This window comes from Cetorhinus maximus, chromosome 23, assembly GCF_964194155.1.
Source record: "Cetorhinus maximus chromosome 23, sCetMax3.hap1.1, whole genome shotgun sequence".
In the NCBI taxonomy this organism is placed as follows: Eukaryota; Metazoa; Chordata; class Chondrichthyes; order Lamniformes; family Cetorhinidae; genus Cetorhinus; species Cetorhinus maximus.
The window spans coordinates 42,994,286-43,066,374 of record NC_135901.1 but is presented as its reverse complement, the minus strand read 5'-3'; the positions used below and the strand labels follow the sequence as shown (position 1 = coordinate 43,066,374).

The 72,089-nt window shown below is 45.0% G+C and overlaps 4 non-coding genes across 4 annotated transcripts; 1 reads left to right on the top strand and 3 right to left on the bottom strand.

Moving 5' to 3' along the window:
- Window positions 1-44,650: 44,650 nt before the first annotated feature.
- On the bottom strand, window positions 44,651-44,723 carry trnav-gac (transfer RNA valine (anticodon GAC)). The gene has a single exon. It is a non-coding gene; the product is annotated as a tRNA-Val (tRNA).
- A 6,028-nt stretch (window positions 44,724-50,751) lies between these two features.
- On the bottom strand, window positions 50,752-50,833 carry trnal-aag (transfer RNA leucine (anticodon AAG)). Its single transcript has one exon. It is a non-coding gene; the product is annotated as a tRNA-Leu (tRNA).
- Window positions 50,834-56,736: 5,903 nt separating this feature from the next.
- trnae-uuc (transfer RNA glutamic acid (anticodon UUC)) lies at window positions 56,737-56,810 on the bottom strand. The gene has a single exon. It is a non-coding gene; the product is annotated as a tRNA-Glu (tRNA).
- A 2,402-nt stretch (window positions 56,811-59,212) lies between these two features.
- trnat-ugu (transfer RNA threonine (anticodon UGU)) lies at window positions 59,213-59,286 on the top strand. Its single transcript has one exon. It is a non-coding gene; the product is annotated as a tRNA-Thr (tRNA).
- Window positions 59,287-72,089: the final 12,803 nt, after the last annotated feature.

Here is a 72,089-nt window from a genome sequence, read left to right as displayed (position 1 = left end):
TTTTTGTGGGAGCTCACTGGACAACAGAAGACCTGCCACCGTTTTGGGGATGATATCCTGCAGCCCAAGTACCCAATGACAACCCGGGACTGTGTGACAATGATTAATGATGAGGGGGAAGAACAGTAAAAATCTTCACCCCCTGGGTGACCAATTGCGCCACAGACACTTACACAAACCTAACTGACAAGGTTTCCAAACCAGGGTGTCACTGAGTCTAATGTTCAGAATGCCGCTACCCAGATAGCTATCACGCTCTGTCAGTTTTACTCTTCCAAAATAAAGGGTGGGACATTCATTCCAGATACATGGAAACAGTCTGATCCCACCCACTGCAGACACATCCATGTCACCGGGAACCAGCTCTCCTACAACCGGTGCCATCTCCCTTCGAGCCTTTCATTGTCTTGTCTGATACCAAGCATTCTGATTGTCCCGAAGCCGATATTAGTTTTGAATTCCTGATGTGCAGTAACGAGAATCCTTTCAATGTCTCAAATCAGTTAATTTCACTGATAACATTAGAGTCAATGTTCCAGCCTCTTATAGAAGGGAAAGGTGCCTTGACTGTCTCTGGTCAGTGGGGCAGTTCACCCTTCATTCGCATTGGATTCGATTCCTCAAAGGGGATTTTCATTTCCTTCTTGAGTTCCCTTACTACATCTGGCAGCATCTTTGGATTGAGAGGCATGATTAACATTTCAGATGCAGTGCAGTTCTGATGAAAGGTTACAGACCTGAAATGAAAACCATGTCTATCTCTCCACAGTCACTCCCAGATCTGCTGAGAATTCCAGCATTTTCTGTTTTTATTTCAGATAATCAGCATCTGCAGTATTTTGCTTTACTTTACCTGATCAGTGAAACAGAAAAATCCTCAGGGTACTTGACAGGGCGCATTTGGAGAGGATGTTGCCTCTTGTGGAAGAAACTAGAACTCGGAATCGCTGATTAAAAACAAGTGGTCACCCATTTGAAATGGAGATGAGGCGATTTTTTTTCTCTCAGAGGGTCGTGAAACTTTGGAACTCTGTTCCTAAAAAAGCTGTGGAAGCAAAGTCTTTGAATATTTTTAAGGCAGAGGTCGATATATCATTGGGAAGCAAGGGGGTGATAGGTTATCAATGATAGGTGGGATACAGATTTCAGGTGACTATCAGGTTAGCCATGATCTTATTAAATGGCGGAGCAGGCTTGAGGGGCCGAAAGTCCTACTCCTGTTCCTTTTTCTTATGTAGTGTTAAGAATGTGGAACCCATTACCAGTCGATTTCGAAATCCATGTCTGAGCTGAAAATGTGTAGGTAAACTCACACTGTAAACAGATTGTTCACCAGTTAAAATTGGAAAGGGATTCACTGTCATCCCATTTACTGACACAGCAACACAGTCTTGCTGGTGGTAGACCATTCAGATACTTCACTTGTGCAAACAGCTTTATTCAGTTTGCCCACACGTTAACAATCCAACTTTAAAAGATCAAAAGATTTGATGCACAATCAGAGCAGAGATGCTGGCAAGACATGGTTTAAATGTTCCATGTAAGGGGGAAAATGTTACTAGCACGCCCCTTCTGCTGAGACTACACTGAGTTCAGATCGACCTGTCGGGATTTGTTCTGCATCCAGGTGAGAATTGCGGTGGACCCCGGAGCAATTTGGCCGCTGTGTCATTGATTCAACAATTTTATGTCTTGCCCCTATGGCATCCATCGTATTCTGATAACAGGACAGAGGTTTCTGTTCCTCAACGTGATCTTTCAATGGCATAGCGGCCACCCAGCATTCGCTGCGGGGCAGAATGTGCCCTATCTTCACAACAGCAGAGCCATACGCATGCGCAGCGCCGACTGTGTTGGGGCATGCGCATTGCGGTCGGATCCATGAGCATGCGCAGTGCTGGTCTGTGACTGAAGCTGCTCAGAGCGGGTGAGAGAATGTTGTGAATTTCTCTCCTGGCCTGACAGGGATGGATTTTGGAAACTCCTTTTACAGGGGTTTAGAAGGGGAGGATTTACACACAGCAAACTCAAACCCAGAGAAATGTTTGTTCTTTCTGAATTTCAATCCTGGATTGACCGTGATGGATTTTTTGAATTCCATTTACAGGATGTTAGAAGAGGAGGAACTCAAGGGATGCTTGAGGGAGATGAGAAACTGAAACCAAACATCACGTCAAAATCTGAAAGTCTCTTGATTCACCAGGACCTGAATAGCACCAACCTTTGAATGTAAGCATTGATGTCATTTTCAGTTACTGGGTAAAAAATCTCTTCCTCACATTGTGGCTCTTACCTAAAATCTTAAATCTCTGTCCCTTAATCCTTGCATAATCAGCTAATGGGAACAGCTCTTATTTAACTATCTTTCATAATCCTGTACACCTCTATCAAATCTCCCTTCAAGATCCTTTGCTCCTTGGAAAACAATCTCAGTTTCTTGAATTTAATCTTACAATTAAAATCCCTCATCCCTCGACCCATTCTGATAAATCTCCTCTGCCCCCTCTCAAGGACCCTCACATCCTTCATAATGTGTGGTGATCACTGGTTTGCACAGACCTAGATGTTGTGTCTGTGACATCGTCACACATTGACAATTACACTGTGACATCATCACACATTGACAATGACACTGTGACATCATCACACATCGACAATTACACGGTGACATCATCCCGCTCCCCGGGTATTTCCTCAACTGGGAGATTTTTCTCTGATTCCGGTGCTTCTGCTATCTTTCCAGCTGCAAGCTCCAGAAGGAGAGTTTAAATTTGAAAATGGTGATATTGTTTCAGAGGCGAGTATTTTTCACCATCCATCTACAATTTAGAGCTTTTAGTGCTGTGCTCTGTTTTCTGTGAGAGGTTCCAAGTCTCTGGGACTGGTGTGGCTCCTTTACTGAGGATCTGAATCCATGTCCATCCATTGCTTTGTTTCACCTCTGCCCTCCCTGATCACTTCTCTACCATAGTCCACCTTCCTCTGTCTCTAATAATGGATCTATTTGAGTTATGTTTAGTATTTTATTGTTACTTCTGCTGACTGTGTCTCAATGAGGTTTCCACTACTGCCCATCCCCTGACCATGTGCTGCTGGTTCCCAGCTTTATCTTCCCACAGTATCTTTCATAGTCAAGAATTGTTTTTCCTGCACTATAGTCCACTTCTATTCCACTTCTGAGCTTATATTGATCATCAAATTCTGCAGCATTTTTACTCCTTGTAAATCATTCTGCGAACCCTGAAATGTTTACTCTGTTTCCCTCTCCACAGATACCAGCAAATCTTGCCAATCCCCAGTTGCCTGTGGAGAAGATGATGTTTGACCTTCTTGAACCGCTGCAGTCCGTGTGGTGAAGGTGCTCCCATAATGCTGTTAGGTAAGGAGTTACAGGTTATTCACCCAGTGATGATGAAGGAACAATGATATATGTTCCAAAACAACAACAACAATTTGTATTTATAAAGCACTTTTAATGTAAGACAATGTTCCAAGGCATTTCACAGAAATGTTACAAAGCAAGGCTTGACACTGAGCCACATGAGGAGATATTAGTGCAGGTGATCAAGCGTTTGGTCAAAGAAGTGGGTTTTACAGAGTAAATTAAAGGAGGAAAATGAGGTAGAGAATGCGAGAGGTTTAGGGAGTGAATTCCAGAGCTTGGAGCCTTGGAAAGTGACAGAATGGGCACGAATGTGGAACAATAGAAATCAGGAACACTCAGTATGCCAAATTAGAGGAGCAGAGATATCTCCGAGGGTTGTGATACTGGAGGAGATTCCAGCAACAGGGAGCAGCCATGCAGAAATTTGAAAAAAAGGGGTAGAGTCGGGCGATGTTACTGAGGTGGAAATAGTCGGTCTTGGTGATGATGTGGATGTGTGGTTGGAAGCTCATCTTGGGCTGAAATATTTCACCATGGTTGTGAACAGTCTGGTTCAGTCTCAGACAGTTGTCAGGGAGAGGGATGGAGTCGGTGTCTAGGGAGTGGAGTTTGTAGTGGGGACTGAAGACAATGGCTTCAATCTTCCCAATATTTAAATGGAGGAAATTTCTGTTCATCTAGTACTGGATGTCAGACAAGTCAGGATGGTGTGTAACTTGAAGGGGAACTTGGAGGTGATGGTGTTCACATACACCTGCTACCCTGGTCCTTCATAGGGGTAGAGGTTGAAGGTTTGGGAAATTCTGTCAAAGTTCTGGTCTATTTGTAGGTCTATGAAAAGCCCTCTCCTCACCCACTGCCTCTCCCACTCCTCTCTCTGATTTTCGCTCTCTCTCCTTTTCTCCTTCTGTCACGTAGAATTCTCCAGCCCAGCGGGTTGTGGATGCTCCATCATTGAGTATATTTCAGGCTGAGATGGGGAGATTTTTGGTGTCTCAGGGAGTCGAGGGATATGGGGAGTGGGCCGGAAAGTGGAGTTGCAGCCCAAGAGAAGCCACAATCGTATTGAATGACGGAGCAGGCTCGAAGGGCCATGTGGTCTCCTGCTGCCCCGAACACTTATTTTATTTTTGACACCAGAGTCTTGTGTAGGCCCAGACTGGGTGGCAGGTTTCCTTCCCTGAAGGACATTAGTGAACCAGTTGGGTTTTTATGACAATCCAACAGTTTTCATGGTCACTTTTTCCTCGTGCCGGCCCCACAAATTCCCAGATTCGTTCAGCTCAATTTCACAACCTGCCTTTGTGTTTTTGTGGGTTCTCTCTCACTCCCTTTTTCTGTTTTAAATCAATTTCACAGGGTATTAGAAGGGGAGGATTTACAGTCAGGAAACTGAAACCAAACATCACATCAGGATCTAACACAGTCGCCCAATTTATCGTAACCTGAATATCATTGGATTTTGAACATGGAAGGAAAAAGCACCGTTCACAGTGGGGAGAAACCGTACATGTGTTCTGTGTGTGGACGAGGCTTCAGCCGATCATCTGGCCTGTCAAAACATAAATGCAGTGAGAATGGGGAGAAACCACGGAAATGCGGGGACCGTGGGAAGGGATTCAATTACCCGTCTGAACTGGAAACTCATCGGCACAGTCACACCGGTGAGAGACCAGTCACCTGCTCTATGTGTGGGAAAGGATTCCCTTGTTCATCCCATCTGCTGACACACCAGCGAGTTCACACTGGGGAGAGACCATTCGTCTGCTCAGTGTGTGGGAAGGGATTCACTCAGTCAACTAACCTGCAGAAACACCAGCGAATTCACGCTGGGGAGAGACCGTTCAAATGCTCAGACTGCGGGAAGTGCTATAAAAGCTCCGGGGAAATGATGTCCCACCAACGTGTTCACAGTGACGAGAGACCATTCAGGTGCTCTCAATGCGGGACTGGGTTCAGGTGGTCATCTCAACTCACTGTACACCAGCGAGTTCACAGCGGAGAGAGACCGTTCACCTACCCCGCGTGTGGGAAGGGATTCACTCAGTTATCCAACCTGTTGACACACCAGCGAGTTCACACTGGAGAGAGACCGTTCACCTGCTCCGAGTGTGGGAAGGGATTTACTCAGTTATCCCACCTGCTGAGACACCAGCGAATTCACAAGTGACAACAGTGAATGGATTTTGCCGTTAATCACATCCTGGACTGAACCATGTGGATTGGGTTCTGTTTCTACTAATGTTAATAAACTCCAACCCAGTTATAGCTGTTAATGTTCTGAATAAAGTCAAATAAATCAGCTCTGTGTTAAACATACAAATTAGTTCCTTTTGAAGGACTCTGCCTCTCCCCGTCTCCTCCATCCTCATCTCCAACAACAAGTGCGTGGAGCTCATGGAGCTTCTTTGTCACTAAGATTGAGACAATCTGATCAGCTGCCTCTGCTGCTTACCTCCCTTCCACTAACCCACCAGGACAAACTGTCTCTAAAGATCCCCCTTGTCTGAGCCCTGAACCTACATCTTTCTTTACTTTCGCTCCCATCTCCTCTCATGCCACCTTCATGCTCATCTTGTCCATGAGACCCACCTCCTGCTCCATTGACCCTACTCCCACTAAACTGCTGGTCACCCAACTTCCCCATGTTCACTGAGATTGTCAATGGTTCTCTCTCTTCAGTTACTGTCCCTCTCTCCTTCAAATTTGACACCATCAAGCCCTCGTCAATAAACAAACCTTTGGCCTTGTCCTTGCAAACTGCTGTCCCATCTCCAACCTTCCTTTCCTCTCCAAACTCCTCAAACATGTTCACACCTCCCAAATCCGTGCCCATCTTTCCCAGAACTCCCTGTCTGAATCCCTCCAATGAGGTTTCTGCCCTGCCACTGTACTGAAACAGCTCTGATCAAAGCCAATAGTGACATCCTATTTGACTGGGACAAAGGTAAACTATCCCTTCTCGTCCTTCTCGATGTATCTGCAGCCTTTGACAGGGTTGACCACACCATTCTGCTCCAATACCTCTCCACTGTCGTCCAGCTGGGTGGGGCTGCTCACTCCTGGTTGCATTCTTCTCTATCTAACCATCGTCAGTGAATCGCTTGTAATGTCTTCCCTTCCCACTCCCACAGTTACCTCTGGTGTCCCCAAAGGATCTAACCTTGGCCTCCTCTTATTTCTCATCAACATTCTCCCCACAGCGACATCATCTGAAAACACAGTGTCAGTTATCACATGTACACTGACAGTGCCCAGCTCTACCTCACCACCACCTCTCTCCACTTTTGTTAAATTATCAGACTGTTTGTCTGATATTCAATGGTGGATGTGCAGAAATTTCCTCCAATTCAATATCGGGAATACCGAAGCCATTGTTTTCATTCCCTAGATACCAACTCGATTCCTCTCCCTGGCAACTGTCTGAGACTAAACCAGACTTTTTGCACAAGTGATGTCAGGTTTGAACCCGACATATGTTCTGACTCGGGTGTATGTGTCTTGGTGAGTTTCCAGTCAAATTATGATGTGAATCTTCCCCACAGGCAGAAGTGACAAACATTTCTCCTTCCATAATCAAAGGCTGGTCATTTATGAATTCAGTGATTCTATAAGATCTTGTCGAGATTTTTTAGATCCCATCTAAAAATCCTCTCCCTCTAATCCCCTGTAAACACAGTTTACAAAAGTCATCACTGTCAGTACAGGATAGAAATTCAGAACAGACTATTCTAGTTTCAATGGAATATTCTTTCTCCTTTCATTCCCCCAAATCTATAAATCCCTGTCCTCCCCCTCTCTGCTCATTGTTCCAGATTCAGTGTTCGGTCTCCTACTAATTCTTTTCTCCTCTCCAGATTCTCTCTCTTCCTGTCCTTAAAGTGGTGGCTCCGGCTGTGGGTCAATCCCACTCTTTCACTCTAATTCTACCAAATAATTCAACTCAAAACAACAAACCATCTTTAATGACTTGATTCGTCATTTGGATGTTTGGAAAGAATCACCTTTTTTCCCAACTGTGGAGAACAGAAAATCCAGTGATTAATTCAGAGCTTCCTTCTCCCCAGGTCTGTTCCAACAAGCTGTGTCTATCCGAGTTACATTAATACAGACTCACTCACTCATTAAGGGATCAGATCTCACTGAACTATGACTCAAGCTGTGTCTATCCGAGTTACATTAATACAGACTCACTCACTCATTAAGGGATCAGATCTCACTGAACTATGACACAAGCTGTGTCTATCCGAATTACATTAATACAGACTCACTTACTCATTAAGTGATCAGATCTCACTGAACTATGACACAAGCTATGTCTACCTGAGTTACGTTGATACAGACTCACACACTCAGTAAGTGATCAGGTCTCACTGAACTATGACACAACCTGTGTCTATCTGAGTTACGTTGATACAGACTCAATAAGTGATCAGGTCTGACTGAATTACATCAACAACTGCAACAACTTACATTTATATCGATCTTCTAATTGTCCCAAGAAGTTTCACAGGGGCATAAGGACATATTAAGCCAGATGACCAACTGCTTGGTCAAGGAGGTCAGTTATAAGGAGTGTCTGAAAGGGGAAAAGTGAATTAGAAATGTGGAGAGGATTAGGGTGGAAATTCCAGAGCTTAGGGCCCAGGCAGCTGAAGGCCCGGCCACCAATGGCGGAGTGATTAAAATCGGGGATGAAGGGCATCAGGTAATGGTGCTCCATGTATGTGGGCCCCATAGCCAGGCGCAAGGCCCTAATCTGAACTTTGGGTCATAGTTTGACCATCCCGGGTTTCAGAGAAAAACAATTCCCCAAATAAACATCTTGTAGGATTTTTGTTTATTGATACCAGAAAAAGTTTGGACCAGTTGAGTCCTCCTGTGTATTCGATGGGGATTGAACTTAAAATTCTCTGGATTTCAGTGTCAGAACAAGAACATGTTTTAGCAAAGATAAAAAGTATATTAATACTGAAATACTGAACAGAACAAACCTGGGGAAATACACAGCAGGTCAATCACCATTGGAAAGTGATACGTTAGTGGTCACTGTTTCAGGTGGGACTCCTTCAGAATGAACACTTCCCATCACCAGCACCAACCCCCCTCCCCCATCCCCCTCCCTGTGAACTGAACATTCCTTCAGCCACTCATCCACCCATTGCCCATCCACCCAATGGCTCCCAGCCTGGATTGACATTCAGCATGAACCCAGTGAGAGGGTGAGCTGGCCCACGGGATGTCAGAACGGGGGCAGAGTGTTGGGAGATGGGGCAGAGTGTCAGGAGACGGAGGCAGAGTGTCGGGAGATGGAGTCAGAGTGTCGGGAGATGGGGCAGAGTGTCAGGAGATGGGGCAGAGTGTCAAGAGATGGGGGCAGAGTGTTGGGAGACGGAGGCAGAGTGTCGGGAGATGGAGACAGAGTGTCAGGAGATGGGGGCAGAGTGTCAGGAGATGGCGGCAGTGTGTCGGGAGATGGGGGAAGAGTGTCGGGAGATGGAGCAGAGTGTCGGGAGATGGGGGCAGAGTGTCGGGAGATGGGCACAGAGTGTCGGGAGATGGGGGCAGCGTGTCGGGAGATGGGACAGAGTATCGGGAGATGGGAGCAGAGTGTCGGGAGATGGGACATGTATACTGTACATGTTTCTCATCCTCATAATTCACAATACTATTCCTGATGTTCATCAGCTGCCTCGCTTTCTTTCCCATTAATTCCATTTGCTGATCTATCAGTAATGGACTTGCTGTCATCTCGAACAAAACTGTTTTCACCACTAAGGCTCTTCTGGTATTGAATAGTCTTCATGACATCATCACACTGGGACTGGATGACATCATCGCACTGGGACTGGATGACATCATAAATGTCCATTGTTTCTTAATGATCCACATCAATAACTAGAGGAAATATTAATAAACCTGAGCACATTATCTAGGCTGACACTCCAGGGTGACATTGAGGGACTGCTGCACTGTCAGAGACAGCATCCTTCACATGGAACTTGTGGAGGCTCTGGTCACAATCTTCCAATCCTCCTTATATAGTAGTGGTGTCAAAGGACTGACAGATTGTAAATGTTGAACCCCTGCTCAAAAACACAGCAATTCCAGGACACTTCAGCCCAGTTACAGGGATTATGAACAGCAATAGAAACAAACCACAACTGTCAGAATGAACATGGTTCAGTCCTGGATGTGATTAACAGCAGCAATAACAGCAGAATCCAATCCCTGATGTCACTTGTGAACTCGCTGGTGTCTGAGCAGGTGGGATGACTAAGTGAATCCCTTCCTACATTCAGAGAAGGTGAACAGCATCTCTCCAGTGTGAGCTCGCTAGTGCCTCAATAGGTTGGATAAATGAGTGAATCCCTTTCCACACTTGGAGCAGGTGAAAGCTCTCTCTCCAATGTGAATTCGCTGGTGTACACTGAGGTGGAATAAAGGCTGAATCTCTTTATACAGGAAGTGCAGCGGAATGGCCTCTCCTTGTGTGAATTCGCTGGTGTTTCAGCAGGGTGGATGACAGAGTGAATCCCTTCCCACACTCGGAGCAGGTGAATGGTCTCTCCCCAGTGTGAACTCGCTGGTGTCTCAGCAGGTTGGATAACAGAGTGAATTTCTTCCCACACTCAGAGCAGGTGAATGGTCTCTCTCCAGTGTGAATTCGCTGGTGTCTCAGCAGGTTGGATGATTGAGTGAATTTTTTCCCACACTCGGAGCAGGTGAAAGGCCTCTCTCCAGTGTGAACTAGCTGGTGAGTCAGCAGGCTTGATGACCGAGTGAATCCCTTCCCACACTCGGAGCAGGTGAATGGTCTCTCCCCTGTGTGAACTCGCTGGTGTGTCAGCAGGTTGGATATCTGTGTGAATCCCTTCCCACACTCGGAGCAGGTGAACGGCTGCTCCCCAGTGTGACTGTGTCGATGGGTTTCCAGTTTGGATGGACAATTGAATCCTTTCTCACAGTCCTTACATTTCCACGGTTTCTCCATGGTCCAGGTGTCCCTGCGTCTCTCTAACTTTGATGATCAGTTGAAGCCTCGTCCACACAGAGAACACGTGTACAGTTTCTCCCTGCTGTGAATGGTGTGATGTTATTTCAGGCTTTATAACTGGTTAAAGCTCTTTCCACAGTCAGTTCACTGGAACACTCTCACTCGGGTGTGTGTGTGTCTCGGTGCTTTTCCAGTCACACTGATGTTTGAAATCTTTCCCTACAGACAGAACAGACAAACGGTTCTCCGTCCACATTCAAAGATGATAATATTCAGGTCCTGATGAATCGAGTGACTCTGTAAGATCTTGATGTGATGTTTGGTTTGAGTTTCCTGCCTGAAAATACTCCGCTTCTAATTCTCTGTGAAAGGAGTTTACAAAAGCAATCACTGTAAGAACAGGATAGAAATTCAGAACAGACAATTCTAGTTTCTATGGAACATTTTTTCCTCTCTTGTTCTCCCAAAGCTGCAAATCCCCGTCCCACACACTATCCCTCCTCCCTGTGCTGAAATCCAGGCAGAGTTTTGGACAATTATTTCTGTATCTTTTTAACAAATTTCTACAACTGGAGTTGACAATATGTCTGATCATTCACTTCAGTGATTACTCGTGACAAAACATTAATCTGAAACCCCCTGTACGACCATACAGAATAGCAGACGTTAACCTTGTGTCCAAAACTTATTGTGTGGTGATTTAATGAGCGATTATGAAGGTGGTTTCTCCAAACCTCCCAGGGTTTCCTTCCTTCCTTCTCTCCCTCTCTAACTAAGTTAAACCTGGGATCAGTCTCATGGCCCATTCTGGTTCCTGCTTCTCTTCCTGATGACTAATTAACTCCAATTAAACACTGAGAAGACTGAAGACACTGTTTTCAGTCCCTGCTCCAATCTCCATTTCCCAGATACCAACTCCATCCCTTTCCCTGGGAACAGTCTGAGATTAAACCAGTCTGTTCACAACCTCGGTATTACATTTGATCTCGAAATGAGCTGCTGACCTCATGTCTGTGCCATCACTAAGATCACCTGTTTCCACCTCCGTAATATCACCCGACCTCACCCCTGTCTCAGGAGTGTCTCATCTGCTGCTGAAACCCTCATCACTGCCATGTTTACCTCCAGACTCGACCATTCCAACACACTCCTGGCTGGTCTCCCACATTCTACCCTCCATAAACTTGAAGACATCCATATTTTTGCTGTCTGTGTCTTCACTCACAGCTAGGCCCGTTCCCTAATCTTCCTTGGCTCCCGTTCAAGGAGCAACTCGATTTTTAAATTCTCATCGTTGTTTTCAAATCCCCCAATGGCCTCCTCTCTTCTCTGTGTGGCTCCTGCAAACCCACAACCCTCTATGATATCTGCACTGCTCTAATTCTAGCATTCCCTGTTTTAATTGCTCCACCATTAGTGTCCGTGCCTTCAGTTCCCTCGACCCCAAGCTCTGAGATTCTCTCCCTCTGTCTACCACACTTTCCCCCTTTAAGACAATTGAGTATTAATAAAAAAAGACATTCTGTCAAAACATTTTATCTTGTACTCATCAGGATAGAGGGAAGAATACCAAATCTCAAAAATTATCAGTCAGGCTTGTAATGTGGCTCACTTACACTTGCTAGAAGCTACGTATGTTCATCCACAGGGACCTGTCCTCTGCAGGCAGAAGGAACAAGTCCAGGCATGGGGTCTTTTGTGGAATTAAACAAAAGCAGAGGGGATGACAGCTCCTGGCTGTATTGTCCATGGCAACAACCAATCAGAGCCGACGGGCCAACCAATCAGCACCCTTTTCTCGTGCAGTATAAATTGTGGTTCCCTTTGAAATTTGGGATTCTTGCGTTTGTCCTGGTGAGTGCAACAGGAAAAGCTTTGACAGCTTGTCTCTGTTTTCGTTAATAATCAAATTCTGTACAAACAAGCGACTATTTAAGTATTTTGGTCACCTCCTTCTGTGTCTGAATGTTATACTTTATTTTATGATTTCCTGTGAAGCTCACTGGGATGATTTATGATGTTAATAGAAGATAGTGATCGCACATGCGCTGATGTTCCTTGCCCCATGTAAAGATGGTGACCGCACATGCGCTCTGCTGCTCCTTGCCCCCTATAAAGTGACCGCACATGCGCTCTGCTGCTCCTTGCCCCCTATAAAAATGGTGACCGCTCATGCGCTCTGCTGCTCCTTGCCCCATATAAAGATGGTGACCGCACATACGCTCTGCTGCTCCTTGCCCCCTATAAAGTGACCGCACATGCGCTCTGCTGCTCCTTGCCCCCTATAAAGATGGTGACGGCTCATGCGCTCTGCTGCATCTTGCCCCCTATAAAAAAAGTGACCGCACATGCGCTCTGCTGCTCCTTGCCCCTAGAAAGATGGTGACCGCACATGCGCTCTGCTGCTTCTTGTCCCCTATGAAGATGGTGACCGCACATGCGCTCTGATGCTCCTTGCCCCCTATAAAGATGGTGACCGCACATGCGCTCTGCTGCTCCTTGCCCCCGAATAAAGTTGGCGGCCGTTAACTCGGGCGTACTTCCGGATACAAAACAGAATTACCTGGAAAAACTCAGCAGGTCTGGCAGCATCAGCGGAGAAGAAATCAGTTAACGTTTCGAGCCTTCATGGCCCTTCGGCAGAAATGTTCTGCCGAAGGGCCATGAAGGCTCGAAACGTTAACTGATTTCTTCTCCGCCGATGCTGCTAGACCCGCTGAGTTTTTCCAGGTAATTCTGTTTTTGTTTTGGATTTCCAGTATCCACAGTAGCTTTTAGCTTTTTGTACTTCCGGAGAAATGGCCTAATCTGTGGTTTGAAGGATGATTCAATATTGAGGGTTTATGACAGAGACCGTGAATTCATAAAGCCTCCCAACTCACCCGCCAGCCCTATCTATGCTCACGGGTCTTTTTTCCAGCTCTCAGTCCGCACTCGGTCCTTGTAAATCCCGCATTTTAAATCCGCTCGCTCCAGCTCTCTTCACGCCTGATTTCACGCGCTACACATGCTCCAGCTCACAATGATTGACGGCAGCTCCGGACCAATAGGGACAGGGGGCGGGCCTGGAGGACCAGCGGGACCGGCTGTTCCTCCGACCAATCGGAGTGAATGAGGGGCGTGGCCGGGTTTGAATTGGAGCATGCGCAGCGCGTGTGGGGATCGGGATCAAGGCGGTCAGGTTGAAAGTCCAGCGGCTGAGAAAGGGCCGAGTGCAGGAGAGGAATGGAGCCGGAGGGTGGACTGGGAGGATTCACAAACACCCGGTGTAGGACACCAAACCCGGATTACAAACTCCCGGAGCCCAGTTTAAACCGAGTGTTTGGAAACTCCTTTTATAGAGGGTTAGAAGGGGAGGATTTACACACAGCAAACTCCAACCCAGAGAAATGTTTGTCTCTTAATTTCTATCCTGGACTGACAGGGATGAATTTTTTATAATCTCCTTTGTACAGGGTTTTCAATGGGACGGATTTGGAGACGGGGAAATTCAAACCAAACTTCACATCAAAATCTAACAGAGTCATTCGATTCCTCAGGACCTGAATATCATCGGACTTTGATTGTGGAAGGAAAAAAGTTTGTCTGTTCTGTTTGTGGGAAAAGCACCAACATTTTCAAAATCCTGGTTAGACTGCACCTGAACCACTGTAATAAAAATAAAAAATGCTGGAAGTACTCAGCAGGCCTGGCAGCATCTGTGGAGAGAAACAGAGTTAATATTTCGAGTCAACATGACCTTTCATCAGGACAGGAATACTGTGTTCAGTTCTGGGCATCACACTTTAGGAAGGATAGACTATATTGGCCTTAGAGGGAGAGCAGTGCAGATGTACCTGAATAACAACTGGACTCCAAGGGTTAAATTATGAGGAGTGGTCAAACAAACGCATCAGTGTAATTACAGCACAGAAAGAGGCCATTCAGCCCATTGAATCCATGCCAGCTTTCAGTAGAGCAGTCCAGTCTGTCTCATTGCCCCGCTGTGTCTTCAACCCCCTGCATATTTATTTCTCTTAAACGCTGGTCCAATTCAATTTTAAAGCATTGATCATGTCTGCTTCCAGCCTGCTCGTAGGCAGTGAGCTGCTCGTAGGCAGTGAGTTCTGGATCAGGTTCCAGCATCTTTTCAGGTAGAATGTTCCAGATCCTGACAACTCTTTGTTGGTGCAGAGACTGCTGAACTCGATGTTGAGTGTGGAAGGTTGTAAAGTGCCGAATTGAAAGATGAGCTGTTCCTCGAGCCCCCATTGAGCTTCATTGAAACAGTGCAGGAGGCCGAGGACAGAGAGGTCAGAGTGGGAGTGGGGCAGAGAATTAAAATGACAAGTGACCGGAAGCTCAGATTCAAGCTGACAGACTGAATGGAGGTAGTTCCACAAAGTGATCACCCAATCTGTGTTTGGTCTTCCCAATGTAGAGCAGATCACATCGTGAGCAGTGAATACAGTAACTAAACTGCAAGAAGTACAAATAAATCACTGTTTGGTTTCATCTTGCACAACCTTGAGAACAGCCCGAAGAGAGATACTTTACTTGAAGAATAAAGGTTAAAATATAATTACATTGTCTATCTCAGGGTGTAATCCAAGAACAACACCTTGTATTTACAGGAAGGGTTGTGGGGCTGGAGGAGGTTACAGAGATACTGAAGATCCGGTTGACATTGTCTATCTCACCAGTGTCAAATTTATTTTCCATGGTGGCTCTGATCCAATATCCTGACACTGGGCAAGGGCCACATTCAGCAGAATTCATAAAAATGGAACTAGATACAAATAAACTATATCAGTATTTACCGACACCTCGGTTTTATTTATTGTTCCTGCTGCTCCCGGTACCCGGCATCTCTTCACTTGAACCATCACATCAACACTCGGGGCAAATGACTGGGCTGAGGCCTGTCTCAGATAAAAACACGAGGACCACTTGTCACCACAGAATCTGTCGCAGAAAAACGGAGTGAACACTCAGAACCCAGAGGTTTGTCTAGGAAGTCTTTATTAAAGTCGTGATATCACGGAGAGCCGAGTCACATACAATGGAGTGAACCAGTCTCTGCCTAACACCTCTTTACACACATAGATATAGCAAAAGGTTCGTGACAGAAACTTGGGCAATTACAATAGTTTCAAATGGTTTCAAAAGATAGCGATCAGTGTTAATGGCTTAACGATTAGACAGGACAATGTCAATGGTTTAGCAAATAGACAGGACAATGTCAATGGTTTAGCAAATAGACAGGACAATGTCAATGGTTTAGCAAATAGACAGTGATAATTGGTTACATATCCTGGGCAATGCACACACACAATAGTTTTTTTCTCTTAGATTTTGCCACCGCATCTGACATCCAGAGCCCCTTAGTCTGGGAAGGTAGCACTGGCCCTTTGATTTGCTAATTTATGTGCTGGCTGCGTGACTGTTTGGGGACAGTCTACAGTAAATTACATTATACATGTATTTTAAGTTTATTTCTCTCACAAATATAGGTGTATTTTATTTCATTCACAATTGTACGTGTATTTTATTTCATTCACAATTATACGTGTATTTTATTTCATTCACAATTATACGTGTATTTTATTTCATTCACAATTGTACGTGTATTTTATTTCATTCACAATTATAAGTGTATTTTATTTCATTCCCAATTACACACGTATTTTATTCCTCCACAGTCCCTCCTTGTTAATCTTTTCTTTTAGATTAACACCAGTGAGGAATAATATCTTCATCATCATACGAGGGTTCATAACCATGAGGAAAAGGCCGGTCCCTGGCGGGGTAAACTTTCTCTCCCCACCAGTGGGCTTCGCTGGGGCCAGTGTGCATCATTTGGGGAATGATTGGGGCACCCCCTAATCCAGTGGAGACACTATTGATAATCTGGGAGCAGCAAATCCATAAAGTAACACACGCACAGCACCCTATTATACATGCTACGACTATCCCAATTAAAAAGTATAGCAACCAACTTCCCCATCCGGAAAACCAACCTAGTATTGTAGACCACTGAGAATCATTTTTATAAAAATCGCTCCAACTTTCCCCAGCCTTCTTTATTTCTTGTACCTTGTCCATGACATGCTTTCCCAAGTCAGTGATATTTTCAGAGACATCGGGGACATAAGTGCAGCACTCTGAGCCTATCATAGCACAAGTGCCACCTTTTTCAGCTAGAAGGAAGTCAAGGGCCATCCTGTTTTGTAATACGGTTAGGCGTAATGCTATCATTTCAGTGGTGCTGGCTGAGATCTGCTTCTGTGTTTTAATCAGAGCATCAGCCGTTGAATTAGCGACTTTTTCAAGCGCAGCTGCCAGGTTGATAATTTCACGTGAATTACGAGCTGATCCATAAGGGGGCAAAGCAATCATCCAGAATCGTTCAGATTCCGAGATGCCACGGCGATGTAGGCGCCGATGTGGGTGCATATCTGATTTACCTATATGGCGAAGATAGGGATTTAAGTATGCTAGGTAGCAACAGCCACTCCAGGTGGGAGTGGTTTTGTTCTTTTCCGAATTTCCTACAGACATGTTAGAGGAAAAGGACAGCTGAGGCATCCCAGGCAACCAGGGGTAAGCTTTATCTCCACAAACCCAATATGTACCATTAAGAGGGTCTGGTGGATGTTCAGCACCGGCGGACTTTCGGACAGATAGGCCAAAGATGTATGATACTGTAGTATGACAGGAGCTTCGTCCCAGATCATAAGTGCTGAGTGTAAGGTTGGAACACCAGCAGGTGGCGTTTACCAGCTCAAGTGGGGATCTAATTCTAATCCCATGTTCTGTATAGTTCCACCCATTGGCAGGTGGAGAGCGACGGAACTAACCCCTAAACATATTGTGCTGCGGTGTTACAATATCAAAAGTTCGAACGTCAGCATACTCAGTGTCATTTAGAGGAACAGCACACCAATTACCCATCTCTCTCCCATGTTGGGGAGTCTGGGCACATATCCAACAGGCACCCTGACCTACCTCTCTAGCATAGGTGCGGCATAGAGACAAAAAGGTGTTTGGGTGAGTGTCCCTTGGGCATACTCTGCAGAATATAACAAAGCACAACATCCTATACATAATGCAAGTTAAATCACTTAGTAACAGTTGCTATACTGTCAGGGGACAATGTTTTTTACGGCGGGTGACATGGATCCAGTCTTCCTTCCCTTCAACCTTCAAAGCTGTCCGAGCTGTTGGCAACACGAGGTAGGGTCCTTTCCACCTAGGAGAAAGAGACTCTTTATTTAGATTTTTTACATACACTTGATCACCTGGCTGGAAGTCGTGTATAGGAGTATCTTCTGCGGTCACCTGACCCTTTCAAGCAATTCAGCTGCAGTTTTGCATAGTGCTTAGGCGTAAGCCAAAGTCTGTTCATCATTCCAAACTAAGGCTAATTTTTCGGCACATACAGGGGGCTGGGCTCCAGTAGTCATAGGACGTCCCTTAAGAGCTTCATGGGGCGTTATTCCAGTGGCTCTATTTTTTCTATTTCACATAGCATAAAGCACTACTGGGAGTGCTTCTGGCCACGGGAGTTTATTATCCTGACAAACTTTAGACAGGGCGTTTTTTAATTCCCCAGTTACCCTTTCTACCATCCCTGAGGACTGTGGCTGGTAGGGAATATGCAATCTCCACTGAAATCCCATAACCTGCACGAAGTCTTTTAGTATCTTTCCGGTAAAGTGAGTCCCTCGGTCACTATTTATTCCCATAGGTATTCCGTATCTAGGTATTATTTCTTTCCACAATTTTTTCACTACCGTTTGAGCATCATCTTTTCGTGTGGGGTAAGCTTCTACCCATCGGGTGAACATGTCTACTATCACTAACATATACTTATATCCCAAGGCCGGGGGCATATGTACAAAATCAATCTGTAAATTTTCGAAGGGTATCTTGGGCATCGGGAGGCGATCATACTTGGCTGCTGGCCCTTTGTTATTCTGCTGGCAAATTGAACAAGAGCGAGTGATTTTTTGTATGGTTGGGGTTATGCCTGGCGCAAACCATTGTTGTTTAATCGCATGTTGCATCCCTCCTTTGCATGTGCCTGTGCATGTACTAGGCGATACAGGGGCAGAAACAGACTTCGGGGACATACCACCCGTCCATCCGGATGAAACCAAAATCCTTCCGTAGAACTGCATTGTGCCCGTTCCCATGTCCGCTTTCCTGTTGAGTAGAGTTTTGTTGCGCTATCTGTAGTTCAGAAGACTCTAAAACAGGGATGGGAGGGTGGCTGGAGACGCGGAGAGCTTGCAGGAGAGGTACTTGTGCGGCAGCTACTCCTTTTGCTGCCTGGTCAGCGCGGGCATTTCCTTTGGAGACATCATCAGTTAAATTAGTGTGTGCTTCACATTTAATAATTGCCAGGCGCTTGGGCAATTGAATTGCTTCGAGGAGGTATAATACAAGTTGGGAATGCTTGATGGACTTTCCCGCTGATGTAATAAAACCCCGATTTTTCCATATCTGTCCGAAATCATGCACAACACCAAAGGCATAGCGGGAATCGGTGTAAATATTGGCTGCCTGATCACCGGCCAGGATGCAGGCTCGGGTGAGGGCAATAAGTTCCGCTGCCTGCGCTGAAGTGCCAGGGGGCAATGCATAGGCTTCCACAGTGCGGTGCGGGTCCACGATGCCATAACCGGCGAGGAGTAAATAGTCTCTTGGTCGATGAGAAGAGCTGTCAGTGTAAAAGATAACATCCGGATCGAGCAGGGGGTCTATCCGCAGATCCACCCTGGGGGAAGTGGACTGTTCGACCACTGTGAGGCAGTCATGCTCCGCATCAGTTGGGGGCTCCGGCACAAAGGTGGCAGGATTATTGCAGGCGATCGGCGGTAAGTATAATAGGGGTGTGATAGCAAAATTACTTCGTATCCCATACATCGTGAGGCAGTAAGATGTTGTGTAGCGGCGGAGTTTAAAAGTAACATGACAGCATGGGGTACTCGCACCTGACAAGGGTGGTCGAGGACCAACGGTAAAGACTTTTCGAACATGGCAGCGGTGGTTGCGATGTCACGGAGACAAGCAGGCATTGCCAGTACTACAGCAGGGAGAGCCGTAGAGTAGTAAACAACTGACCTCCTTCCTCCTCCATGGTCCTGTATAAGCACTCCCGTGGAGATTCCTTCCTTCTCACAGACGTGCAACTGAAAAGGGCACGCATAGTTAGGTAGCCCCAAAGCCGGGGCTGTTGTTACAGCTGTCTTGAGGGCTCGGAATGCTGACTCCCGTTCTGGAGTCCATTGAACGAGTGCGGGTGCTTCTTTCAGAGTAGCAGCACGGAGGACAGCATCATGCAGGCGATAATCGGGTATCCATTGTCGACAATAGCCAACCGTGCCTAGAAAAGAAAGGACTTCCTTTTTAGTCTTCGGAGGGGGTATTCGTAGGATAGCCTGTACTCGTTCAGGTCCTATTTGCCGAGTTCCAGCCTTCAAGGTGAATCCCAGGTACTGGACTTGTGACTGGCAGAACTGTAGTTTAGACCTCGATACCCTGTGGCCTCTTGTAGCTAAGAATTGGAGCAAAGTCACTGAGTCCTCTACACCGTCCACCAGGGTAGGTGAGGCCACTAAAAGGTCATCTGCATATTGTATCAGGGTAGAGTTTCCATTCAGACAGCATTCTTCCAAATCACATTTCACAGCAGCTGCATACACAGCGGGGCTCTCTGTATACCCTTCGGGAAACCGTGTCCAGGTATATTGTCGTCCTTTATATGTAAAAACAAACAAATACTGGCTATCCAGGGCGGAGAGGGATAGAGAAGAATGCAGAACACAAGTCAACTACAGTGTAGACCGCAGCTTCAGACGGGATAGAGGATAGAATCACATTTACATCGGGCACCACCGGGGCTATGGGAATCACAATGTTATTTACAGCTCGCAAGTCCTGCACAAAACGCCATTCATCTGGCCGTCCAACTTTAGGTATAGGCAGTATTGGTGTGTTACAGGTGCTGACAGTAGGCTTGAGAAGCCCTTGTTGGAGCAGGGAGTCTATGACTGATACGATGCCTGCCTCAGCTTCAGGGGTCAGTCAGTACTGTCGAACGCAGGGCAGCACAACATCCTTTCGTAGTATGACAAGGTGGCCCGGGGCGGTGAGCACTCGGCCTACATGAGTATTGTGCAGGGCCTACAAATCGCTATTGATTATGTCCAAGGCTGGAGGGCCAATGAGGCTGGGCTGCTCAGGGGGCTGCTGCCGCTGAAATTCAGCAAGAGGGTCGATTAACTGACAGGAAATACCAGGGAGGTATATTCTACCCTCAGCAGGTCCAAACCACTCAAAAGATCCAATGCATTCAGAGGTAGAGGCCGACTGTAACCGTTTAATCATGGGATCTATGTGCTTTGCCAGGAAGAGGGGCGATTAGCGAGTGTCAAGTGGGGCTTGAATCAAGGTCCATACGGAACAGGGGCTGCTGCTCTGTGGTTAGGTGCACCGGGACGCCTGTGCCCGCTTCCCCGAAATAAATGTAGCGGTCGGGGCTGACGGAGGTTAACTGTCCTGCAAGAGCATTGGCCTTTTGGTGATACTCAGGGTCATCTGTCATTGTAATCCACACAGTACAGTGTAAGCGAGAGTAATACTGCACCACCTGTAACAGGCTTTTCAGAGTCCGAACAGGAGTTAAAAACGGCAGCTTATCAATTTCCTGCCACAAGCGGCCCATCTTTGCCGCATAAGGGTTACCCTCAAGTTGCCAGCAGTATAAGGTCGGTTCATTAGCTGATGGGTCTGGGGCGAGGGTACTTCCGTATACATACCCTGAGGGGTACAGTAGATAGTGTCTCCTAATTTGCACAGGGTCTGGCGTCCTAGCAGGGGTAAGGGAGTGGTTGCTGATACTATCAATGTCTCCTCTACACGATTGTCTTTTAATGATAAAACAACCCGTTTCGATAGGGTCTATGATAAAGGAACCCCAGACACTCCCACAGTCACTACCCTGTTCTGACTAAGGGGCAATCACAGGGAGGGGGGTACAGAGGACAGGGTAGCGCCAGTGTCCACCAAGGCTCGTAAATGAGTATCTCCTATTCTAAGGGTTACCGTAGGTTGTGCTTCCGAGTCTTGGGAAAGTGATATAACCGCTCCCTGTACCATAACCTCCCCTGGGCCCCGCTAATTTTGTGGAAAAGGGTTATTATAAGTAAAGGAGGGAACCGCGGTTATCGGCTGCCTGTGTGGCAGAGCAGGCTCCTTGGGGGGAGTAGATGGGCAGTCCCTGGCCCAGTGCCCTTCTCGCATTTACGGCAAATGTCTTGGGATTTGTCCTGTCTCAGACCCCTAGCCTGTCCCTTACATCTGCCCTGTTCCTGACGATAGAATTGGGTCTTTTGTTGTTTGGGGCCCTCCCTGGGGCTAGCAAACAGTCCCTCACGGTCCATATTGACCAAGGTAGTGGTAATTTCGGACCAGCGCATAGTTTGCCAATTTAGATTTCGCATCTTAAAGGCCTGGGCTTGTTGGGGCAGCATACAGTTCAGCAGCGTTTGAATAGCCAAGGGCCCGTTGCCCTCCAAGGGAACACCTGCATACTCTTCCCAGGTATTACTGAATCTGGCAATAAAATCAGGGGCGCCCTCATCTTTCTTCTGCAAACACCGAGTTACTTCCCCCAGGTCCCCATGTCTCTGTGCTGCCCCCATAATTGCAATACGTCCCCTCCCTCGTAACCAACGCTCTAAACTTTCATTTCCCATGTCAGCTTGATCATCATCGGACCGCCAATCCCCATTTTCCCCAGGTGGCACCGGAATGGTATCCCTCAGAGTGGCCCAGGAGCTGCCATAAGCAAATTTTAATAAGGCTTGTAAGTCGCCTGGAAGGGGTTGATAAATTGCACACGTTTGCTCCAACCAATTGAGGAAGGCTGCGGGACGCTTAATGGGGTTGGGTGCCTCGGCTACCATGGCGCGAGCCTCAGCTGGGGTCCAAGGTTTAAGTCCGGCCATGTCTCCAATCATTATTTTAGGGGCCTGAAATGCATGAGAGGCAGAGTCAGCTGCTATCTGTCTAGAAGGCTTCGTGTGATGGCTCCATTTAGCTGAGTCACTTTCTTACTTTCACTATCAGATTCCGACCCCCTGAATCGGGACGGGTGTTCACGCTGGTCGTCAGTTGGGACTGGATTTGATGGTCCCAGTCCCGCTTCTGCCTCAGATCCAGCTTCCGCACCCGGTCTCGCTACTTTATTACACTGTCTCCAAGCCGCTACCATCTCTATTAGTTCTTCTGTCAGGGTATCAGGGAGAGGAGGCGGACAAGGGCTGTCAGAAACGGGCGACATGAGTCTAGGGAACTGGGGATAAGGCCCCAGTAGTCCGCAGTTAGTGGGATAAGGCGGAGGGGCAGAGGGGTTTTCAGGCTCTGGAGAGGGAGTTTTCTCCTTTAGGGTGGTATCAGGGGTACCCCCTCGGTTGGTCGGGGTCTCATTATCAGAAGCCAAACCCTCCTGTTTACTCTTTTGTTTGGGGGGCTGATGCCGCTTTGCTACCTCCATCCATTTTTCAAAACAACCCAGCATATAATTAAAATCCCAAGTAGGATCTCCGGCCCCATTCGCAACTCCATCCCACCAGGTCTGGATGAGGGGTATTTTCAAACTGCCGCCATACGGCCATTCCCCTTGTGTCCAGCCATACAAGTCACTACTAAAAGGCACCGCATACCTGTCATCTCCCGTTTCTGTTATAACAACGTCGGCTGGCGACCCCGGAGGGACCAGTGGATCTCCTACCTTCTGCCGAGCCCTGGTTACCATTTTCATGCGTTTTTCCGTTCTCTTGCCCATCTTCAAAGTTCCCGATTTGGGTTCTGGCTTTGGTCTGTTTTTGAATTCCCGTGGAGCCGGAGATGCGGCAGACGCCTCTCTGCTGCCACGATTTCCCATTTTATCTGGAAAGGAAACACAATTAAACAGCGCAGTGCGTTTTGCCTACCTATGCACTCACCGGTGTTTAAGAATTCCTCAACAATACTTCCAAATCCTTGGGTCTTTCAAATCTTTTCGGTCGGTAGCTACCCTTTTTCAAGCACTCCCCCTTTCAGCTAGGATGCTTGTTCATCCCCCTTTCACCTCTCCAACTTAAGAGGCCACCTCTCCAACTTAAGAGGTAGCTGGGACGCTATTTAACTGCACTCCCCCTTTCAGCTAGGATGCAGTTCCTATTCTCACCAATTTAGGAGAGTCTCTCCCTTTCTCCGCGAGGGTTCTTTTTCAAGATATTTTCAAATACCTCTCCAACTTAAGAGGCCACTGGACTTCAGTCGGATCCCATCCTCGTCTCCATCTGTCGCGGAAAAACGGAGTGAACACTCAGAACCCAGAGGTGTGTCTAGGAAGTCTTTATTAAAGTCGTGGTTTTTTTTTCTTGCAAAAATATACTTTATTCATAAAATATCTTCAACCACATTCCAAACCATTTCAAAAACACCATTACAAAGGTACAATCAGGTTCAACTTTTACAACGTGTATCACCAGGTGCATCAGAACAAACAATATTACAATCATTTGCAGACATTCATTTTGAGCTGTACAGCCCGAGGGGATTTAAACAGTTCCCAGTCCCTCGGTGCGCTGTGGCAGAAAGTTCTTAGGCAGCGACCCTTCCCCATTGCGCCTTTGCAGCGGCTGCCCCAAGCTTTAGTGCGTCCCTCAGCACGTAGTCCTGGACTTTGGAATGTGCCAGTCTGCAACACTCGGTCGGGGACAACTCTTTGCGCTGGAAGACCAACAAGTTTCGGGCAGACCAAAGAGCGTCTTTCACCGAGTTGATGATCCTCCAGCTGCAGTTGATGTTTGTCTCGGTGTGTGTCCCTGGGAACAGCCCGTAGAGCACAGAGTCCTGTGTCACAGAACTGCTCGGGATGAACCTCGACAGCAACCACTGCATCTCTCTCCAGACCTTCTTTGCAAAGGCACAATCTACAAGGAGGTGAACAACGGTCTCTTCCCCACCACAGCCACCTCGAGGGCAACGTGCTGAGGGGGTGAGACTCCTGGCGTGTAGGAAGGATCTGACGGGGAGGGCCTTTCTCACCACCAGCCAAGCCACGTCTTGGTGCTTGTTGGAAAGTTCTGGCGATGAGGCATTCTGCCAAATGACTTTGACAGTCTGCTCGGGGAACCATCCCACAGGGTCCACCCTCTCCTTTTCCCTCAGGCCCTCTAAGACGTTACGTGCTGACCACTGCCAGATGGACTTGTGGTCAATGGGGTTTTTCTGCATAAATTTTTCCACGAGGGACAGGTGGTACGGCACGGTCCAACTACTTGGAGCGTTCCGCGGCAGCGTGGCCAGACCCATCCTTCGCAACACCGGGGACAGGTAGAACCTCAGCACGTGGTGACACTTGGTGTTTGCGTACTGAGGGTCTACGCACCGCTTGATGCAGCCACACACAAAGGTGGCCATCAGTATGAGGGCGATGTTGGGCACGTTTTTTCCCCCTTTATCTAGAGGCTTGTACATCGCGTCCCTGCAGACACGATCCATTTTTGACCTCCAGATAAAGCGGAAGATGGCTCGAGTGATCGCCACCACGCAGGAGTGTGGAATGGGCCAGACCTGTGCCACGTACAGCAACAGCGAGAGTGCCTCACACCTGATGACCAGGTTCTTACCCGCAATGGAGAGGGAGCATCGCTCCCACATGCCCAGTTTCCTTTTCACCATAGACACTCGCTCCTTCCAGTTTCTAACGCATGCTCTGGTCCCTGCGAACCATATCCCCAGCACCTTCAGGCCATCAGCCCTGACAGTGAAGGGGACAAACTCCGCCCAGTTCACAGCTCAACCTACCAGCTTGCAGCTTCCTGCACCTTGACCCCGCCCGGCCCAGGTGTGGGACAGTCCAAGGTGAGTCCTTCGTGTTACCAGGACAGTGGGGGAGGGGTGACCTCCTGCCCTGTGCTGTGTCCCAAATGGTTCCATCCTCCCCTCCTCCAGGGCCCACTAAACACTGCATGCAGACGGCTGATGGACCTTGGGGATCCTCACTGACCTGCACAGGTATATTATGCTGCTCCCTGCCCCTGGTACACTCTGTAAACAAGTTGCTTTTCTTTTTTTTCTGCTGTCCCTTCGCGTAAATATCTTGTTTCATACAAGTTTTGTTTAAGAGTTGTTCAATCTTGTTTAATTGCAGGGCTATGGGGCAAAGGCAGGGACGTGGCATAGGTAAATTGTCCCCTCAGGGGCCTAATACAGACACGACTGGCTGAATGGCCTCCTTCTTTTGCTGCAACCATTCTATGATTCTCTGACTTGTCTCTATCCCGCTGCTCCATTCAAAGTGAATCCTACCTTCTGCTTTTGTCCCTGGATCCCTGTTTAACCAAGTAATTATCTCTGCCCCCATTTGTTCCTTATTTCTTTGAGTCCTAGTTTTCCTTTTTTATTTCTCTCATTTTCTTCACATTGCATTCAGATTGTTGTTATCGTGCCATTCACACCTAATCTAGAAGCAGCTTTTGTGTTTTTAATAGTCCCATTACTACTCCCTTTGACCTTGCATTATGAAGCCTTTTGTCAGTTAATCTCTCTCGCCCTGCAGCCTTTCATAGACCTTTCCTTCTGTTCCTCTTCCACCTTTCAATGGCTCACAGACCTGAAACGTTAATTCTGTTTCTCTCTCTACAGATTCTTCCAGACCTGCTGAGTGTTTCCAGTTTTTAATCTTTTCATTTCATGTTTTAAGCATTGCAGTAATTTTCGTTTCTCCATTCCAAGCACTCTACCTGACATTATTAATAATTCAATTCAGTTATTCATAAATTAATTTATCTGTACTTTATGTCTTGAAAACTGATTATTTATTGAGCTATTTATCAGTTATCAGTGTCTTTAAATGTTACAATTTCACAACTCCTCACGTTTTCCCCACACTTCCTGGCGTTAATATTAAATCCTTAGTAATCTTAAATGGAAGGGTCAGCCCAGCATTGACAGACCAGTCAGTTTAACCTCTGTGTGGGAAAGCATTTAGAAGCGGCAATTCAAGTCAAAATTAGGTCACTTGTACAATTTGTTCAGGACAATCGTGTTGAACTAAATTTCTTGAGTTTTTGATAAGGCAACAGAGAATGTTGATGAGGGTAACACGATTGATGTGCACATGAACTGCTAAACGACATTTGATACAGTGCCAAGTAACAGGCGTGTCAGCAGAGTTAAAATCCATGGGGCAGAGGCAGCATTGGCTGTGTGACAGGCAACAACATGCATGGTGAACGGTTGCTTTTTCAAATTGAGGAAAAGTATATAGTGGGATCACAAGGGGTCGGTCGTCAGAACACTGATTTCTTGATATATATTAATGATTTAGACTTGTGTGTGCAGGGCTGCATTTCAAAATTTGCAAAAGACACCAAATTTTCAAGTTGTGTTCACAGTGGGGAGGATTATGATAAACCTCAAGAGGACATAGACACGATGGTGGAATGGGCAGACAGGTGGCAGATAAAATTTCATTCAGAGAGATGTGAAGTGATTCATTTTGGTAGGAAGAACAAGGAAAGGGAATATAAAATAAAGGATACAAGTGCAAAAAGGTGCAGGAGCAGCGTCATCTGGGGCTTTATGTGCACAAATATTTGAAGATGGCAGGGCAGGCTGAGAAAGCAGTGAATAAAGCATGTGGAATCCTGGGTTTATGAATACGGGAATAAAGTACAAATCAACCAAGTTAGAATAAACCTGAATAAAACACTGGTTTGGACCCAACTGCAGCATTGTGTCCAATTCTGAGCTTTAGGAAGAATGTGAGAGTGTGGAGGAAAGATCCACAAGAGATCAGAACTTCAATTGGGTTCGGTGAAGTTGGGTTTGTTATCCTTGGAAGGGGAACCGTTTTCTTGCATCTTTTCTGGACCCTCTGTCTTCACTTCCTTCCGAAATTGTAGCCATTCAGTGGCGGTGATGTTAAAAACTTTCTTTCATGGAATGTGGGCAGGGACAGCATTTGTTGCTCTTGAAGCAAGTGCTTGCCACACCATTTCAGAGGGTTATTAAGAGTAACCACATTTCAGTGTGGATCTGGAGTCACATGTCAGACCAGGTAAGGACGGCAGATTTCCTTCCTGAAAGGACATTAGTGAACCAGGTGGGTTTTTATGACAATCGACAATGGCTGAATTGTCGCCCTGATTGAGACTCGCTTTCAATTCCAGATTTAATAATTGATTTTTAATCCCACCAGCTGCTGTGGTGGGATTTAAACCACTGTCCCCAGAGCATCAAGCTGGTTTTCTGGATTATTAGTCCAGTGACATCCCCACTGTGGTACCATCTCCCCCAATATATATTTTTATTTATTTTTAGCTAACAGTTGAGTATTTGTCAGTGTTTTGATCCATGTGGTTTCTATTCTGAGTTTCTGACAGTTTCTGTGCCAAGTGGACGAGGTGTTTAAAGTTCATTCATTTGCCCCTTTTCCATCTCCAGGTCCGGGAAAGACACAGAGAATAATGTCCACTCATTAAGTATCTATTGATGATACTGAGATGGACAATTCCCACTCCCCATCTTTCCGGTGGATAATGGATGTTCTGTTACATTTATGTTTCCCTCTAATTTGATCACTAATTTTATTGAGTTTTTATATATTTTTTTCCCCAAGACCCAGACCCAGGGTAATGGCCGCCATCCTGTTTCAGCAGGGAGCAGGGCGCATGCGCGGCCTTCTTGTGGATGTAACAGTGAGTGAGTCCATGGGACATTTACATATTCAGGGTGAGAGTTGCTGATCCTCAACCTCTGGCGATACTTCAGCCCCACAATCCAAATCTCTGGCTGCCCAGTGTAACGGGCAGGGGGCGGGGTGGGGGGGTGGGGGTGGGGGGGGGGGGGGGTGGTTATTAAATCAGAGAATCTTCTCCTGTAACTGTTCATGGGCCTGTTTAACACAGGGATTTCTAGGATGGGACTGGTCACATTGGCTGCCGACCTCTCTTCCATGGTCTTGTCTGTGCTCGGGTGTCCCTGGTGAGGGAACATGCAGTATCCACCGGTACGCTTGATACCTCCCACAACCGGTGGGCACCTCGGGGTACAGAGTGTCTCATAGACACTGGAAACAACATCCTGGTTTATTTAGGAAGGCTCCCTTTGCTTTTGCTGGGACTTTGTTGCTGATCTGAATTTCATTCAGTTTGATTGGACCACATGTTTGGGTGAAGAATGTATCAAAGAAACTCGAATTTTCTGCTTTGAATTTCTATCCTGTACTTAGATTGAATATTTTTGTAAACTCCTTTTACGGGGTACAAGAGGGAGATAATTTGCTGATAGGAAACTCAAACCAAACATCACATCAAGGTCTGACAGAGTCACTCGATTCAGCAGGAAACATAGAAAATAGGAGCAGGAGCAGGCCATTCGGCCCTTCGAGCCTGCTCCACCATTCATTATGATCATGGCTGATCATCCAACTCAATAACCTGCTCCCGCTTTCTCCCCATATCCTTTGATCCCTTTCGCTCCAAGAGCTATTTGTAACTCCGTCTTGAAAACATTCAAGGTTTTGGCCTCAACTACTTCCTGTGGTAGCGAGTTCCATAGGCTCACCACTCTCTGGGTGAAGAAACTTCTCCTCATCTCAGTCCTAAATGGTCTACTCCATATCCTGGTTCTGGACTCCCCCACCATCGGGAACATCCTTCCTGCATCTCCCCTGCCTGGTCCTGTGAGAATTTTATAGATTTCTATGAGATCCCGCCTCATTCTCCTGCACTCCGGCGAATTTAATCCTAACTAACTCCATCTCTCCTCATATGTCAGTCCTGCCATCCCAGGAATCAGTCTGGTAAAAATTCGCTGCACTCTCTCTATAGCAAGAACATCCTACCTCAGATAAGGAGACTAAAACTGCACACAATATTCCAGGTGTGGTCTCACCAAGGCCCCGTATAATTGCAGCAAGACATCCCTGCTCCTGTGCTTGAATGCTTTCGCTATGAAGGCCAACATACCATTTGCCTTCTTTACTGCCTGCTGCACCTGCATGCTTACCTTCAGCAACTGGTGTACGAGGTCACCCACGTCTCGTTGCACGTTTCCCTCTCTCAATTTATAGCCATTCAGATAATAATATTCCTTCTTGTTTTTGCTACCAAAGTGGATAACCTCACATTTATCCAAATTATACTGCATCTGCCATGCATTTGCCTACTCACTCAGCTTGTACAAATCACACTGAAGTATCTCTGCATCCTCCTCACTGCTCACCCTCCCACCCGGCTTTGTGTCATCTGCAAATTTGGAGATATTACATTTAATTCCCTCATCTAAATCATTGATATATATTGTGAAAAACTAGGGTCCCAGTACCTATCCCTGCGCTACCCAACTAGTCACTGCCTGCCTGCCATTTGGAAAAACACCCATTTATTCCTACTCTTTGTTTCCTGTCTGCCAACCAGTTTTCTATACCTCTCAATACACTACCTCCAATCCTATGTGCTCTAATTTTACACGCTGATCTCTTACGTGGGACTTTTTCGAAAGCCTTCTGAAAGTCCAAGTAAACCACATCCACTGGTTCCCCCTCATCAACTCCAGTACTTTCATCCTCGAAACATTCCAGTAAATTTGTCATGCATGATTTCCCTTTCATAAATCCACGCTGACTCTGTCCCATTCTGCCACTTTATTTTTCCAAGTGCTCAGCTATTACATCTTTTGTAATGGACTCTAGAATTTTCCGCACAACTGACGTCAGGCTGACTGGTCTATAACTCTAGACATTGGACCTGAATATCATTGATCTTTGACTGTGGAAGGATAAATATTTGTCTTTTCTGACTGTGGGAAAAGATTTCAAATGTCAGTGTGACTGGCAAAGCACCGAGACAGACACGCCCGATTGAGAGTGCTCCAGTGAACTGACTGTGGAAACACTATCTGAAAAAAACATCTCACCATTCACAGCGGGGAGAAACTGTGCAAGTGTTCTGTGTGTGGACAAGGATTCAACTGATCATCCAACATGGAGAGACATGGGGACACTGACACCATGGAGAGACCGTGGAAATGTGGGGACTGTGGGTTAGGATTCAGATCCCCATCTGTGCTGGAAACTCATCAGCGCACTCACACTGGGGAGAGGCCTTTCATCTGCTCCGAGTGTGGGAAGGGATTTACTCTACTAACCCACCTCACTTCACATCAACTTGTTCACTCTGACATGAGACCTTTTGAATGTTGCGACTATGAGAAGAGCTTTAAAAGCAAAAGGAATCAGCTGATACACCAGCGAGTTCACACTGGGAAAAGGCCATTCACCTGCTCTAACTGTGGGAAGGGATTCACTCAGATAAGTACCCTCACTTCACATCAACTTGTTCACTCTGACAAGAGGCCTTTTAAATGTTCTGACTGTGAAAAGTGCTTCAAAAGCAAAAAGATTCTGCTGACACACCAGCAAGTTCACACTGGGCAGAAACCATTCAACTGCTCCAAGTGTGGGAAGAAATTCACTCAACTAACCCGGTTCACATCACATCAACGTGTTCACTCTGAAAAGAAACTTTTTAAACGTGCTGACTGTGTGAAAAGCTATAAAAGCAAAATGGGTTTGCTGACACGTCAGCGAGTTCACACTGGAGAGAGGCATTTCACTTGCTCCATGTGTGGGAAGGGATTCATTCATCCATCTCTCCAGCTGACACACCAGCGAGTTCACACTGGAGAAAGGCCATTCACCTGCTTCGTGTGTGGGAAGGGATTCATTTATCCACCCTGCAGACAGAACAATGTATTCACAAGTGAATCCCAGGGTTGGATTCTGCTGTTATTGTTGCTGCAAATCACATCCAGGACTGAACCATGCTCATTCCGACAGTTGGGGTTTGTTTCTGCTGATTTTAATAATCCCTGTCACTGGGCTGGAGTTTAATATCCTGGATAAAGGTTAAATCAATCAGCTTTGTGTCAAACATTGTCGACATATTAGTCGAGGCATTGAATGCAAGAGCAAGGACGTTATGATGGAGCTGTATAAAGAATTAGTTAGGCCACATTTGATGTACTCTGTGCAGTTCTGTCTGCCGCACTATAGGAAGGATGTGATTGCACTGGAGAGGGTGCAGAGGAGATTCACCAGGATGTTGCCTGGGCTGGAGAGTTTCAGCTATGAAGAGAGACTAGATAGGCTGGGGTTGTTTTCCTTGGAGCAGAGAAGGCTGAGGGATTAACTGATAGAGGTGTACAAAATTATGAGGGGCATAGATAGGGCGGATAGGAAGACATTTTTCTCTTTAGTGGAGGGGTCAATACTCAGGGGGGCATAGATTTAAGTTAAGGGGCAGAAGGTTTAGAGGGGATTTGAGGATTTTCTTTTCACCCAGACGGTGGGGTCTTTCTGGAACCTGCCGGTGAAGCCTACATCCCATGAATGAATTTTAAAAGAAAGACAACGCTTTCATCCCAGAAATCAACTGAGTGAACCTTCCCTGAAATGCTTCTAATACGACTCTATCCATCCTCAAGATTACCCATAACTATGTTATCATAAGGTGCAAATGGTATGAGCTGGAACTTGGTCTTTTTTATTTTTCAATCCATTTACTAACAGAATCTGCCCCTCCCATCCCCAGATTCAGACAATGATTAACTGAGACTCAGTCTCTAATGGCGGCCTTAAAAGTGGATAAATCCCCAGGCCCAGGTGAAATGTGGGACTCAGTGCCTGAGGGAGTGGTAGAGGCAGGAACCCTCACAACAGTTAAGAAGTATTTAGATGAACACTTGAAACACCACAGCTTACAGGGCTACGGGCCAAGTGGTGGAAAATGGATGAGAGTAGATGGGCTTTGATGATGACCACTGCAGGAATTCACCAAGGCTCCTTCGACAGCACCATCCAAACCCATGATCAATAACATCTAGAAGGATCAGGGCAGCAGATAGTTGGGAACACAACCACCTGGAAATTCCCCTCCAAGTCACTCATCATCCTGAAAGGGAAATATATTGCCATTCCTTCACTGTCGTTGGTTGAAAATCCTAGAAGTCCCTTCCTAACAGCATTGTGGGTGTAGCTACACCACATGGACTGCAGTGGTTCAAGAAGGCAGCTCATCACCACCTTCTCAAGCAGAACTAGCGTTGGGCAATAAATGCTGGCCCAGCCAGCGAAGCCCATATCCCATGAATGAAGAAGAATAAACAGGGCATGAGTGATTATTGTGGCCAGTAGAATGAAACAATGTTTTAAATTATCAATACAGTAAGACCTATTCCAGATAAAAATTGTCTCTCAAACATTCAGGAAAGAATTAAACACCTTGAACATATCAAAGTGAGTCAAATTAATTTGAAGAAGGAAATAGAATCTGGATTTAGAAAATATCCACGAAGAGGATGTAGGTTAACAGAGAGCTGAAGAATCTTTAAAGTCTGTGCATAAACTTTTCTTTGAACCAGATGTAATTACAATATGTCAATAATTTAGAATTGTGTGGGATGATCAGCAGATGGGGAGGATGAATCTAAGTCGATAGTTATCACATTTTAGCGGAAAAGTTTTGACATTTATTCTTGGTGGCAGCTCAAGTGTTTGTGTTGCTGATTCTGATCATTCAAGTAGGTTTAGTATGTTATCTACAGTTTGTCATCAAGAAATTAGGAAAACAACCTCGTAGCTTAGAAATAGTGAGGTTAGTCAGAAATCAGTTGTGAGAAGTCAGTAAGGACATTCCCTTCTCAAGGTGGAGAGATCTGTGAGAAATAACTGTCTAATTAACCTTATAAAATCTTCAGAAATTTAATGAACATTACAGAAATAGTTCTCTCTCTCTCTCTCTTCCTTGTATAGGAAGAAAGATTCCTGGGTTGATAAACATAGGACAGCGTACCCTTATGATAACTCATCGGGATGGTCACAGTAGTTATGGGATGGAATTTGTAGTGGTGATTGAAGACAATGGCTTTTGTCTTCAATTTTTAATTGGAGGAAATTTCTGCTCATCCAGTACTGGATGTGGGATAAGCAGTTTGATAATTTAGTAACAGTGGAGGAATGGAGAGGGATGGTGGTGAGGTAGAGCTGGGCGTTGTCAGTGTACATGTGTAAAGTAACACGGTGCTTTTGGATGACGTCACCTAGTGGTAGCATGGAGATGGGAAATAGGAGGGGGCAAAGAGACATCCTGTTTTTAGGATGGGTCAGGATGGTGGATTAAAAGGTGAGAGGGACAGTACCAGAAGAGAGTGAGACAAAACTGTGAATAATATCAGCTAACATGGAGAAGTTGGGTGATCAGTAGATCGGTGAGAGTGGGGTCAGTACAGCAGAAAGTGAGTCTCGTGGACAAGATGAGCACTGAGAGGACATGAGGGGAGATGGGAGAGAAACTGGAGAAAATGTGAGTTCAGGGTTCAATTTGTCCTGGTGGGCTAGTGGAAGGGAGGGAAGGAGCAGAGGCAGCTGATTGGATTTTCTCAATCTCAGTGACAAGGAAGCTCCATGGGTAGAATTTTGCCCTTGGCGTGCAGGCTCGGCGGGGGCGAGTGGGGCAGTCGGGAAGCCGCCCGCTGCCTACAATCAGGCCCGGAAGGCAATTTCATGCTGGGGGCCAATTAAGGCCTGCGCTGCGTGAAACGTGAGCAGCAGTGCTCAGTGCTGCCTGTGCGGGCGGGGGGAGGAGTGCGAGCTGGGCGAGTGTGACCTTTGTGCATGCACGCGAGAGCGAGCTACATAATCTCCCTGAGTCAGAGAGCTGTCTCCGGGAGATGGATTGATTTGAAAAAGAAATTATAAATTTTATACAGGTTATGAAACATGTCCCCTCATATCACTCTGTCACATGATCAGGGAGATGTTTTTAGTTAATAAGATAAAAGCAAAATACTGCAGGGCCGTACTTCTTCAAGACAGGCATTCCTGGAAGAGAAGTGTACTAAATAAGATAAAAGCGAAATACTGCAAAATACTTTTTGCAAAAAAACAAAACTCTGTCTCTCCAGAGATGCTGTCAGACATGCTAAGTTTTTCCAGCATTTTCTCTTTTTGTTTCATGTTTTTAATTCAAGTGTAAAATTTGATTTGCTTCAGGTGACCTCGTCCCGCCCGTGGATGAGGTTTCCTGATAAAGGTAAAGGCCGCTTGGTCTTTTCGCCCGCCTGCCAACCATTAGGTACGATGGGCAGCGTAAATTTGAATTTAATTAACTTCTTAGTGGCCTTACAGGCTTCTTAATTGTTGGTGAAATATTGCGGGACTGCGCGATGACGTCGGGACACTCGCCCACCGAGCGTAATTTCCTGCCCCATGAGCTCCTCACACTTTTTGTTGGAGGTGAGGAAGGAGACGGGGGTGAGGAAGAACCCTTCAAAAGTAACTAACTTGTGTCTGAGAGATTAAAAACACTTGACACATGGTGAGTTTAACACAAAGCTGATTTATTTGACTTTTATCCAGGATATTACACCCTATAACTGACCTGGAGTTTATTAACATCAGCAGAAAGAGACCCCCATGAACATGGTTCAGTCCTGGATGTGATTTCACAACAACATCTAATCAGTGTAGTTACTTGTGAACTCGCTGGTGTCTCTGTAAATGGTATAAGTGAGTGAATCCCTTCCCACACCCGGAAGAGGTGAATGGCCTCTCCCCAGTGTGAACTCGCTGGTGTCTCAGCAGATGGGATGACTGAGTGAATCCCTTCCCACACTCGGAGCAGATGAACGGCCTCTCCCCAGTGTGAACCCGCTGGTGTGTCAGCAGGCTGGATGACTGAGTGAATCCCTTCCCACACTCAGAGCAGGTGAACGGTCTCTCCCTAGTGTGAACTCTCTGGTGTACAGTGAGTTGAGATGATCGCCTGAACCCAGTCCCACAGTGAGAGCACCTGAACAGTCTCTCATCAGTGTGAATGCGTTGATGACACATCAGCGCCCCAGAGCTTTTATAGCATTTCCCGCAGTCTGGACATTGAAAGGGCCTCTCATCAGTGTGAACTCACTGGTGTCTCAGCAGGCTGGATGAGGTAATGAATCCCTTCCCACACTCAGAGCAGGTGAACGGCCTCTCCCCTGAGTGAGTTCGCTGGTGTCCTGTGAGATGAGGTGAACATCTGAATCCAGTCCCACAGTGAGAGCACCTGAACGGTCTCTCATCAGTGTGAACACGCTGATGATGCATCAGTTCCTCAGACCCTTTCCAGCACTTCCCACAGTCTGAACATTTAAAAGGTCTCTTATCAGTGTGAACTCGCTGGTGGGTCTTCAGGCTGGATGACTGTCTGAATCCCTTCCCACACTGGGAGCAGGTGAATGGCCTATCCCCAGTGTGAGTGCGGCGATGAGTTTCCAGCTTAGACGGGTATCTGAATCCCTTCCCACAATCGCCACATTTCCACGGTATCTCCCTATTGTGAACGGTGCCTTTTCCTTCCATGTTCAAAATCCGATGATATTTAGGTTTCGATAGATCCTGATGTGATGTTTGGTTTCAGTTTCCTGACTGCAAATCCTCCCCTTCTAATACCCTGTGAAATTGATTTAAAACAGAAAAAAGGGAGTGAAAGAGAACCCACAAAAACACAAAGGCAGGTTGTGAAATTGAGCTGAACGAATCTGGGAATTTGTGGAGCTGGCACGAGGAAAAAGTGACCATGAAAACTGCTGGATTGTCATAAAAACTCAACTGGTTCAAGAATGTCCTTCAGGGAAGGGAACCTGCCACCCAGTCTGGACCAACACAAGACTCTGGCCTACAAGGGAGGAGAGGGAGACAGAAGTGGGAGAGGCAGGGTGTCAAGGGATACCTACAACACTACAAGAACTTTGACAAAGTCTCCAGAAACCTCAACCTCCACCACCTAAAAGAACAGGGTAGCAGGTGTATGTGAACACCATCATCTCCAAGATCCCTTCCTAGTCACACATCATCCTGACTTGTCTGGATCAACAGAAATTTCCTCCATTCCAATATTGGGAAGACTGAAGCCATTGTCTTCAGTCCCCGCTACAAACTCCACTCCCTGACCACCGGCTCCATCCCTCTCCCTAACAACAGTGTGAGGCTGAACCAGACATTCATAGGGATATGGGAGCAGGAGTAGGCCCTTCAGCCCGTCGAGCCTGCTCTGCCATTCAATCTGATCAAAGTCATTTTCCCACACTAGCCGCATAGCCCTGTATGTAATTGCTCAACCTGTCATCCATTCCTTTGTTCCCTCTAGACGTAACTATCCTAAGAGACTCCCGGCCGGCCTCCCACATTCAACCTCCCTGTAATACAAAACTCTGCTTACTCGCACCAAGTCTTGTTCACCCATCACCCCTGTATCCACTGACTTACAAAGCCTCTGGGTTAAGGAGAACCTCAATTTTAAATTTCTCATCCTCGTTTTCAAATCCCTCCATGGTCTCTCGCTCCCTACCTCTGTAATCTCCTCCAGCCTCACAACCCTCCGAGATATCTACACTTCTCTAATTCCGACCTGCTCAGCATTCCTGGTTTTAACTGCTCCACTTTTCGTGTCTCCCCCAACAGCTGCCAAGGCCACAACCTCTAGGACTTCCTCCCTAAACCTCTCCACCTCACTTTCCTCCTTTAAGATAATCCATAAAACCTTCCTCTTTCAGTAAACCTTTGTCCATCTGCCCTGATATCTCTTCATGTGGCTCAGTGTCAAATGTTGCTTTCTAACACTCCTGTGAAACACCTTGGTACGTTCCATTACACAATAGAATGAATGAATTACCATTTCAGGGTGGGAAGAATTTGATGGTCAACACAGGCGCTAAAGTGGAAGAGAAATGGACTGTAGTGCAGGAAAAACAATTCCTGAAAGATACTGCGGGAAGATAAAGCTCGTGAGCCAGCAGCACATGGTCAGGGGATGGGCAGCATTGGAAACCTCATTTAGACACAGTTGGCAGAAGGAACAGTAAAATCCTAAACATAGTTAAAATACACTCGTAATTAGTGACAGAGAAAGTTAGAAAATGGCAGAGAGGTGATCAGGGAGGGCAGAGGATGAAAAAGAGCAATAGATGGACATGGATTCAGATCCACAGTTAAGGAACCACACCAGCCCTAGAGCCATGAAACAGATAACAGAGCACAGCACTAAAAGCTCTAAACTGCAGATAAATAGTCAAAAATACTCAACTCTGAAACAATACAGTTTTTAAATTTAAAATTTCCTGCTGGATCCTGCAGCTGGAAAGATATCAGAAGCACTGGAATCAGAGAAAAATCTTCCAGCTTAGGAAATACCCAGGGAGCGGGATGATGTCACCATGTAATTGTCAATGTGTGATGGTGTCACACACATGGGCACAGAACATCTGGGTCTGTGCAAACCAGTGATCACCTCACTTTACGAAGGATGGGAGGGTCCTTGAGTGGGTACGGAGGAGATTTACCAGAATGGGTCGAGGGATGAGGGATTTTAGTTGTAAGATTCGTTTGGAGAAACTGGTGTTGTTCTCCTTGGAGCAAAGTAGGTTGAGGGGAGTTCTTATGGAGGTGTATAAGTTTATGATAGGTTGAGATAAGGTAGATAAAGATGTTCACATTAGTGGATCATAAAAGGATTACAGACACAGATTTAAGATTTGAGGCAAGATCTGCAGGGCGGGCGGGGTGGGGGGTGAGGAAAAAAAAATTACACAGTGAGTGATTGAGTGAGCTGAAACTCAATGCTCACAGTCAGAGGCTGATAATATTCAGATCCTGATGAATCGGGTGACTCTGTTAGATCTTGATGTGATGTTTGGTTTGAGTTTCCCAAATGTAAATCCTTCCCATTTTACATCCTGTAAAAAGGAGATTATAAAAAAAAATCCATCACTGTCAGTGCAAGATAGAAATTACAAGAGACAAAAATTCCTCTTGGTTTGAGTTTGCGGTGTGTAAATTCTCCCCTTCTAACCCCCTGTAAAAGGATTTTCCAAAATCCATCCCTGAGAGTTCAGGATAGAAATTCACAACATTCGCTCCTCCTGCTACCTGGACCAGGATGACCGCGCATGCGCCCTGCTGCACAGCCGCTCCTCCGGGCCGAGCAGAGGGAGAGACCCAGCCATTTCCGGTCTGTTCACTGCAAACATGGGGCCGGTAGTTTCTGATTAAGGCTCTGCGGCCTGCACCACGTGTTTATGAAACCTCCCTGACCACTCCGCTGGCTCCATTCCTCCCTTCCCCCCACTAACTCTGTTACTCTGCTGCCCTCGCCATTTGCTTTCCCGCTCTCTGCTGCTCTGGTCACAAGACAGAACCACGCATTCGCAGGTTGGAGACAGCAATGCGCATGTGACAATCACACTACGCAATGCGCATGCGCTGAACGCTGGACTCTGTATCAGGCATATTCTTTCCCGCTGTGAATGCTGGGTGACAGGTCCGCCATTAGAAGCCGATACTGTTTCATGATCCGATAATGACTGGAGATTTAGGGTCAAAATATAAAATTATTATATCAATTGAGGTAACAAAGTGCACATGCCTCTACCACACTTCTGTCCTGGGTGTAATTAACAACAGAACAAACCCTTACAGCTAGATGTCAATTCACTGGATTCTTAGCAGGTGAGGTGAAGAAGTTATTTTTCTTTCCACACACTGAACATTTAAACTCCGTCTTGCCAGTAAGAATGTGCCTATTGCGGCTTAAATCTTTTGAACTTTTAAAGCCTCTGGTGACTGGTGACCAAACTTTGCACACATGAACTACCAGAATTTTCTCCATCAGATGTGACTGCTGCTGTGTCAACTCATCAGATGATCAAGTGAATCATTTCCACATTCAGCTGGTGAATAATGTTTTCAACGTGTGACTTTACCCTGGAGTGTGCAACTCCGACTTGGATTTCAAATCCTTCTGGAAATGTGTTCTACATTTTCATCCAAGGAAAAGAGAAAAACGATGCTGTAAATCTGAAATAAAAACAGGACATTTTGGAATTCAAAACAGGACTGGTAACGTCAATGGAGAGAGACATATTTTTCCTCTCAGGTGTGTGACTTTTCAGCAGGGTTGTACTGAGTCAGTGCACAGAATTTAAAACATAACTCTGACTCTCAATCCACAGAAATTCCCAGATATTCCGAGTATTTCTATCATTTTCAGCCTTTATCTCTGGTCAAAGACTTTGCTTCTGAAATGGACGTTGGATTTATTGGTGACTAAGTTATATTCATTCTTGTCTATCCGCAAGAGGAAACATCTTCCAAACACTTTTCTAATATTAACAGCTTCGATCAAGTCATCCCTCACCCTGCTTTCCAGAGAAAACCTGTTTAACCTGTTCAATCGTTCTTAAATATTATAACTTTTCAGTTCTGGCATCACTCCAGTAAACCTTTCTTGCACCTTTTACAGGGCTTCTGCATAAACATAATGATATGGAGATGGAGCAACCCTTTCAAAATAGGCACTTATATCATGAGCCTGTTGTGTACCTTCTTGCAGTACATCGACTGAACATAAACTCATCCCAGCTCCGCTTTCTTCAATTGAAATCCAGTGTGAAAATATTAACAGTTTCAAAGCTTAACAAGGTGCACAAGATTGGAAGGAGAGTCTGGCTGTGGATAATTGACACTGTGCATATTCGTGTAATCAGTATCTCGGACAATCAGGAAAATGAGCTCCTGTCAACCCATCCCGACTCAAAGCTTCGTGTCTTACATTCCCTGCTTTCCAGGGAAAAATTGGGTTCGTGAACTGACATTGCCTGCATCAAGCAGCTAATTGATCTGGGAGCTTAACGGGCACAGGGAGTTGGAGGCGAGGCAGGGACAGAAGCAGAAACAGCTGCAACATGGAAGCGTTTAGAACTTGACGTGTGTCAGTTACTTTCAGTGATGAATGTCAGCCGTGTGATCCGTTGTCAGTTTCACAGGAGCCACAGTGATGAGGTTGGTGGGTTTTGGAAATTGCAAGTTGTACATGAGCTGTTCGAACAGCAGGTCGAACACGTGCCAGCTCAAATTTTATTTAGGGGTATGTATGCGGTGTTTCATTTTTACAGGAAGGACGAGGAGGGACAGGATCGATATAAATTGCTGTGGGAAAAAGGTGGGATTATGAAATTAGTTAACTTGCTTTTCCAGAGAGCCGACACGGACACGATGGGCCGAATTTACTCCTTTTCTGCTGTAGGCATTTATGATTTTATACCAACAACATTAAACTGTGCAGAGGACCAGTCGTCGTGGCCGAGTGGTTAAGGCGTTGGAGTCCAAATCCATTGGGGTTTTCCGCTTCCCATCTTCCCTGGTTTTAACTCGCTGTCTACAGAGTTAATTATCAGTTAAATTGAATCTACTCCAAACAAACATTCGAGAGTTTTCATATTTCCGTTCATTCACGAAAACAGTCATGAAACTAGCACTGGAAAATAAAACAAACACAGAACCAGGTTGGTGTCATTCTTGATTCCCTAAAGGACATTAGTGAACCAGATGAGTTCTTATGACAATCGTTCCATGGTCACCATTAGACTTTCAATTCCAGGTGGGATTCCAACCCTGGCCCCCAAAGAATTACCCTGTGTCTCTGGATTACTAGCCCAGTGACAATACCACTAAGCCACCACCTCCCTGATTCTTCACTCTTTCTCATAATAAAATTCAGCAAAATAATAACAGTTTTAAAAAAATGTTTCTTCTGGCAGCGGCTGATTGGAGAGTGTTGGGCTGGATAATTGTTGCATTTCCCTGTCTCACTCACTGTGGAGCTGAGGAAGAGAGAAAACTTGATGCGTTTGTTTGATCCAATAACTTCATCGATTTCTATTTGGCTAGATGGAGGTACATGATGGTTTATTTTCTTTAAAATGAATATTCAGAATATTCTTTGAAATGAATGTTCAGATATGAAGATTGATGCGGGAACTCAGTGGGTAAAAGTCGAGCTTGCAATGTTGGGCGATATTTTCCTGTGGTTTCAGAGCCACAGAGCCAGCCAGACCTGTGTGGGAATGAATGTTGATGGGGAGAAAACGACGACGGATTCGCCCCTGGGTGGCCTCAAACCACCGATGTTTTTCAGTTCTCAGCTGAGTGCACTGATCAATTGTGTAACAGAGACTGATGAAAGTTGACTCTTAGAGATCCCTTAAAGCAGGGGGTCAGTGAGTTAAAGCTTCAGATTGCTGCTACCAGAATGACAATTGTTCTCTGTCAGTTTCATTCTCCCAAAATTAAATTTGGGTCATTCATTGTGGATACATGGAAACTGCCTGATCCCACCCACTGCAGACACATCCATGTTACCGGAACCAGCTCTCCTACAACAGTTGCCGTCTCCCTTTGAAACTTTCAGTGTTTTGTCTGTTACCAAATATTCTGATTGTCCCGAAGCCAATAATTCTAAAGGGGTTTCTCTGTGACACAGCGAGTGGTTAGGATCTGGAATGCACTACCTGAGAGTGTGGGGGAGGCAGATTCAATCGTGGATTTCAAAAGAGGATTGGACAGAAAATCCAGGTCTCCGGGGAAAAGGCGAGGGAGTGGGACCAGGCGAGTTAGTTTCCAGAAGAGTAAGAGGTCTCCCTTTTCAGACGGAGATGAGAAGTTTTTTTTCTCTCTCGGGGGGTTGTTAGTCTGTAGAATTATTTTTCCCAGAAAGCATTGGAGGCTGAGTCATTGAATTTATTCAAGGCAGACTTAGACAGATTTTTGATAGACAAGGGAGTCAAGGGTTATGGTGGGCTGACAGGAAATTGGAGTTGAGCCCACAACCAGATCAGTCATGACCTTATTGAACAGCAGAACAGACTCAAAGGGCTGAATGGCCTATTCCTGCTCCTGTTCCTGATCCCTATGTTGCTATGACACGGGCTGAATGGCCTCTATCTGTGGGGTAACTTTTGACCTGAAACTATGATACTATGAGGGGCTCGGGGGGTAAAATGGACTATCTTGGTTATGTTGGTTATGTTGTAATTCAGTGCAAACACCACTCAAGGCAATGGTTAGTGTGCATTGAGTGGAGATAGCATGGCCGAGCGGTCTCAGGGGGTTGGGTTTAGGCTCCAGTCTCCTGTGTGTGTTGCCCTTTCAGTCACATCATCTCAGAATCGGCTCGAAGTCGGCGTCCTTTTAAGATCTTCATTTTGGTAGGAAGAACAAGGAGTGTCAGTGTAAATTGCAGGGTGACCGGGAAGATGTGGAGCCGAATGCTCCCTATCACTACTAGAACAGTTCTGGGATGTTATATGAACAACATTAAAATCACCATAAGGCCTGTAGTCGGGGCCAAGTGTTTAAAGTGATGGGCTTGAAATCCATTGGGGTCTCCTGAAGCAAGTTTGAGTCTGGCTGACTGCACATCTTCCTTTAGATGCCTCCAGGGTTAGTTATTGGTTAAATTGAATAAAAACCTTCCAAACACTCCCGTGTGCTTTACCTGCTTCCCTTCCGCGTTTTTTCATTTCTGTTCATCTGCAAACATTTACTCAATTTGGAGTCTGGAAAGGAACAATAATTGGTCAAGTTGGTGTCGCCCTTGCTTTCTTGGTGTTTGCCTCTCCTTCGGTCTCTGTCACTCTCAGTGTAAATGTCTATCCGTGATCCTGTGTTTGTGTCAATGTGCTTCAGTTCCCCAAGGGGATGAACACATTTTTATCATCACAAGCTTTGTTCACATGAGTTAAACTCAGAACAAGCTGAGACACCAAGTGGAAATCAGGATTTCTATGCCTCTATTTTGGATTATGAACGGCTTTAAATGCTAGTCCGGTTAGCTCAATCGATAGAGCATGAAACTCTAAATTCCGGGGCCATGTATTTGAGCCCCACGCTAGGCGCCATTATTCCTGAAAACTTTGCAGCTTCCATGGGTGATCCCCAGCTCTCCATTGCTCCAGCAGTATCACCGCTCAAACTGAGTCTTTCTCTGTCCCACTTTGTGAAAAATCGATTTGGTTGTTTCTGCGTTAAAGTTGCCCTCTACTTCACTGGAAGTTGTGACTGTTCAGTGCTGAGGATTTGGTGCTTTCACTGGCAATTCCCGGTCAAGGAAATCCTTTTCCTTACCACTGTGTGAACTGTCACAATGAACAGAAATTCCTGATTAAATGAAACCAGGTCTGGCAGCGTCTGTGGAGTGAGAAAGAGAGTTAATCTTCCAGCTGGATGATCTTTCATCAGAGCTGGAAAAGTCACAGATGTTACAGGTGGAAAACAAGTCCAGAGGCTGAGGGAGGGGAGTGAAAGGACAAAAGGGAAGGACTGTGATAGGTTACAAGGCCTGAGAGAGAAACTGACTAAAGGGATGATGGTGCAAAATGCGGATGGGAATGGGACAGATTTATCTTCCTGCTGTTCAAACTGGCAAAAATATCACTCTTGATCAACCAATCACAACTGCCCTTTCAAAGTAACTTTCTATAAGTGTTTCATTTCCATCCCCACTGCTGCTGCCTTCACAGTCATTCTATCATCTTCAACCCATTCCAGCAAAATCCACCTTCTTCCCTTGTGTTCAGCTCTTCTGACGTCATGGGACTGAGTAAATTCAGTGAAAATTTTTTTGTCATTTGGCACAAGATTCGGAACCAGACCTGGGAGAGGTTTGTGTCAGTGTAAACAGTGAAATTTCCCCTATTACCGCTATATTTTGCCGTGAACCACCGTCTCTATAGTCAGTGATTTGCAGCCTGCCATGCCCTTCTCTCATTCCTTATCTTCACCTCTGAATTTGTTCGTGACCTGTTGAACGGGTGACATTTCAGGCGCTGATGCAATACTCCAGCTCTCAATCCACTGATTCAGGTGGAACTGATATGCGTTTTCAGTTTTCAATCAAGAAGTAATGCATATTTATATTAATCATTCTCATGACATTTATAAGCGCCGAACCCTAACCACTAGACCCCCAGATTTGCAGCTTTACAGCCCGGCTTATCCATGCTTTCTGTGCCTTTTATTTTCATTTCAAACTTCTTTCAACAGAGACACTTTTCTCCGACAAAATGACACGTTTCTCTAGAACACAACCGACTTCTTCAGCCAATGACAACAGCGATTGCTGTTAGCTGGAGAAGCATTCATTGTCTCACAGTCCCGGATTGTCATTGGATCATTAAACAACAAAAAAGGACAGAAATCGCCAACTCTCCTGTTACCCGGCGAGTTCCAACAGGTAAGGTGAAGAGCAAGTGCAATACGGCTGTGAGACACTGCATTCAGCTAACATTCAACAACAAGAAGGAGCAACGCAGCTTTTCCTGTTACTTAAATGAGCAAGTTGCGGTAATGTTTCTGCCCGGTTTCGAACCGGGGACCTTTCGCGTGTCAGGCGAACGTGATAACCACTACACTACAGAAACGCCATTGATAAGGAGCCCAGTACATCTGACTACAATGCAGTTCCGCAACAGCATTTTTGGGTCTTTGTTTTGAAGAAATGGAATTCGGTTGTTCTCATTAGGAATGCTGGAGACAGACTGATCAACAATGTCATCATCAAATGGCACAGCAGGTTGGATGGTCATTAGATCATCTCTTCTGTGCCAGCTTCTTTTTTAAAGAGGAACCGATTCGTCTCAATATATTTCTCTCTCTCTCCATAAGCCTAATTTTTCTCTATTTCAAGTAACTGTCTAATTCACTTTTGAAGAAGGTGTTTCTGCAGAATCCATGCACAGTTTCCCTTAATTAACAAAGTTTTCCCGACCCAGTAACGTGAAGATTTGGACTTGGGTTTCTTCAAGTCCCTGGAGGAGTGGATCCGAATCCCAGCACTGCCACAGTTTAAGTCACATTCCCACTTTGGGGAACTTTAGGAATTCCCTTTCGGAGAACAAGAGGAGATTCTAGTTTAATACAGGGCGGGTTGTGAACTTTATTTTGTTTGGAAAAACGCGGAGAGGCAACACAAATATAAATTGTTGTAAGGGAAAGGCGGGTGTGTGGAATTGGTTGAGTTGCTCTTCCAGAGAGTCAGCATAGACACGACGGGCCGAGTGGCTTATTTTGCAGCCATCTCTGATTTGACAAGAACACATTTGAGCTCGGAAGCTGCTGTTAGTCGTGGCTGAATGTTTAAGGTGATGGATTTCAAATCCATTGGGGTTTCCCCCTGTAGGTTTCAATCCTGCTGACTACAGTTCTCATTATTCCTAATTTTAACCAGGGGCCACCAACTTCATCCCTGCGGCTCCTGTGAAACTGACAAGGCGACACACGGCAGAAATTCATCACTGAAAGTAACTGACACACATCAAATTCTGCTGCTTTCATGTCGCATCTTTTAACTCCCTGTTCTCCCTCTCAGACATTTCCAGGTCTATCAAATGTCATCCACCTGGAACTTCAGCCGCCACCTCGTTTTACTGAATATGGTCGATTTTCCGTTAGATTAAGTTAATAGGTGGCTCCATAGCTCAGTGGTTACAGCACTTGACTTGTAAGTCAGGGGGTGCGAGTTCAATCTTTTCTGGAACCTATGGATAACCTTCAGCTGAGATGGTGGAGTTATGTAGAAAGCTGAGAGACTGCAGAACAATATAGAAGAAGCAACTTAATAATTTAAAACACTGTGGATGTTGGAAATCTGTATTAAAAACAGAAAATGCGCGAAAAACTCACCATCTGACAGCATCTGTGGAGAGAGAAACATAGTCAATGTATCGAGTCCTTGTGACTCTTCAGAGCGAAAGGGAAGCAGAAAAGTGATGTAGTTTATACTGTTATACGAGGCGTTGGGTAGAGCAGGTGAGAAGGTCAGAGATAGGTGGGGGATCAGGAAGGGTTGACAAAGGAGTCAGGGACACAAGACAAAGGGAGTGTTAATGACAGCGGTTAGGGCGAAAAAAGATACTGATTGTGGCATAAAGGCAAGAAAGCAGAATGTGTGAATAGCAGAACAAGGATCAGCACTCTGTGAAAGAACAATTGACAGTTGGCCCTTCAGGGGCCTTCCTCCTCACTTTCCAAGGGCCAAAACGCTTCTTTCAGGTGAAGCAGTGCTTCACTTGCACCCCCTTTAATTTGGTCCACTGCATTCGCTGTTCCCAATGCGGTCTCCTCTACATTGGAGAAACCAAACGCAGACTGGGTGACCACTTTGTGGAACACCTTCTGTCTGTCTGCAAGTATGACCCAGACCTTCCTGTCGTTTACCATTTCAACACTCTACCCTGCTCTCAAGCCCACATGTCCGTCCTTGGCCTGCTGCAATGTTCCAGTGAAGCTCAACGCCAACTGGAGGAACAACACCACATCTTACGATTAGGCACTTTACAGCCTTCCAGACTGAATATTGAGTTCAACAATTTCAGACCGTAAACTCTGTCCTCTAATTTCACCCTTTTTAAAATCTCGCTATAAAAATGTATTTTTATTTTTATTTACTTATTTTTATTAATTTATTCATTATTTTATCCCCCTTTTATCCCCTTTTCTATCCTTTTTCCCCAATCACCGCACTTCCCCCCACACCAGCCCAAAATAGAGCCATCTGTTACTTGTTCCATGTTGCTCTTTCACAAAGTGCTGACCCTTGTTCTTCTATTCACACATTCTGCTTCCTTACTTTTATGCCACTATCCGCACCTTCTTCAGCCCTGACCACTGCCATTAACACTGCCTTTGTCTTGTGTCCATGACACATTTGTCAATCTCTCCTCCACCCCCACCTATCACTGACCTTCTATCCAATCTCGCCTGCTCTACCCGCCCCACACCGCCCCCCTCCCGCCCCCTCCCCGCCCCGCTTGAATAGCATAAATCCTATCACTTTCTATTTCTTTTCAGGTCTGAAGGAGAGTCATACGGACTCGAAACGTTAACTCGGTTTCCCTCTCCACAGATTATGTCAGACCTGCTGAGTTTTGCCAGCATTTTCTGTTTTTATAATATATAAGAGGTGATTGGCTAACAAGATGACAGACGGAGAAAAATGTAGCAAAGTCTGAAGTTACTCACTTGGTCGTAAAAATAGTTTGAAAAAACAACAAAGCAGAACATGTTTGAAGAGGTGAGAAACTTGTGCTGATGTTCAAAGAGACTTGGCTGTACCTGTACAAAGAACACAGAAAGTTGCATCAGTCTCTGTAGCACAATTGGTCAGCGCGTTCGGCTGTTAACTGTAAAGTTTGGTGGTTCAGAGGCGAAGCCGTGAATATTTTTCCCCCATCAACATTCAGTGTCACTCAGATCCGGGTTGTCAATGGCGGTAAGAACATTTTCCACAATTGTTTCCAGTTCTACTGTTCTTCAATGAGTTTCGATTCAGGAAACTTTCGGCGTGTAAAGCAAATTTGATAACCACTAGACTACAAAAACAACACGCAGCTCCTTGCAGAACGACATAGAATGTCAAACTGGGCTGTCTTATTGCACTTCAGAACCTTGTTTTGTGGAAGTACAATTTGGCTGAAAATCTTAGCCATGCGGCAGAGAAATTGATCTAAAATTAGAATCATCAGATGACACAGCACATCAGCAGCTCATTCAACACCTCACACATGTACGAACGGCCTTACAGCAAATCCGTCCCCATCTTTCTCTCTTTCTTCCAAGCCATGCATTTTTCAGAATATAATTCGAAACCTGGAGAAGTATAAATGTCACGTGGTTTTGAGAAGATGCATCCGGTTACTGTTTAACAACAAACGGGAAAGATGCAACCTTTCCTCACACTCAATTCTGTTAATGCTTCTACCCCTTTTCGAGCTGGGAAACTTTCCGTGTGTGAGAGACCGTGATCCCTATTACCCTACACAAACCCTGCAATATAGCGGGGAAACTTTCCGTGTGTGAGAGACCGTGATCCCTATTACCCTACACAAACCCTGCAATGTAGCGGGGAAACTTTCCGTGTGTGAGAGACCGTGATCCCTATTACCCTACACAAACCCTGCAATATAGCGGGGAAACTTTCCGTGTGTGAGAGACCGTGATCCCTATTACCCTACACAAACCCTGCAATGTAGCGGGAAACTTTCCGTGTGTGAGAGACCGTGATCCCTATTACCCTACACAAACCCTGCAATGTAAAGAGCCCAATTTAACACATAGAAGGCAGAGGGCCGGGAATTTTCAGATTGGAAAGCCGCAAGTAGTGGAGTGCCACAAGGATCAGTCCCAGGGACTCAATTATTTACTATCTATATTAATGACACGGAGGAGGGGACGGAGTGTAATGTATCCAAATTTTCTGACGATACAAAATAGGTGGGAGGTCAAGTTGTGATGAGGACCTGAGGAATCTTCAAAGGGATATAGATAGGTTGAGTGAGTGGGCGAAAGTTGGCAGATGGAGTTTAATGTAGGGAAGTTTGAGATCATACACATTGTTAGGAAGAATCAAAAGGCAGAATATTATTTTAATGGAGGGAGACTCCAAAAAAGTGCAGCACAGAGGGATTTGGGTGTTCCTATGCATGAAAGACAAAAATGACATGCAGGTGCAGCAAGTAATTTTGGCCTGTTTTGCTCGTGGTTGGAGTTTAAAAGTCGGGAAATCTTGTTACAGCTGTACAGGGTGTTGGTGAGGCCGCACCTGGAGTCTTGTGTACAGTTTTGGTCCCAAATTTAAGGAAGCATATATCGGCATTGCAGGCAGTTCAAAAGAGATTCACTAGGCTGATTCCTGGGATGAAGAGGTTGACTAATCAAGAACTGTGAAGCAGGTGAAGCCTTTATTCATTAGAGTTTAGAAGACTGAGGGGTGATCTTATTGAAACGTGCAAGATTCTGAGGAGGTTGACAGGGTAGATGTTGAGAAGATGTTTCCACTAATGGGGGAACCTACAACTAGGGGACATAGTTACAGAATCAGGGGCACTCATTTAAAACTGAGATGCGAAGGAATTTCTTCTCCCAGAGGATAGTGAATGTTTGGAATTCTTTACCCAAGAGAGTTGTGGAGGGTAGTTCACTGAGAGTATTTAAAGAGGAGGTAGATAGATTTTTGAAATATCGGGGATTGAGGGCTATGAGGAGCTGGCAGGAAAGAGGAGTTGAGGCCTGGGGCACAGTAGCCATGATAATATTGAACAGCAGGGCAGGCTTGAGGGGCCGAATGTCCGAATGGCCGACTCCTGCTCCTATTATTAATGCTCTTCTGTTCTTATGAAACATGTCTCTGGTGAAAGAGGTCTGAAACAAAAATTAAAGGCCCAGGTAGCATAGATAAGCCACGTGGTGAGGCTTGTGGGCAGCTTTCTTGGTGTTCTGGTGGTCAGGATTCAGAACATTCACTGCTGTGGTCCGGGTTTAATTCCCAGTCAGGGAATGGAGATTTACTGACCTCGTGCAAACTGTTAAAATGAGTCTGGGTTGTTTCTTGATGAAAAACAGAAGACGCTCATCTCTGCCAGAATCAGTGGAGTGAGAGCTGGAGTTCTGCCTCAGAGCTGGAAATGTCACCCGTGCAACAGGTCGAGAACAAATATAGAGGTGAAGATAGGGAATGAGAGAAGGTCTGTGATAGGTTGCAAAGCCCTAACCAGAGAGATGTTTGTGCAAGGCAAAATATAGCGGAAATAAGGGAGGCTTTACTGTTTCCACCAACACAAATACCTCCCAGATCTGGTTCCATATCTCGTGTTAAATGAGAAGAAAGCTTCTCGCTGAAGCTTCCACTTTTTAGCTGCACCTCCTTCCAAACATTGCAAACTCCCCCTGCACCTTCCATCTTGATATTTTTCTCTGTGACATTTTGATATGAAACTGCACAACCAATGTGAATAAAGTTTCTGATGGGAAAAATATGTTCATGCCCTTGGGGAACTGAACCACATTGACACACACAGAGGAACAAACACAGACATATACACCGAGAGTGACAAAGGGCAAGGGATTGTCTCTAAGGAGAGACAAACACCCAGAAATCAAGCCTGACACCAACCTGGTTCCGTTTTTGTTCCATTTCTCGCTGCAATTTTTGTGAATGTTTGCAGGCGAATAGACATTCGAGATCGCTGGAGGTTTTAGATGGTTTTATTCAACTTATTCGGACAATTAATTGTGCAGATACACTGTAAAATTCAGGAATGATAAGAAGCGTAATTGGCAGGATTCCAGCCTACCTGTGGAGATCCCAATGCATTCAAAACATGCCGCCTTAAACACTCAGTCACGAATCCAAGCCCTAGATTTGTATTAATGATGTTTGTATAAAATCATAGACGGCTACATCTGACGGTCATTCAGCATGTCGACTCTCTGGAAGAGCAAGTCAAATACTGTAATTCCGCACCCCGCCTTTTCCCCACAGAAATTCATATTTATATCGCCTCTCCTCGTTCTTCCCATCAAAATAAAACACCGCACACTCCGCTGGTGTCTGTCGACCTGTTGGTTTGAATGGGGCTGCTGTAGATCCCAAACGATACAGTACCTGACCCTTGGCAGTGGTGGGATTCGAACCCGCGCCTGCGTAGAGACTGGAACCTTAATCCAGCGCCTTAGACCGCTCGGCCACACTACCACGTGACCTAGTGCTGCTCCTAATTCCCTTCACTGATATTATCATCGAAGTAGAACAGAAGCAAAGGAGCAGAAATAGGTCATTGGGAAACTCGAACCAGATCCGCCAGTTAATCAGATCATCCTGCACTTTGTAACATACAGAAATTATCTCCACTATTAACTTCATTATTTCAATGTTTCACTATTTCAATGTTTCAGATTATGTGTTTTATTCCCTGTGGTGACTGTGTGTGTTTTCTCAATGAAATGTTGGTAAAAGGTATCGACTGAGGAAAATGAGGAGATGATTGGTCAGAATAGACATTTGTTTTCAGAAAATTCGATCTGAAGTCAACTATTTTTAAAATTTGAATAATTGTAAAAGAATTCAGAGTCCAACCCTTCATCTCAATGAGTCAGGGAATCTTTGTTAATTTTCACACACTGAGCAAGGACACGGCAGCAGCTCCTGCGCCTCTTTCAATATTGTTTCTCTTAACTCAGAGTTTTCAAAAGGGAATTGGACAATGACTTGAAAGGGAAAAAAATTCAGGGTTATGGAAAGAGACAAATAAATTGAGATTAACTCGAAAGCTCTTTGTGGAAAACTGACATCGATACTATGGGCCTCTTGTACAGTTGTGCCTTTTGATGATGACATTATTGGATCAGTCTGTCTCCAGCATCCCCAAAGAGAGCAGCTGAATTCCATGTCTTCAAAATAAAGACTCAATGTGTTGCCGCATGATGACACCGCTTAACATTTTACTGAGACCCATTGAGCTTTTCTCCTGTCCCCTGTTTCTGCAGGGCAGTGGTTATCATGTTTATCTAATATGTGAAGAATTGCCTCGTTCGAAACTGGCCAGAACCATCATCAAAACTTGCAGATTGAAGTTTGTTAAAGACAGCAGGATGTGGTCATGTGTCCTGGTCACTGTTTATCTTTCGATCAAGATTATAAGATCTGCGCATTGTCAAGTCCCTGGCTTTGGGTGTTTGTTGAGCAGCGATTGGCTGCCGTACTCCCTGCATGAAAACAATGACTCTCCTTCAGAAAGTACTTCAATAAAACCAAAATACTGGAAATCTGAAATAAAAACATAAAACGCAGGTAGAACTCAGCAGGTCTGAGAGTGTCTGTGGAAAGCAAAACCTGCTGAGTTTCTCCAGTATTTTCTGTTTTTATTTCAAAAAGTGCTTAATTGGCTTGAAAGTGGTTTCAGACATCCGTTGGTCAGGAAAAGCGCTGTATAAATGCAAGTCTGTCTTTCCTTAACTATCTTTAAATCCCAATCCTCTGGTTACTGACCCCGTCAGTGGAAACTGTATCTCCCTCTCTGCAACATCCAGCCGCCCGTCCCCACTGCCCCCACCCACATTATTTCGAACAGCTCCATGAAATCTCCACTTAAACTTCTTTGCTCTGAAGAGAACAATCCCGGTCTCTATAATCTCTCCACAAAACTGAATTTCCTCATTCCTGGACACGATGCAAGGCAATTGAGATGAGATTTTGCAAAATATTGTTAGTTGGCAGGTGGGAAAATGGAGAAGGAACCAAAACAGAAAACCCAGTCTCCAGCTTTGTGAATCTTTAGAAACTCTTTGGGAACCGGAATTAGAGGAGAATGAAGGGTGAACTGTCTGACTGGCCAGAGACAGTCAAGGCACCTTTCCCTTCTTTAAGACGCTGGAATATTGACTCTGATGTTATCAGTGAAATGAACTGATCTGAGACATTGACAGCGTTCTCGTTACTGCACATCAGGAATTCAAACCTAATTTCGGCTTCGGGACAATGAGAATATTTGGTAACAGTTAAGACATGCAAAGGATCGAAGGGAGATGGCACCAGTTGTAGGGGAGCTGGTTCCTGGTGACATGGATGTATCTGCAGTGGGTTGGATCAGACTGTTTCCATGTATCCACAATGAATGCCCCACTCTTTATTTTGGAAGAGTAAAAATGATAGAGACAATTGTCATTCCAGTAGCAGCAATCTGAAGATTTAACTCACTGATACCCTGGGTAACGTTTTCATCAGTCTCTGTGGCGCAATTGGTCAGCGCGTTCGGATGTTAACCGAAAGGTTGGTGGATCGAGACCACTCAGAGGCGAAGCTTTTACTGTTTTCTGACCATTGGCATTATCACACAGTTCCGGGCTGTCATTGGCTACTTGCGCTGAAACGAAAGACCCCCAAAATGTTGCCAGTTCCACTGTTATTAAGTGAGCTCCCAGGTAAGTGCCTTTTTTCGAATATTAATTTCAAATATAATGAGAAAACAATTAGACATACCATGTACCGATATCTAGCACATTGGAATTTTATGAAATTTATTACATTGGATTGAAACAAAACCATCAATGATTCTCTCTTCCTCAGCTCCACAATGAGTAAGACAGGGAAAAGCAGAAAAGCAGCAATATTCCGGCCCTGCACTCTCCAATCACCCGCTGCCAGCAGAAAGCGGCGACTGCAGCTTCCATCAGCGGGTTACTGCCCATCCCTGGAACGCAAGATACTCCAACCCGGGCCAAACTTCCCAAAACGCCGAGCACAGGCTCAGGAAAACATAGGTAGATTATATCCCGGTCACTAAACCTCCGAGCAGCATTTACAGAATACCCGAGTTAGTGAGTCACAAATAAAAGTCACACAAACTTTCTAAATGTTTTCATTGTAAAATTCCTTCATTTTATTGATAAGTTAACTGTTGTGAATCTGAAAATGTGCACCATGGGATTTGTGTTACTGAGTGACGTTTTTCCATTGTTTGTCCGTCAGGTTTGTAATTCAAATTGTGTTGGATATTGAAGCGATCCTGATTTCAAAATGAGGTCACAAAGCAGCTAAACATTAAATCCAGAAACAAATCCTGAGGAAAATGGATCACAATGTTTGGAAGGAGGTGCAGCTGAGAAGCGGAAACTGTGAATGATGTAATTGATGAATGAATGAAAAGCATTGGCTTTTTGGTCAATCACCATTGCCGAGTGGTTAAATGGATGGTTCTAATTTCCTTTGGAGTCTCCGCAGGTAAATTCAAACCTTACCGAATGTTCTTCTTATTATTGCTGATTTCAACCAGGTGTCCACAGAACTCCCGGATCAATGGAAGAAAAAATATCTAAAAATTCTCCTGATTTTTGGACTCTAAGGGAATGAAGGGCGATCGGGATTGGGTGAGAAATTGGTGTTGAGGTTGGGGATCCGCCATGATCTTGTTAAGTGACGGAGGAGGCTTATGGGGCCTTATGAAGTATTCCTGATTCTTTGCTCCTGTTCTATTTGAGTAGCAATACCAGCCAAGGTGATGGGCACTAATAGCTTGAGTTCGGTAGATTCGCTCTAGGTGGTTGAAGGTGTCACTCTTCATTGAGTGGTGAAAACGATGCTTTTAAAATCCACTGGGGTTTCCCGAGGAAAGTTCAAATCTTACCAACAGTGCTTCTTATTATTGTTGATTTCAACCAGGTGTCCATAGAACTCTCGGATCAATGGAAGAAAAAGCATCCAAAAATTCTCCTGATTTTTGGACTCTAAGGGAATGAAGGGCGATCGGGATCGGGTGAGAAATTGGTGTTGAGGTTGGGGATCCGCCATGATCTTATTAAGTGACGGAGGAGGCTTATGGGGCCTTATGACGTATTGTTAATGCTTTGATTCTGTTCTGTTTCAGTAACAATGGGCAGTAGCATCCTGAGCTCGGTAATTCAGCTGAGATGTTGTAGGTGCTGGTTTAAGGTTTCACTCTTTATTGAGGCGTGGTTTCTGGTCCCACTTCTGCTAAAATTGTGCTGTTGGTCGAAAAGGTGCCAGCTCGCAGTTAGAGCAGGTGTGTGCGGTGTTTCACTTTAACAGGAAGAACGAGGAGACACAATAAAAATATAAATGGCTGTGGGGAAAATGTGGGGTTGTCGAATTAGCTAAATTCCTCTTCCATATGCTGGCATGGACAGACTGGGCCGAATTTCCTCCTCCCTTGTTGTAACCATCTATAATTTTATACCAACAACACTAAACCCTCCATAGGACCAGTCATCGTGGCCGAGTGGTTCAGGTGATGGAGTCCAGACCCAGTCAAGGCGATGTGGAATAGCATCGTGAGCTTGGTAGCGCAGCTGTTGTGGTTGTTAATGGTTTAAGGTCTCATTTTTATTGAGGCGTGGTTTCAAATCCCAGTGCTGTTAAAATTGCCCTATTGGTCGAAAAGGTGCCAGCTCACAGTTAAAGCAGGTGTGTACCGTGTTTCACTTTAACAGTAACACTGAGGAGAGACAATAAAAATATAAATGGCTGCGGAGAAAAGGCGGGATTGCTGAATTCCTCTTCCGTGAGATTGCACGGACACGATGGGCCGAATGTCCTCCTTCTCTGCTATGGCCGCCTACAACTTTATACCAACAAAATTACCCTCTGCAGAGGGGCAGTCATCGTAGCCGGGTGGTTAGGCGATGGAGTCCAAATCCATTGGAGTTTCCTGCTTCTCATTATTCCTGGTTTTATTCTGTGACTACAAAGTTAATTATCGGTTATATTGAATAAAATCCATCAAAACAAGTGGACGTTTTCCTATTTCTGTTCATTGCAGTGGAAATGGAGCAAAACTTGGTGTCATGCTTGCTTTCTGGCAGTTTGTCTCTCCTTAGAGACAAACCCTTGCCCTCTGTCAGTCTCGGTGTTTATCCCCGTGCGTGTTCCTCTGTGTGTGTCAATGTGGTTCAGTTCCCGAGGAGGTGAACACATTTTTACCATCACAAACTGTATTCACATTAGTTGTGCAGCTTCAGATGAAAATGTTACAGAGAAAAATATCAGGATGAAAGATGCAAGAGGAGTTTGCAATGTTTGGAAGGAGGTGCAGCTAAGAAGTGGAAGATATGAATGATGTTATTGATGATTGAGAGGAATGTATTGCAACCTTGGGGCTTGTGTAGTTCGATTACATTCTACACTTTGAAATTCAGAACAAGCTGAGGCTCCAGGTGGAAATCAACAGTTGTCTCCATGTATGTTGGGATATGAGATACATATGTTATGTGTGTCCGGCTAGTTCAACTGGTAGATCAAAGGCTCTAAATCTCAGGGTCGTGAGCTCGCCGCACGTTGAGTGCAGCTTCTTTCAAACAAATAACCACCAACCTCTGTTCCTTTGAAACTGGCACAAGACGGATTTTCACCACTCATTCAAAACACTTCCATGTCACATCTCTTTCTATCTCACCTCCAGCTCTCTCCGCCCTTCCAGGAGCTGTTTGACCATACACAGTTAGTTAGTGCGAACGTAATACACAACTTGATCGGTTTACAGATAACAGGCTAAAGAGACACCAGGATCTTCCTGATTCTCCCAGGTACTGATTACAGGAATGTGCACAGTGCCGATTATCCACAGTCACACTCTCCTTCCAGTCTTGTCTACGTTGTTCAGCTTTGAAATTTCTCGTATTTTCGCACTGGATTTCATTGTGAAGAAAGCAGAGCTGTGATAAGCTTATATTGTTCAGCAGATATACTGCAAGAAGTTACATAACAGGCTGATGGTAACAGTGCTCTTTGGTCGCGGTGAGCTCCACTGAAGGATTGGCACCAATAATGTGTCGTTCAATTAGTCTTGTGATTGGTTGATCCATCAGGAGTGATATTTTTGTCAATGCAAACAGTAGGCACCAGAATTTTCCCTTCTCCCACCCATATTTTGCCTGGCACCACCATCCCTGTGGCCAGTGCTTTGCAAACAGCCCTTCTTTTGTCCTTCTTTCACTCCGCTTCTATCTTTGTTCCCGGCCTGTTCTAAGTGTGATATTTCCAGCTCTGAGGCTAAACTTAAATTGATTCTGGTGGAGCTGCTAAATGTTTTCAATCAATAAGTAATTAATACTCATTTTGACAATTCCACAAGATCAATAAAATTGCATTTCCTGACCGGGAATCGAACCCGGGCCGCGGCGGTGAAAGCGCCGAATCCTGACCACTAGACCACCAGGTTAACTGGCAAATTTTCGTTTCCGTTTCATTTATTGACGCTGCTTTTATCCATGTTTCCATTTTAAATGCAATGAATTCTTCAGTCAATTACAACAACGGTTTCTGTGAGCTGGGACATGAAATTGACAGTGAGGTGAAATTTCCCCACAAGCTGCTCATGTGTAACTGTCAATTCCCTAAACCCACCAACCTGATCACTGCGGCTGTTGTGAAACTGACAAGGGAACACATGGCAGACATTCATCACTGAAAGTAACTGACACACTTCTAAACACTTTCATGTCGCATCTGTTTCTGCTTCTGCCCCTGCCTCGCCTCCAGCTCCCTCTGCCCGTCCAGCTCCCAGGTCAATTAGCTGTTTGATGCAGACACAGTCAGTTCATGAACCCAAGCTTTCCTTGGAAAGCAGGGACAGAGATTGTGGGACCCAAGGATTTTAGAAAGAAGGGGTTTGCAGATGACATGGTAAAGATAATCTGGGAACTCATCTTCCTGATTCTCCCAGACACTGATGACAGGAATGTGCAGAGTGCCGATTATCCAGAGTCGCAGGCTCCTTCCAGTCTTGTGCACGTAGTTGAGCTTTGAACCCACTCGCAAAAGTGGATTATAAAATGGCAGAATGAGTGTGAAAGAAGTGGTGTTGGGAAATATCAAATTATAGAAAGTTACAGCAAAGGAAGAGGCCATTCAGCCCTGTGTGCTGCTTTCAAAGAACTCCAAAGAAGAGTCACACGGAATTGAAACATTAATTCTTTTTCTCTCTCCAGAAATATTGCCAGACATGCTGAATTTTTCAAGAATTTTCTTTTTTAACTCAGATTTCCCGCATCCACAGTATTTTGCTTTTATCTCTGGGTTTCTAGCCCAGTGACAAGGCCAATACGCCATCTCCTGAATGCTCTGATATGATATGGACATGTTTTCCCGAAGGAAGTGCTGTTAGTAGCGGACGAGTGTTGAGGGCGATGGTTCTGACATCCATCGGGGTTTCCCCAATGTTGGTTTGCTGACTGCGGTTCTTATTATTCCCGATGTTGACCAACAGAATTAGTTATCGGATAAATAGAATCAAACAAAAACTTCCGCGCTTTCTTATTTCCATTCATCTGCAAGGATTTGCGAAATCTGCAGACGGAAATGGAGTAAAACTGAGCGAGTTTGGTGACATCCTATCTTTCTGGATGTTTGTCGCTCCTTAGCCCTCTGTCACTGTCGATGTATTTGTCTGTGAGTGTCCCGCTGTGTGTGTCAATGTGGTTCAGTTCCTCGTTTTTAGCAATCCCCACTTTATTCACCTTACTTGTGTGGCTTCATATTAAAATCGTACAGAGAAAATAAAAACCGGCTTAAAAGGTTCAGGAGGAATTTTCTTTCTGTATTTCTGAGTGGAGACTGTTCAGTTACTAAGTGTCCGTATGTTACAAAGCGGAGGGCGATTGAAATTTTCACTGAGCAACATTTAAACAGACACCGAGTCCCTGTGGTCGAGTGGTTAAGGCAATGGACACATCGAGAGAATGAATTTGTAAATACAAACAGTCCAAACTGATACCCCTCGGACATTAGGAACTGTATTTCTTCTCGAAGCTGTTCCACGTGTGACATTTGCAGCTCTGATGTAAAACTTCAACTCTCACTCCACTGATTCGGGCGGAGCTCTTGTGCGTTTCCGTTTTCAATCAATAAGTAAATCAGTCCTGTTTTAACAGTTTGTACCAGATCAATAAACCTTCATTGCCTGGCCGGGAATCGAGTCCGGGCCACGGCGGTGAAAGGGCCGAATCCTTACCTCTAAATCACGAGTAAAGCTGTCTAGAACTCTTGCAACGTGCTTTATCTGGGCCACATTTGCCATTGTTCAGACACTTTCACCGGAGGTGTTTTTAAGGGGTAGCTGCAGTGAAGGATTGGCACCAATATCGTGTCGTTCAACTGGTCTGGTTCCAAATCCTGCTCAGGAATTTAAGAAAAGCGTTGAGTTTGCTCAGTGTCTTGACTTCAAAAGCGAGGATGTAAGAAAGTACATTCCCCCAAGCGTGTAATAAAATGTCGGAATGACTGGGTAATTATGCTGGGAAACGTAAAATTATAGACAGTTACAGCAAAGAAAGAGGCCATTCGGCCTGGCGCGCTGCTTTCAAAGAGCAGTTGTGATTGGTTGGTCAGGAGTGATATTTGTGTCAGTGTAAACAGTCGGCAGTAAAATCTCTCACATCACCGTGGCAGACATTCATCACTGAAAGCAACTGAACACTTCAAATTCTGCCGTTTTCATGTCGCATCTTTAACTTCCTGTTCTCCCTTTCAGGCATTTCCAGGTCTATCAAATATCATTCATGCAGAATGTTGTCCTGTTCCTCGTTCAACTAGGAGACTTACTGTGAGTGGTATAGTACAGTTGGCTCCATAGCTCAGTGGTTTAGAGCACTGGTCTTGTAAACCAGGGGTCGTGAGTTCAATTCTCACTGGGGCCTGCGATTAATTTTTATGAAACTTGGTAACAAGGTAACTTTTGAGCAGAGCACTGTAAATCCAAAATCAAAAAACACCTGGAAAAACTCAGCAGGTCCGACAGCATCTGCGGAGAGGAATATAGTTAATGTTTCGAGTCTGTATGGCTCTTCAACAAAACCTGTATCGGAAGGTCATGTCAGTGGGCAACAAGATGGCAGATGCAATATAAAGTCGGCAGGTGCGATTATGTTCACTTGGTTATAAAAATGAGAACAACAGAATGCTTTTAAAATGTGAGAAATCTGTAAGTGCTGATGTTCAAAGAAACTTGGCTGTGCTTGTACAAGCAAAGTAGAAAGTTAGCATGCAGGATCAGCATGTTGGCCTTTATTGCAAGGGGATTGGAGAGCAAGAATAAAGAAGTCTTGCTACAGGGTTTCGGTGAGACGGCATCTGGAATCCCGTGTGCTGTTTTCATCTCCACATTTATAAAATAATAGACTTGCATTGGGGACGGTGCAGGGAAGGTTCACTAAATTGATCTCTGGAATGTGCTGGTTGTCCTAAAATGAAAGGATTTTATTCTCTGGAGTTTAGAAGAATGAAAACTAATCTGATTGAAACCTGTAAAATTCTGAGAGGTCTTGACAGGGTAGACACAGGGATTGTTTCCGCTGGTCAGGGAGTCTAAAACACTGGGGCACAGTCTCAGGGTAAAGGGTCGATAATTTCGGGCTGAGATGAGGAGAAATTACTTCATCCAAAGGGTTGTGAATCTTTGAATTCTCTACCCAGAGGGTTGTGGATGTTCCATCATTGAATACATTTAAGGCCGGGATGGATAGATGTTTGGTCTCTCAGGGGACTAAGGGATATGGGGAACGGGCAGGATAATGGAGTTGAAGCCCAAGATCAGCCATGATCGAATTGAATGATGGGACAAGCTCGATGGGCCGTGTGATCTACTCCTGCTCCTATTTCTTGTGATCATATCTATAATAAAGACAGTAATTCATGCTATAATAAAAACAGAATGTATTATTGGAAGTTCTCAGCGGGTCTGACAACAAATATGAAGGGAGAAACAGAGTGAAGGTTTCGAGTCTAATTTGACACTTTTTCAAACCATAAATTGGCTGCTAGTTATGACATTTTGCACAACATCAAGACAGAATTGAACCCAGGCGGTGAAAGCACCGAGGCTGAACCACTAGAGAGTTAGTTTCCAACTGAAGGTTTAATGGTTTAAGAAATCCTAGGGTCAAGTAGACTCCCTCTCTTCCTGCTTCTACTCATATTACCGACATAATTCTGCTTTGTGTCCTTTGGCTACAAGGAAATGTTGTCCAAACTTTGCCAGCGCTGCTGTTATTCGGTAAATTCTCACACAACTATTGTGTGTCTCCAAATATTGCGTGCAGTTCTGGAATCCGCATCATAGGAAGGGTGTGATTGCACTGGAGAGAGTGCAGAGGAGATTTACCAAGATGTTGCCTGGGCTGGAGAGTTTTAATTATGAGGAGAGATTAGATAGGCAGGGGTTATTTTCCTTGGAGCAGAGGAGATTGAGCGGGGACATGATTGAGGTGTATAAAATTATGAGGGGCATAGATAGAGTAGACAGGAAGGAACATTTCCCCTAGGTGGAGGGATCAATAACAAGGGGGCCTAGATTTAAGAAAAGGGGAAGGAGGTTTAGAGGGGATGTAAGTAAGAATTATTTCACCCAGAGGTTAGTGGAAATCTGGAACTCACTGCCTGAAAGGGTGGTAGAGGCAGAAACCCTCATAACATTCAAAAAGTATTTGAATGTGCACTTGCGATGCCATGGCATAGAAGGCTATGGGCCTAGTGCTGGAAAATGGGATTAGAACAGTTAGGTACTTGTTTGACGGTGCAGATTCGATGGGCTGAAGTTCCTCTTTCTGTGCTGTAGACCTTTATGACCCTATGACTAAATAGATTTATGAATATTCATTTCAAATAACGCGAGAAACTGAAAGAAACATGTGCATAACATCCAACCTATTACAAAGATTGGGTTCAAAGCAACGAATAGAAATTGACTGTCAAATTGCATATATAGAACTGGAACACACCATCACAACGAATGAATCCATTGTCTATTAAAATGTTGCTCAGTGAAAATTTCAATCATCCTCCGCTGTGTAACATACAGGCACTGAGTCAATAAGCAGTCTCCACTCAAATAAACACAAAGGGTCAATCTCCTCTTGCAACTTTTCAACCTGTTGTTATTTTCTGTACCATTTACCATGAAGATATAATACGAAAGTGAATAAGGTTTGTGACGGTAAAAAATGTGTTCACTCCTCGGTGAACTGAACCACATTGAGACACACAGACACATGCAGCGTGAGTAATAGTGGGCAAGGTTTTATCTCTAAGGAGAGAAAAAAACTCTCAGAACGCAAGTATGGCACAAATTAGTTCAGTTTTGTATCATTTCTGACTGCAAATTCCGTGAATGCTTCTGGGTCAACAGAAATGAAGCAACACGGAAGTGAAGCAGGAAAACCATACGGGAACGTTTGGAAGGTTCCATTTAACCAATAGGTCATTCTGGAGGCAGCAAAACGAAGGAACAGCGAGAAGTCCAGTCAGCAGGACTCTAACCCACGTGGGGAGGCCCCAATGGACTTCAAATCCATCCCTTTAACCACTCAGACACGGCTGCAGGCCTTATACCAGCGTCATTGTTGTTCATGTAAAATCCTGGAATGGTTACAGCAGAGAATGAGAACATTCAGCCCCACCTATTCCCAGTCACCCTGCAATTCCTACAGCCTCCCTTGTTCTACCTACCAAGACGAACCACGTCATATGTCAAATACCCCGAGCCTATTCTAAGGGATTTGATGAAAGGTCTGAAAGACAAACCAACTGAAACTTTGGCAATGGTGGGATTAAAATCCATGACTTAATAGGAACTGGTGCTTAAATCCAATGCCTGAGACCACTCGCATACGCTACTGCTGGCAATATGATAGTAACCATCGCCTTGATTGGTAACGGTACTGAATTAGAATGTAACAAATAGCAACAGGAATACACCATTTTGTCTTTCGAGCCCCTCACTGTACCATAAAATCAGAGCCAAAAACAACATATAGAGACCATTCAGCCGGGTCAGAGGAACAGAGGCCATTCAGCCCTTTGACCCTGCTCAACCATTCAATAAGATCAAGGCTGATCTGGTTGTGGTCTCAACTCCACTTTTCTGTCTGTCTGTCCGTCCCCACCCCCACCCTCACCGCCCCCCATAACCCTTGACTCCCTTCTCTACCAGAAATCTGTCCAAATCAGCCTTGAATAAATTCAATGACCCAGCCTCCACTGCTTTCTGGAGGAAATTCCTCAGACTAACGACCCTCTGAAAAACAAAAAAAAAAACTTCATCTGCGTCTGAAAAGGGAGACCTCTTACTCTTCTGGAATTAACTCACCTGGCCCCTCTCCCCTACCTTTTCCCTGGACATGTTGCAGTATTTGGTCCAATTCCCTTTTGAATTCCGCTGCTGAATCTGCCATCCCCACATTCTCTGTCTAACCCAGCCGCCGGATCCATCCCTCCCAGGTCGCCATGTGGAAATGCATGGTGACCCTGCACTGAAGAACAGGTCCCAGGCATACTCAGCTACTTGACAACAGAACAACATGAAGTGACTATTGTGGAAAATTGAATGAGACAACATTTTAAATCATCAAGATATTGACACACACACCTTAGCGAAACTGGCTTTCAAACAATCAGGATAGAATTAAACACACCAGTACCTATCAGAGGGAGTAAAATTAAAGTGAAGAGGGAAACAGAATCTAGATTTAGAAAATATCCACAAGGTGGATGAAGGTGAATAGTGAGCTAGAGAATGTTTAAAGTCCATGCATGAACTTCTGTTTGAACCAGATGTATTTACCACATGTCAATAATTTAAAATTGTGTGAGATGATCTGCAGGTGCGGAGGATGAATCTCAGTCGATAGTTATCACATTTAGTGGATAAAGTTTTCACATTTACTCTTGGTGGCAGCTCAAGAGTTTGTGTTGCTGATTCTGATCATTCTAGTAGCTTTAGTATGTTATCCACGGTTTGTCAGAAAGAAATTAGGAAAACAAGCTCGTAGCTTAGAAATAGTGAGGTTAGTCAGAAATCAGTTATGAGAAATCAATAAGGATATTCCCTTCTCAAGGTGGGGAGATCTCTAAGAAATCACTGTCTAATAACCTTATAAAATCTTCAAAAATGTATTGAACATTGTAGGAATGGCTCTTCCTCCCCCTCTCTCTCTCGCTTAGGAACAAAGATTCCTGGCTTGACAAACATAGGACAACATATCCCAATGTTACCTCATAGGGATAGACTCGGGAGTTAGGGAACGGAATTTGTAGTGGTGACTGAAGCCAATCGCTTTGATCTTCGCAATTCTTAAAAGGAGCAAATTTCTGCTCATCCTGTATGGAATGTTGGATAAGCAGTTTGATAATTTAGTAACAGTGGAGGAATGGAGAGGGATGGTGGTGAGGGAGAGCTGGGTGTTGTCAGTGTACATGTGAAAACTAACAAGGTGCTTTTGGATGATGTCACCTAGTGGTAGCATGTAGATGATAAATAGGAGGGGCCAAGGATAGATTTAGTTTAGGATGGATGATGACGGTGGATTTAAAGGTGAGAGGGACAGTACCAGAAGAGAGAGAGAAAAAAACATGAATAATATCAGCCGACATGGAGAAGGTGAATGGTCAGCAGTTCAGTGAGAATAGGGTCACTGGAGCAGAAGGCGAGTCTCATGGACAAGGTGAGCACTGAGAGGCTGTAAAGGGAAATAGGAACCTGGAGAAAGATCTGAGTTCAGAGCTCGGACATGGGGGATCTTCAGAGACAGTTGACCCGGTGAACTAGTGGGAGGAAGGGAAGCAGCAGAGGCAACTGATCGGATTGACTCAATCTTAGTGACAAAGCAGCTCCATGAGCTACTCACACTTGCTGTTGGAGGTGAGAACAGAACAGGCAGGGGAGAGAGAGAGCACTTCAAAAGGAACTAACTTCTGTAGAGAAATGAAAAAGACTCGACACACTGTGTGTTCGACACAGAGCTAGTTTATTTGACTTTTATCCAGAATTTTAACCCCTATAACTGGGTTAGAGTTTATTAACATCAGCAGAAACAGACCCCATAGAACATGGTTCAGTCCCAAATGTGATTAACAGCAAAATCCAATGACTGTAGTTACTTGTTAACTTGAGTTAATGTTTCAGAGTCTATGTGGACTCAAAACGTAAACTTTGTTTTTCTGTTCACAAATGCTGCCAGACCTGCCGAGTCTTTCTACATTTTGTTTTATTTCAGATTTGCAGCATCTGCAGTATTTTGTCTTTATACTTGTGAACTGGTTGTTATCTCTGCAGTGTGGATGAACAACCAAATGACTTGCCACACTCGGAGCGTGAGAACAGCCTCTCCCCAGTGTAAATTCACTGGTGTACAGTGAGGTCAGAGGATTGCCTGGAGTCAGACCCATTATGAGAGCACCTCAACGGTCTTTCGTCAGTCTGAACATGTTAATAAGGCATCAGTTGCCTGGAACATTTCAAGCACTTCCCGCAGTCCGGGCATTTAAAAGGCCTCATCAGTGTGAACTCACTAGTGTGTCTGCAGATGGGATAACTGAGTGAATCCCTTTCCACAGTTGGAGCAGTTGAATGGTCTCTCGTCAGTGTGAACATGTTGATGGGAACCAATGAACATTCTCCACTCTCACAATCCGCCGCTTCCGGCTTCTCTCCGGCACCAACCTCAGGCAAAGAGAACAGGAGACTCCGAGCATGCGCCGTCCACTCGGACAACCCGCGGCAGATAGAGCGGTTTCTGAGGCGCACGGAATTGTGGGTAATCAGACCGCCATTAGAGACCGCGTCTCAGTTTAACTTTGCCTGAAACTGGGAAAGCAAGGGGAAGGTTCTGTTCACATAGGGATAGAAAATAAGAAAGATCAAGTTCCAACTCCTGCCATTCGGGCTAGAGATGATAAGGGACGAAAAGGCGGATTTACACATGGGAGCAAATGGCATAGCCGAGAGTCTAAATGAATACTTTGCAACTGCCGTTACAAAGGAAGAAAATGCTACCCAGAACATGGTGAAAGAGGAGGTGATTCAGATTCAGAAAGGTTTAAAATTGAATTCGAGGAGATATTAGATAGGTTATCAATACTTAAAGTTGTGAAACAAAAACAGAGCATTCTGGAAAAACTCAGCCGCTCTTACAGCATATTTGGAATGAAAAAATAAACAATTAATGTTTCGAGTCCGTATGACTTACTGTTTTGTTCTCCCTCCACAGCTGCTGTTAGACCTACTAAGTTTTCCCAGCATTTTCTGCTTTTGTTTCAGAATTCCAGCATCCACAGTATTTTGCTTTTGCTTTAAAGTTGTGAAATCACCTGAGCCAAATGAGATGCACCCAAGGATCCTGGGAGAAATAAGAGTGAAATTAACAGAGGCGGTGGCCATAATATTTAATTGTGCCTTGGACTCAGGTGCCGAAAATTTCATAAGTTACACCCTTGTTCCACAATAGGTGTAAGGATAAGCCCAGCAACTGCAGGCCAATTACTTTAACTTCAGTGGTGAGAAACTTCTAGAAACTATAATTTGGACGAAGTGAGCAGTCACATGGACAAATGCAGGTTAATAAAGGAAAAACAACATGGACTTCTTAAGAGAAAATCATGTTTAACTTCCTGGAGTTTTTTGAAGAGGTAACAGAGAGGCTTGATGAGGGCAATGCTCTTGATGTGGTGTACATTGACTTTCAAAAGGCATTTGGTACAGGGCTGCACAACAGACTTTTAAGCAAAGTTATGGCTCGTGGAATAAATGGGACAGTAGCCACATGGATGCGGAATTGGCTCAGTGGAAGGAAACAGAAAATAGTAAATGGATGTTTTTCAGGCTGGTAGAAGGTTTGTAATGGTGTTCCCCAGGGGTCCGTGTTGGGACTTTTAATGATATATATTAATGACCTAAATCTTGATGTAAAGGGAAAAATTTCAAAGTTTGCAGAAGATACAAAAGGGGTTGAAGGAGAAAGGGACCTGGGTGTATATGTCCATAAGTCATTGAATGTGGCAGGAGAGTGATTGAGAGAGTGATTAATAAAATATACAGTATCCTGGGTTTTATTAATAGGGGCATAGAGTAGAAGAGCAAAGAGGTCATGTATAAGTCACTCGCTTGGCCTCAGGTGGTATTTTGCATCCATTTCTGGGCACCACACTTCAGGAAGGATGTGAAGGCATTGGAGAGGGTGCAGAAAAGATTCACAAGCTTGATTCCAGGGAGGAAGGACAGCTCATAAGAAGATAAATTGGAGAAAGTAGGACTGTTTTAATTAGAGAAAATATGGCTGAGAGGATATTTGGCACAGTTATTTAAAATCAAGTGGGGGCTGCACAGAGTAGATAAGGAGAAACTGTTCCCACTCATCAAAGGATTGAGAACAGGAGGGCATATTTTAAAGTGAACAGTAAAATAATCAACAATGATATGAGAAAAATCCTTTCACGCAGTATCTGGTTAGGGTCTGGAATGCTTTGTGTGGGAGTGTGGTGGAGGCAGGTCCAATTGAAGCATTCAGGCAGGAATTAGGCAGTTATCTGAAAAGGAAGAATATACAGGTTTATGGGGAAAAGGCAGAAGAATAGGACTGGTTGAGTTGCTCATTCAGAGAGCCAGTGCAGACACGATGGGCCAAATGGCCTCCTTCAGCCCCAAACCAAATCTATAATGTGGTAGAATTTATTGGTTCATTCTGACAGTCAATCTCTATCAATACGTTTGTAACAGAGCAACATCCCATTGTTCTCCCAGCTTTACATTCTAACAGAAATTTCTAGGTGTTTGCAGCGCTGTGATCTTGTGGTGTGGACAATAACATAGACAATGTTATTGTCCATACCGCAAGATCACACATCAATCTTGTGGAAAGGGTCTGATACATCGAGAGTGATATGGTCTGCAAAATACAATCTGTGTGAGTCATTGGGATATGATTGTGTAATAGTTCAAGGAGATCTGACCACTCACTGAGTGAGTCCGTATAAGTGTAACTTAGATACACACAGCTTGTGTCATAGTTCAGTAAGATCTGACTACTTAATGAGTGAGTCTTTATGAGGGTGAGATTCTGCTAACATAGGCATTGCAAATTAAGAGTGACAAGGTCCATCTCCTAACATTTGCATCCTGCAATAATGGACCTGTTGGCAAATTCTTTGTAATGAATCTTTTTCAATAAGTCTGTCACAAACTAACACCCTATTGTTCTGCTGTGCTTTATATTTTAATGGGCATTTGCAGACATTTTTATTGCTATGAGCTTGGGTAGTGGCTATGTCTTCACTCTTCTCTGTTGATCTCATCAAGAAGGGCTGCTGCAGAAAGAAAGACTTGGTCTGTCAGACGCGGTCACTGTGAAAGTGATAATGAAACATCTGTGTGTCAAAGTTCAGTGACACCTGATCACTTACCGAGTGTGAATCTATGAAAATGTAACTCAAATAATCTCAGCTCCTGCAGGTGATTCTCTGGCTACAATGACATAGATAAGAAAGGAGTCAGGAGCATGTAGTCCCACCCAGCTGGACACCAGTGCAGAAGCATTGGGGGAGGATGGTTCGGTCAATGGTGTCAAAGACCACAGACAGGCCAAGAAGGACAATGAGGGAGAATTTACCTTTGAACATTCACAGGGGATGTAATTTTTGACTTTGATGAGAGCTGTTTCAATATGGTGGCAGGGGCAGTTTTCGTAATGGTGGGATTGAACCATGGAGTTTCATGAAAGATTGGCATGGATTTTGGAGGTGACCAGGACTTCGGAGAGAAAAGGGTGGAGAGAAATGGGGAGATAGTTTGCAAGGGCATTGGGGTCAAGGATTGGTTTTATTGAGGAGGGAGTGATGATGGCAGATTTGAAGGAGAGGGAAATTGCTTCAAAGGAACTAACTTGTGTTCGAAATATTAAAAAGACTCAACGCACTGTGTTTAACACAAAATTGATTTATTTGATTTTTATACAGAATATTAACCGGAATGACAGGGCTGGGGTTTATTAACATCAGCAGAAACAGACCCCAATGAACATGTCCTGGATGTGATTAACAGCAAAATCCAATGCAGTTACTTATGAAATCACTGGTGTTTCACCCGGTTAGCCGACCGAGTGTTGGAAGTGATTCACTCAGAGCAGGTGAACAGCCACTCCCCAGTGTGAACTCGCTGGTGTGCAGTGAGTTGAGATGATCGCCTGAACCCAGACCCACAGTGAAAGCACCTGAACGGTCTCTCATCAGTGTGGGACACCAGTTACCCAGAACTTTTAAAGCACCACTCGCAGTCTGGGCATTTAAAAGGCCATTCGGCAATATGAATTTGTTGATGTGTCTGTTGGTGGGATGACTGAGTAAATCTCTTCTCACACTCGGAGCAGCTGAACAACTTCTTCCCAATGTGAATTCGCTGGTGTCTCAGCAGGGTGGATAACTGAGTGAATCCCTTCCCACACTCCGTACAGGTGAATGGCCTTTCCACAGTATGTGTGCTGATGCATGGTGAGTTCAGATAAATGCCTGAACCCAGTCCCACAGTGAGAGCACCTGAACGGTCTCTCGTCAGTGTGAACACGCTGGTGCGCCAGCAGGTTGGATCAATCAGTGAATCCCCTCTCACATTCGGAGCAGGAGAACAGCTTTTCCCCAGTGTGAACCCGTTGGTGTATCACCAGGCTGGATGACTGAGTGAATACTTTCCTACAAAAGGAGCAAGTGAATGGTCTCTCCCCAGTGTGAACTCGTTGGTGTGTGAGCAGATTGGATGAATTAATGAATCCCTTCCCACACTCTGGGCAGGTGAACAGCCTCTCCCCAGTGTGACTGTCCTGATGAGTTTCCAGTTGAACTGTATAAGTGAATCCCTTCCTGCAATCTGCACATTTCCACAGCTTCTCCCTGTTGTGACTGTATTTATGTTCTGACAGGCCAGATGATTTGCTAAAACCTCGTCCACACACAGAACATGCATACGGTTTCTCCCCACTGTGAACTGTGCTTTTTCCTTCCATGTTCAAAATCTGATGGTATTCAGGTTACGATAAATTGGGTGAGTCCATCAGATCCTGATGTGATGTTTTGTTTCACTTCCCCAAATTAAAATCCTCCCCTTCTAATACCCTGTGAAATTGATTTAAAACAGAAAAAAGGGAGTGAGAGAGAACCCACAAAAACACAAAGGCACGTTGTGAAATTGAGCTGAATGAATCTGGGAATTTGTGGGGCCGGCACGAGGAAAAAGTGACCATGAAAACTGTTGGATTGTCATAAAAACCCAACTGGTTCACTAATGTCCTTCAGGGGAGGGAACCAGTTGTCGTGGTCCATGTACGTACTAATGACATAGCTAGAACTCGGAAAGAGGTTCTGTAACAAAACAAAAACAGAATTACCTGGAAAAACTCAGCAAGTCTGGCAGCATCGGCGGAGAAGAAATCAGTCAACGTTTCGAGCCTCCATGGCCCTTCGGCAGAACTGCAGCATAGTTTCAACAAGAGAGAAATATAAATTGGTTTAAGGTGGGTGGGGGGAGGGGGGGAAGAGACACATTGAGGGTGTGGTGTGAGCAGATAATCAAAAGATGTCAGAGACAAAAGGGTCAAAGAGGTGTTGAAGGTGGTGGTCTTTGTCTGAGAAAAGTGCTAATTAAGAATGGAATACAGGATATTCAAAGTACAGCTCTAGTGGGGGTGGGGTGGAAAGACTAAAGGTTTTAGTTTTAGATTTAAAAATAATGGAAATAGGTGGGGAAAGAAGAATCTATATAAATTATTGAAAAAAAGGGGGATGGGGGGGGGGAAAGAAACGGGGTGGGGATGGGGGGAGGGGGAGTTTAAGATCTAAAGTTGTTGAATTCAATATTCAGCCCAGAGGGCTGTAAAGTGCCTAGTCGGAAGATGAGGAACCTCATCTTCCGACTAGGCACTTTACAGCCCTCTGGGCTGAATATTGAATTCAACAACTTTAGATCTTAAACTCCCCCTCCCCCCATCCCCACCCCGTTTCTTTTCCCCCCCCACCCCCCTTTTTTTCAATAATTTATATAGATTCTTCTTTCCCCACCTATTTCCATTATTTTTAAATCTAAAACTAAAACCTTTAGTCTTTCCACCCCACCCCCACTAGAGCTGTACTTTGAATATCCTGTATTCCATTCTTAATTAGCACTTTTCTCAGACAAAGACCACCACCTTCAACACCTCTTTGACCCTTTTGTCTCTGACATCTTTTGATTATCTGCTCACACCACACCCTCAATGTGTCTCTTCCCCCCCTCCCCCCACCCACCTTAAACCAATTTATATTTCTCCCTTGTTGAAACTATGCTGCAGTTCTGCCGAAGGGCCATGGAGGCTCGAAACGTTGACTGATTTCTTCTCCGCCGATGCTGCCAGACTTGCTGAGTTTTTCCAGGTAATTCTGTTTTTGTTTTGTTTTGGATTTCCAGCATCCGCAGTAGCTTTTAGCTTTTTGTTTTTATCTAAGAGGTTCTGTAAAGTCAGTATAAGGAGCTAGGTACCAAATTATGTAGCAGAAACTCAAAGGTAATAATCTCTGGATTATTACCTGAGCCACGTGCAAATTGGCATCGGGCAAATAAGACTGGAGAGACCAATGCGTGGCTCAAAGATTGGTGTGGGAGAACTGGGTTCCGATTTGTGGGGCACTGGTATCAGTGCTGGGGACAGTGGGGGCTGTACCGTTGGGACGGTTTACACCTGAACCATGCTGGGATGAGTGTCCTCGCAAATTGCATAACCAGGGAAGTAGAGAGGGCTTTAAACTAAACAAGAGCAGTGAGGGATCAAGCTTGGGCCGACTTTGACAACAAGATTTCGAACGCCTCTATCAAATCTCCTCTTTATATTCCCTTCTCCATGGAGAACAGTCCGAATTGTTGCATCTATCTACGTAATTGAAATTCAAACAGCCGATGCAGCCAGGCTGGTTGTTTTTTCTTTCTACTCGCAGTCAAATGCCGCATTGTCCAATTCAATTTCTTGTCAATTTAGCATTCAGGTATTGATAGTGGTGATTGGGATTGGGGTGGTGATGGGATATTAAGTCAGTGAATGCGAAGGAGACTAGTTAGTCTCTCTTGTTGCGGATGATCAAATGCAGGACATTTTCTGATGCGTCTCAGCTGCCAAACATCAAGTCAAGCCTCATTTGTCGAGGATATCTTGCGTGTGAATGTTGTCTGTTTGAATCTATGAGCCGTAGCAAATGGTACTGCACGTGGCACAAACATCAGGAAACGTGCTCGTTTCTGACCACATGAAACTAACTGATCAAGCAGCTGAAGATGGTTGGATATAGGGCCCTCCTCTGAGCAACTCCTTCAGCCATGTTCTTGAAATAAGCTGGTTAGAGTACCTCAAACAGCCATATTTCATTGCGTTAGGAATGATTTCAGCCACAAGGGAAATGTCCACTGGACCCATTGCCCGCATATTTAGCAGGGTTACTTTGGAGCATACATAGTTTAAAACTGTTTTGACGTAAATCGTAGTCATAAGGAGCAGGGTAACTCTATTGGAGGTCAAATTGAATCTATTAGGTGATTGTTGTATAAGTGCCCCTTTTCATTTTTATCTCTTATGACCCGGGGACGCCGCTGCCCAGGCCAGCATTCATTGCCCCTTGATAATGGACCTAGAGAAGGTGACAGTGAGCTTCCCTCTTGAAC